Source organism: Erpetoichthys calabaricus, chromosome 2 (genome assembly GCF_900747795.2).
Source record: "Erpetoichthys calabaricus chromosome 2, fErpCal1.3, whole genome shotgun sequence".
Classification (NCBI taxonomy): domain Eukaryota; kingdom Metazoa; phylum Chordata; class Cladistia; order Polypteriformes; family Polypteridae; genus Erpetoichthys; species Erpetoichthys calabaricus.
The window spans coordinates 193,946,847-194,018,935 of NC_041395.2; positions in this window are offsets into that span (position 1 = coordinate 193,946,847).

Genomic DNA, 72,089 nt, shown 5'->3' on the forward strand with positions numbered 1-72,089 from the left:
TTGTTTTTCAGTCAAAAATCAATACGTGCCCTTCGAGCTTTTAAGTATGCGAAGCACCGTGCAGCATGCACAAAAGATAGCAACGTGAAGATAATCTTTCAGCATTTTAGACGAGTGTCCATATCGTCTAGGTGTGCGAACAGCCCCCCTGCTCAATCCCCATATGTCAGGATCACAGATAGTCAGCGCAAGACAGAGAGAAAAGTAAGCAATCTAGCTTCTCAGCCATCTGCCAATAGCGTCCCTTGTATGAAATCAACTGGGCAAACCAAGTGAGGAAGCATGTACCAGAAATTAAAAGACCCATTGTCCGCAGAAATCCACGAACCAGCAAAAAATCCGCGATATATATTTAAATATGCTTACATATAAAATCCGCAATGGAGTGAAACCGCGAAAGGCGAAGCGCGATATAGCGAGGGATCACTGTATATGTTTACATAACCTCTTTAACACACTACTTCTCCGCTGCGAAGCGCGGGTATTTTGCTAGTATATATGTCTAAAAGGCAAAGCCCTCACTGACTCATCACTAATTCTCCCACTTTCCATATAGGTGAGAAGCTGAAATTTTGCATGCTCATTCCTTGCAGTGTACTTACAAAAGTTAGGTATGTTTCATGTCCTATTGCAACACCCAAGGGGGGGAAACAGGTGTACCCCGTAAACTGTATAAATAGATAGTGGAACCCGTCCTCACTATTACTGCAACTTCCAATATACATAGGAAGCCCAAATTTCCCATGCTCATCCTTTACACTATACTTACAAACATTAAGTATGATTCATTTTGCGCCGTGCCCCGTTGCGAACTTTCGAAATTAATTTCTTCATTTTGGTGGTTCTCGTCAATATGCCGTAAGGAACTTTCAGAACTGACCTCTCTTTTTGGCGGTTTCATTCCTTATTTCCGTTAACAGACGATTTATTTAATGGTAGAGACGCACAAGAGCTACCCCCAGTCCCTCTTCCTTTTTCCGCACATGCACCTACCACGTGGTTGGCTCCCTGCCTATATACAGTACATTAATGACATCACACACTCATTTGCCTCCTCACTCGCTTCCTTACTTTCCTCAGCTGTTCATCGTGCTCACTGCTCCCTTCTTCTTTACTGCACCACTTCAAACCTGTTATTGTTCGCCTTGCTTCAAGTCTTCCTGCTGGTGACACCTGCCGTTTTGTTTACTCTACTGCTTCAAGGCTGACATTGTTGGGTTTCCTTACTTCCTCACGTCTCCTTCCTCGTGACTGTTGCTATTTCTTTTACTCCACCGCTTCAAGGCTGTCATTGTTGGGCTTCCTTACTTGCTCACATACGTCTTCCTGGTGCTGACTTCTGCTTTTCATTCCCTGCTCCACCACTTCTTGCCTTCCTTCGAACTTCTTTCTCAATGGGTGCAAGTTTATCCCGAATAACGTGTCTATTCCAGTGATCACCGTCGATCAACATTTCACTGACCCGTACTCAGTGGTTTCCATGCCCGAGATTGCGCCTGCCTCTTACTGCAAACGTCATTTACAAAGAGATCCTTACATCCTAAAAATGTGCATTTCTCATACACAACATTTACAATCATAAATTAAACTCTTTACAATTATCAAATTCACTCTCAATACTAAAATAAGCCTACGACAATTACATTGACAACCATGTTCCGTTATTTTTAAAATGTTTCCTTTTCTTTTTCATAACTTCTTTAACACACTACTTCTCTGTTGCGAAGCATGGGTATTTTGCTAGTTCCTTTCATAAAATTAAAAACTTCAATGTTATCTCTTATTAATGTCCCTTTGCTTAAACTGAAATTTTTTAATTTCTTCAATCTTTTTTCAAAGCTCACATGCTGCAGATCTAGAATCAGAGTAGTAACTCTTTACTGGGCTCTTCCCAGGTCTGATATGTGTTTTGTGTAATATAGAGATCAAAACTCCATATACTCCTGATGAGGCTTCACTTAGTGTGTTACTAGCTTGCGCTCCTGTTATCTTTCTTAATGGCTCCTGTGCATTGTCTGGATGTAGATAATGACAAATACTACAACAACTCCTAGGTGCTTCTTCTAAATTGAACTGCCATGGTTCAATCTTGCTATTGTATATTAAAATCTGAGATTTTTACTTCCTATGTGTAGGGTGGACTTGTGCCTTCCCGTGTGTTAGGGTAGAATGGTGGTTCTGAGGCTAGGGATTTGTGCTGGCAATCGGAAGGTTGATGGTTTGAATTCCATAAATGCCAGAAGTGACTCTACTCCATTGGACCCTTGAGCAAGGCCCTTAACCTGAAAATGCTTCACATCCTTGGTATAATGTTAAACTGCATCGAACCTTGCAAGCAGCTCCTCCAACTTGCAGGGAAATCTTGGGGGATGGTGGCAAGACTGGCATTCTACCCACCTTAAAAAAAACCTCACACTGTTCCAGTGTGGTGCTGAGATGTCACCTGTTGCATGGCTGCACTTAGGTCCCATACCAGGTAGTTTGTCATGTGGTGGGTGCAGCAATGCCCTGTATCAGTACATGCTCCAAACCTCTGATGTGTAATGCTTTATATTTACTTAAATTAAACTTCATCTATCACAACTCTGCCCATGCTGATATTCTGTTCTGTTCCTTCTTTAATGATTCGTCTGATTCCAGAATATTTGACATCACATGTAGTTTGCTATCATCTGCAAACTTAATCATCTTGTTTTTTTACATTTTTTTCAGATAATGTATATGTAATAAAAACAGCAATGACCCCAACACTGATGCCATGAGGGTCACTAAGTCCTCTCACCATAACCCTTCGTTCCCAGTGATTAAACAAATTTTACTCCCAACTAGACACTGCACCTTGAAATTCCTGTTCTTTTAGTTTAATGACTCAACTCTCATGTTGTACCTTACCAAAAGCTTTCCAAAAGGTCATATACAGGTAAATAAAATATTATACATCTCTCTGGATACGAGGGTTGTCTGGGTTTCGCGCGGAATCACTCGAAATAAGTAGCCAAGGATTTTTTTTTCTATTTTTCTCATGTACTTCGATCCTTTTTAAACTTTTTCCAAGTATTCACCGCCAACATCAATGTACTTTTGGGCTCTTCTGACCCACGCCGCAAAACACTCGTGAAAGGCTGTCTTTGGGAGGTTGTCCAGCTGTTCTTTGACAGCTGCAATCAGTTCCTCTCGAGTTTCGAAGTTGTGGCCTCGCAGGGGTTCTTTCACCTTCGGGAAGAGCCAAAAGTCACATGGTGCAAGATCAATTGGCCATTGTTGAACTTGTCAAGGAAAAACTTGCACCATTCCACGCGAGCTTGCTTTTGTTCCACAGTCAGCAGCCTTGGAACCCATCGGGCACATTTCTTTGTAAAGCCAAGATCTCATCGAATGATGGTGTCGACAGCATACCGGGTCATCCCAAGTTCCAGGGCAATTTTCCTGATGGTCACACGGCCATCTTCTTCCAGGAACTCCTTCACACAATCAGCATTTCTGCCATCAGTCGAACTTCACGGTTTCGGTTCACGTTCTTCATCTTCAAAGTTGAAGTGGCCTGCGCTGAAGCGCTGGAACCACTTAAAAACATCGTCTTCTTTGGAGCATTCTTCTTGAAGATGCGAGAAAGTTTTTGGCAGCACTCTTTAGCTGTTAAACCATCAGAAAAGTCGTAAAAAATCATCACTCGAAAGTCATGCACGCACGGAGTCGGGAGCTTCACCGCTAGCGCCGGCTGCACACTCTCAGTTCGTTTGCTTCTCCTGTTCATTCTGAAGGAAGAGAGGGAGCAAAACATCTGAACAAAAACATGCAACCACTTGAATAATCCCTCTACACAGCAGAACAGGTTTCGACAGGCTGACACTCAGCAAACGATAAAATTCCGCGCGGAACCCAGACAACCTTCGTATATACTTTAGTTACTTCTCTATAGAATTCTAGCATATTAGTGAAACATGATCTCATGACCTGTCTGAATGCATGCTAACTATATACACCTGCTTTTGGTGTGTAATGCTTAATGTTTTTCTTAATAACTGTTTCCTCCAATTTACTTGTGACACATGTTAAGATTAACGACCTATAACTACTTAGATCAGCCTGGTCATCTTTTCATATAATATTTTAAAGTTTCTGAATGAATTGAATTACAATCATGCCCTGCTTTTAAAAATATACTCTATTTTTTCCATATACTGGAATATAGTGAAACAGGTGTAAGAGTTTTCAAAGGGTTATAGTTTTAATATCACTAATTCTCCTAGCGAATGTGTGAGGGAAGCATGATCAGTGAGTAACATATTGTGTATTGCATCAGGTTGTTAAAGTTATACTATATTAAAATATTAAGATGGTTTTGTAATTATAATTTGGAAGCATGCACACTTACAGGTAGACAGGTAAAGAAAAAAATCGAATTTAGGTTGGCAGCCAAGGCTATAAAAATAATTAATAAGGTTTTGTTGAAAGTAATCTTGAACCCAGAAATTTTGTAAGACTCCTCCAATACATTTAGTAAATATGGAAGTGATGAGCACGGATTAGGATGGCACAGTGGTAGCTTTTCCATGTTGCATTGTCACGGGAAGAACATTTAGTTTATGACGTGACTTGCTGTGTGGCATATAGAGAACTAAGTTTCTGAATGTTCAATTTTACCGCTATTTGGTAAGGCAAGGTGGGATTAGGTGGCTGGAGATGGGAGGAGATATTCCCAAAATCTTTCTTTTCCACATACAGTACTTTGAAATATCACAGGTTGCAGATGTGGCCTGCACATGGCATTGTTGCCGCCCACACCCGACACAGACAGACTTAAGACACAAGTTCAGCACACACGTTTTTTGATTTTTTTTCTGTGGGAAGTGCCTTCCCATATTTCCCACCTGCAAAGCACAGTTCTCTTCTTTCCTTTTCTTTCTCTTACTCTCTCCCTCTGTTTCTTCCTCCACTCCTCCTCGAGCAAGCTTTGTCCACCTCTTCCTGACTCTAGCTCTGGAGTAGTGGCAGCTGGGTCCTTTTATAGAGCACCCAGTAGTACTCCAGGTGTTCCATGACCTTCTAGGTGTGGTGGAAGTACTGAACCAAGGGCTCAGCAGTACCTGCAGCACCCACAGAACCCAACAGGGCTGCTCCCAACTCCAACTCCCATGGAGCACTGTGGGAGTCTGAGGCACTGCTGCAACCCAGGGGGCTCCCTTTTAGTGCTCCAGGGGTAATGCCCTGCATATGCTCTCTCCCACGGTCCTTCCACTATGTAGGCATCCTGGCCGGACAAGAGCTCCGACAGTCCTCCACATGGGTTATATTTTTGTTAAATGTATGTTAAACTTTTTATCTGTCAAATAGCAGAAGAAAACTTATTAAAACTAAATCACTGGTAATTCTAGCCAACATTTAATTTGTGCCATCACTATTAAAAAAAGGTGTGCATTAAACCCTACTTTGGATCACTCAATTTTAACTACAACTACACAATTGAGAACTGCATTGTGTATTTTACACTTGAGGATAATAAACTATTTGACCATAGGTGGTTTTTCAACCAATATTTGTGACAAAAATTCTTTTCTTCTGTGACATTTTGCAATTATGATACAATTTTCCTTTAGTGTCCATAGTGTCTAGTCTGCAGTAGTCCAAAGCCGGTATTTAAAGGCCCTATTTTGTCCTTTAAAGAATGGCTTTCTTACTGCCACTTCCTTGTCAAATTTGCAGCACAAAGTCTCCTCTTCACAGTAGAAACTGAGACTTGCTTTTTTCGACCACTGTTAAGCTGTACTTGAAGCTGTTGTGCTGTATGGCACCTATCACGCAAGCTGGTAACTCTCAGAAACTTGTCTTTTGATTATGTTGTGACTTTGGGTCTACTAAGTCTCTTCCTATCAGATTTTCTTCCAGTTTCCCATTGCTTTTCCATTGTGTAGGACACCATACTTACTGAAACTTTCTTTTTCTTTTTTTGCAATTTCTCTTAGTTTAAGGCCTACACTTCTAAGAGAAATTATGCTCTGTTTCATTTCATTGTTATTTGCAGTTTTTTTGCCATTATTACTGGACTGTTGTCCAAGTAGTACTTTAGAGGATGTACTAACACAGTCTGTTCCAACTCTGCTTTAAGATAGACAGAGGGTTTTAAAGTAATCAATTGATTTTGGCATGCCTGTGCAAATTATTTGCTTCAACTTGTGTGGTAATTCATTTATCCTGTTATGATATTTTTAATAGTTTTGAAGTTTAGATTTTATATCTTAGAGTCATTAAGCACATTTAGTGCATTTACTATGTGATTTACTGTGGTGGGCTGGCACCCTGCCCGGGGTTTGTTTCTGCCTTGCACCCTGTGCTGGCTGGGATTGGCTCCAGCAGACCCCCATGACCCTGTGTTAGGATATAGCAGGTTGGACAATGACTGACTGACTGACTGACTGACTATGTGATATAAAGGCATCCTCAAGTACCTAGGGCAGCTGAGACAGGATGCAAGCAGACTACATTAGTCTGTCAGCAGGAAACTACTGTATATGTTTTATATACTGCACGAGAAAGGAAGCTGCCTTCAGTTTCTTTGCTGATAAAGAAAGGAGCTGAAAATGGCAAATCTCACATGTGATGCTGGAAATGAATGATACGCCTATATGACAATTGTATGTGTTTTTGCTGACCATGCTTACTTATAATTTAGTATGATTCATTTTGCCCTTTGTCCAGCTAGCAACTGGAAGCAGGCAATGATGATAAAAAACTTTGTATGATGTAAGTAATCTAATTTTGTAACTTTTAACGTGTGTATAAAAAGACCTCAACTAGCAGAATAAGGTGTGCATCTTGTTACAGAATGTTGTGTGCATCTAGTTACAGCGTCCTGTAATAGGAATGCTCCTTCTTTGAAGAGAATAAATGGTTTAAGATTTAAACTTCCTCCTGCCTGTTTTCTCGTAGAGGTTTTGGGTCACCTGGGGTGACGATAATACTACCATACTTGCAAGGCTTAATTTACTTTACTTGCTGAAGTACTTCTGTAGGTTGTAACCAATTAGTTGTTCCCTGAAGATGGCTCATTTGTAATATTCTGATATTTCCTTCAAATTTAAACCCTTTTAGTTTACTGCTTACCTTTTCACCATCTTAAATCATTCATTGCATTTCAGCTGCTTCATTTTGATGAAAAACTGGGAAAACTGAGGTGTTCAAAAACCTTTGAACGGTAGTGTAGATCTATAAGCTTTGGTAAAGAGAGGGTTGAAAAAGTATACAGGAGAAGATCCAAACTGCGAGTACTGTGGTGGAGTGTAACATGAGTAATATCTAGTATATACTGTAAGTTGATAAATATTTTGTATGTTTTATTTGTAAATTTAGCTTTATATAATGTTTAAAGAGTCAAGAAGTTTGAGAAACCATTTTTTTCTACCCCTTTAAATGATGAGGAAAGTACCATCTGGGTCTGTTTTTATGGTTTACTTGATTCCTTTCTTTCTTGGAACTATAGAAAAACCAAGATTAGTTAATTTTGCACGAGTTGTTTAATTAGTTAACGTTACACCCCACACATTAAAGTAGTTGAATTGGGAAAAGGGTTGTGTGTGAGCTGTTTCATTGGTGAATGGCCTCAGGAATTGTCCGAGAGTATGTGTTAGGTGCTTCAGAGGGGCAATAAAGAGAGAGGTTTGCAAAGGCATGGTGTTTCTGCCATTTATCTATTTGGAAAAGAGCAGACCAGAAGATGACCTGAACAGAGTGGACCAGAAATGAGCAAACCAAAAAGAGTGTAACTGCAAGTTTTTGTACTGCCTGAAACTAGCATTATCTGGTTGTATGATTTGGTTTATACTCAACACTCATATTATATTCTACTTCCTTATAATTTGGGCTCATTATCAATGATACACAAGTAAATTTATAACTTGTGCATTTTCTTTTACTATATCTAATTGCCTGAGGTTATAGAAGTTAAAGGGGAAGGAATTGCTGAACTACAGTACCTGACTGTGTGGCAAGAGCATGGGATTTAAGACATTTTATTAAAATCTACATACTAAAGAGTATAAAAAGGAAATTAGCATCACTTAAAACCCTAGATGATTAAACTTCCAACAGGTATCCACCTTACCAAATCATACTTTCTGAGAATGCTCCACCCTAAGACCATTCTGGTTTATAATTTTTATAATATCTCAGATAGCCTTAGATCTAAATCACTTCTAACCTCATAACAGCAATTTTAGACTACGCTCAGATGTGATTACATGGTTTTTTGTTTCTTTTTACTTGAAACACAATGACTATACTGTTGTATTCTTTATGTGTGTGTAATTTGGACTGATCACAATTAATTAGAACAGTTTGTCACAAAACAGCCACCCGTATATTATGATCCTGGCTGCAAAAGGTTGAAACGATTGAGTTATTTACAAGACTGAGTCCAAAACAGAAATGAATACTTGGAGGTAAGATGTCGGTTTTAAGGGCTGGTGGAGAAAATGATGTAATCTATGCCAGAACCGAAGTGACGTCATCAGAGGCGCCGGGACCAGAAGTGATGTCATCAGAGGTGCCGGGACCTGGCGGGATTTCCCGGGAATGGTCTGCAAGGAACTGAGAGAGATAGTCGGCACACTCTGCCACCCCTGGTCTGATGTAGTATTACAATTACTCAAGCCCTTTAGCTGCCTCCTAATCGCACGGGTGTAACAAGTTATACTATAATAATAGTGTTACTTGAGTAATTCAGATGATCAGCTACACAATCATTAAAATCTTCAAAACTAATTAGCAGTATTTACTATTTTCCTTGTGTAAATCTGAAAAAATTACTTGTATAATTTCACTAGTGCTTTTGAAACATAAGAAGAGTAGTATTTTGACAGTAATACAGCCTAGTGAACATACAGTCACTGGGCAAATGGTTATGAACACCAGTACTCCTGGTTATTCATCCATCCATCCATCCATTTTCCAACCCGCTGATTCCAAACACAGGGTCACGGGGGTCTGCTGGAGCCAATCCCAGCCAACACAGGGCACATGGCAGGGAACCAATCCTGGGCAGGGTGCCAACCCACCGCAGGACACACACAAACACATCCACACACCAAGCACACACTAGGGCCAATTTAGAATCGCCAATCCCCCTAACCTGCATGTCTTTGGACTGTGGGAGGAAACCGGAGCGCCCGGAGGAAACCCACGCAGACACGGGGAGAACATGCAAACTCCACGCAGGGAGGACCCGGGAAGCGAACCCGGGTCTCCTAACTGCGAGGCAGCAGCACTACCACTGCGCCACCGTGCCGCCCTGGTTATTCATGTAATTATTAAATCAGCTAATTGTAGTTAAAGATCAATGCACACATTAGCTAAGTTTCCATCCAGTTTTTTGCGACGTTTTGTTATCGACAAACAGAATATACGTAAAAAAAATGTGCGAAATTTGCTGTCTCCATCCAACTGGCTTTTTTTCGATAAAATGGTGTGCGTGATGACGTCATCCCCCCCCCCAAAACGAACTGTCGCATAACTTTTGTTGTATCGCGAAAAAAATCTGCCCTTGAGCCGTTTCCATACATAATTTTGTGTATGTCGCAAATTATCTACCTTTTTGTTTTCCACGTTACACCCCCTCCACTAAACAAAGAAACAAAGAAATGGAGAGATTATTCAGACCAGCTTACTGTTATTTCAGTTTCACAAATAATTGGAATTGTACATAATATCCGAAGACAACAGCAGAATGAAGCAGTTGCTTGTCTGATAGCCCTAGAGCTCGAAAAAAGTACCCCAGTGCGACGAAACCCACGGGTATGGGAGAGACGACGGAATAAGACCTTCTGGGAGGAGGTGGTGGATGGAGAGACACTTAACAGAAAATCTCTGGCTGCAACATTTTATAATGACACGGCCGACGTTTGAGATGTTGTGTGGATTCATCAGTCCTGATGTTGCGCCCATCACAGGTTGCCACCGACCACCGGTTCCAACCCATAAGCGGAATTCCATCGCCCTTTACAAGCTGGCAACCTGCGCCGAGTATAGAGTAGTTGGAGAAACTTTCGGGGTTAGTAAAACTACCGTCCATCGATGTGTATATGCTGTGTGCACCGCTATTAAAGAAAAATTAATGCGGCGTTATATCAGACTTCCGACTGTAGCGGAGGCCAATGAAATTGCATACCGCAATTCCTTGGTGCATCTTGTGCCACAGATTTACGGTGCGCTGGATGGCACGCATGTGCCTATACTTCCCCCGACGGAAGGCTACCGCGATTACATTATTCGCAAAGGGTGGCCATCTATTGTTCTCCAGGCCCTTGTTGATGACAGGTGCATGATACGAGACATTTGCGTTGGCACTCCTGGAAGTGCCCATGATGCAGCTGTGTTTGCAGCATCGGATTTGTACAGGTGAGCCTACCTTTCAACATCCCTTCACAGTGCGATAACAACTGAATTAACCTGCTTCCCTTAAGGTTTTTAATTAAAACTGAAATTTGAATTAATACAAAATAACGACGTTTAATCAAAAAAAAAAACTCTCTTCATCAGACCATGCGAACCGCTCCGCCATTCTCGTTTTGATTGCACATGATGAAAATGTGACACATTTATTTGCGTTAAAGCCCTTTTTTCCGACAAAAACTGTTTCCAATGTAGTTTTTGCGACATCTGAAGTATCGATATGGAATTTATGCGCTAAAGTTAAACGGAAAAATATTATGTAGACATGTACAACATTTTATCGATAATTAGCATTTCCATCAGCTATATCGGTACAAAAAATTTGAAGCGCTAAATATTTTTTCACAAAAACTCCTTGGATGGAAACCTGGCTAATCATGCAGATACTGTTCAGAAACAAGTTAATCTTCATATCAAACATAAGAATGGTGGTTTTGACTATGGCCTCCCATGGTACCAGATGGGCTGGTTTGAGTATTTCTGTAATTACTGATCTCCTGTAACTTTCATGCACAACAGGCTTGTGACACCTCATTATACTGGGAAAGGTGGAACCAGACTACACACTGGGCATTTTGTAGTTCGGGACTGACTGGGATCAGAATTAAGGGATGTAAGACAGGGTGTGGCACAGGCACAAAAAGAAGGTATTGCAAAATTAAAGTGAATTTTTATTACAAAAGTAATCAAGTAGGCCTTTTTATATAGTCCCTCACCACAAATGACACACAAAAATCAAAGAAGCAATGTCCCAGAAACTGTACAATATTTACCATATGAATTGCAAATCCCCAAATGAAAAAGTAACAAAAAAATAAATAAATGTACTATATGTACACAAACAATCAGTAGTCTTCCTAAATAAAAAAGACAAAATATATATTTTTACGTTTATGTGCACATATGTGTGTGTATATATATATATATATATATATATATATATATATATATATATATATACTAGCAAAATACCCGCGCTTCGCAGCGGAGAAGTAGTGTGTTAAAGAGGTTATGAAAATAAAAGGAAACATTTTAAAAATAACGTAACATGATTGTCAATGTAATTGTGTTGTCATTGTTATAACTGTTGCTGTCTTTTATATATATATATATATATATATATATAGATATATATATATATATATATATATATATATATATATATAATATACACACACACATAAACATTTATATACATATACATATATATACATATCTACATATACACATCTACATATATATACACACATACATAAACACACACATAAGACTTACTGAGTGAAACGGGCTTTCATTGACAATCATGTTACGTTATTTTTAAAATGTTTCCTTTTTTTTTCATAACCTCTTTAACACACTACTTCTCCGTTGCGAAGCGCGGGTATTTTGCTAGTATATATATATATATATATATATATATATATATATATATATATATATATACATATACACACATACATGCAGTTTTAATAACACAGAAATCACGCTTCGCAGCGGAGAAGTAGTGTGTTAAAGAGGTTATGAAAAAAAAAGGAAACATTTTAAAAATAACAGAACATGATTGTCAATGTAATTGTGTTGTCATTGTTATAACTGTTGCTGTTTTTCATATATATATATATATATATATATTATATATATAATATACACACACACATAAACATTTATATACATATACATATATATACATATCTACATATACACATCTACATATATATACACACATACATAAACACACACATAAGACTTACTGAGTGAAACGGGCTTTCATTGACAATCATGTTACGTTATTTTTAAAATGTTTCCTTTTTTTTTCATAACCTCTTTAACACACTACTTCTCCGCTGCGAAGCACGGGTATTTTGCTAGTATATATATATATATATATATATATACATATACACACATACATGCAGTTTTAATAACACAGAAATCAATATAAACATTAACATCATTATCATATGAGAATATGAAGTAATATATAAGAAGCACATTTCATATAAATATAAATTATTAAACAGTAAAATCTTCTTCTGTAATTTGCTACCGTGGCAATTTGTGTGTCTGTCCAGGATTTAAAATGACCTGTAGCTCGCAAACCGTTTCACCTATACACTCGAAATGTGGTACACATATAGTACGTCACGTCTACTATCCGCTTTATGGGTGATGATTGTTTTAGTCTTTTTATCTTTATTTTATTTTATTGTAGAATCAACTCCTATCTGCGCACAGCAGGGCAGCCGTGGGCGGATGCGTATGGTGTATTCACTCCATGTTATCGTGCATTGCGCTGTCAGTGGTATTTTGATAAAAGAATTTGAACAACATATAAGAAGCGTATAAATTATTAAACAGTAAAACATTAACATTTAAGAAGTAAAGTTACATGAAGTACTACTGCAGTGCCTTCGGGTATACCTCATTTTTTCTTTGCTCATTACATGCTTAAATGTATACATTTTTTGGTGTACCTACCCGAGAACACGCGACATATAACCGACCGTGGGAGAAGCATGGATTTTAAACACGCGTTGAGTTCATCTGCTGGTCTCCCTCGTGGAATAACTGGTAATGTTTGACTAAAATCTACAGCGAGTAAAACGACATTACCTCCTATTTTTTTTTTTACGATCTCTGAGATGTTGCTTTTTTCGGTTCAAGGCTTCATAAGCTCTTTTATGTTGTATGGTGTACTTATCCCAAACCATCATCTTTGAATGTTGCAAGACTGTCGCCTTGTATGTAGATCGGGGTAATTAAATTCATTGCATTCCTAGTCTGAATCACAATGTGATTGTATGGGTGGTTACCTGGCACTGTAGGGTTGCCACCCGTCCTTTAAAATACGGAATCGTGCCGCGTTTGAGAATGAAATTGCGCGTCCCGTTTTGAATCAATACTGGACGGGATTTATCCCGTATTTTTTGTATCATTTTTTTTTTAAAGCAGCGTCTCATGCAAATCATCCCACACGCATTTTATGAAGATGCCTCCTTTCCTACTTTTGATTGGGTAATACTTGATGTCATCGTTAGTTTGATTGGTGTTTTTAACTGTCCAGTGAGGAGGGCGTGTCTTTTAAGTACAGTCTGCAAAGTGTTGGCACTGAGATGTGGCGTCAGCGCCATACTTGAAGCCCCCTAACGTTGCGGTCAGCAAGTCGGCTAACATCCGCCATGTGCCGTCTTTCAGTTGCGAGAAGCAGATCATAGAATGGTTGAAACTGTTGCCCCTAACGTTGCGCCACGGCGTGTGGTTCGTTTATACCTTGTGTCTTCTCATTAAACTTTTATCTCGCGAATATGTTATTGCAATCCGTAGCAGGAGCGTTTCTATAAACTTAATTTAAACTTACGTTTTACACCGTGCTTTCTTTCCCTTATGAACATGCTTGTATGCTTAACTCGCTCTGTTCTCAATTGTTTAATTAATTTTTTGCTCTTAGCTGTTCGCGGCTCTTCCTCCATTTCCCCCTACTTCGTTCTTTTATCTCGCGAATATGTTATTGCAATCCTTAACGGGAGCGTTTCAATAAACTGATTGAAAATAGTTTTGCATTTACCTTTTTAGTAAAAGGCGAGCTTTTAAGCCTGAGAAATCAGCCCGTAAATGCACACGTTTAATTGCACGTGTTAATATGTATGCTTACACAGTATTAAAAGACAGTCAAAAATTAACGTCATTTACCTTCGTTCCCGCGTGTGACTCGTGCTGTAAATATCTTCCTTGTTTTTAGTTCACGTGATTACGTAGGAGGCGTGATGACGCGATACGTGACTCCGCCTCCTCCATTACAGTGTATGGACAAAAAATATGTTCCAGTTATGACCATTACGCTTTGAATTTCGAAATGAAACCTGCCTAACTTTTGTAAGTAAGCTGTAAGGAATGAGCCTGCCAAATTTCAGCCTTCCACCTACACGGGAAGTTGGAGAATTAGTGATGAGTGAGTGAGTGAGTCAGTCAGTCAGTGAGGGCTTTGCCTTTTATTATTATAGATATATATATACAGTGGAACCTTGGTTCACGAACGTATCGGTACACGTACAACTCAGTTTACGACCAAAAAGTTTGCCAAACTTTTGCCTCGGTTCACGACCACACACTCGGTATACGGACAAGCCAGTTTCCCTTTCAGTTTGTGCGCGCCGATGATTTCCGCACATGTTGCATTGTTCTCGGTCAGATGTGTGTGCTTGCACGATTACTGTATTTAAGCACGTGTTCAGCCTCTCCCTGTTCATTGTTCTCAGTCAGACGTGCATACTTTACCTGTGAACTCTTTGTGCTCTACAGTATTTCGTGTGCTTTTGCAGTTAACCATGGCTTCTAAGCAAGTGAAGAGTGGTGAGAAGAAAGTTTTGCAGAAAATTGAAATCGAAGTAAAGAAAGAAATTATTGAAAAGTATGAGCGTGGCGTTCGTGTTACTGATCTTGCCGCCGAGTACAAGGAGTCAAAATCTACGATTTCGACTATTCTAAAGCAGATAGAATCTATTAAAGCTGCTAATGTTGCAAAAGGAGTTACAGCGTTAACCAGGCAGAGGCCTCAAGTGCTGGAAGATGTGGAAAAACTGTTGCTAGTGTGGCTGAATGAGAAGCAACTTGCAGGGGATAGCGTAAGCGAGGCGATGTTATGCGAGAAAGCCAGGAAGATTCATGGTGATTTGCTGCAAAACTATCCTTCTACGAGTGGCGAAAGTGAGGAATTTAAAGCCAGTAGAGGATGGTTTGAAAAGGTTCGCAAGAGAAATGGCATTCATAGTGTGGTAAGGCATGGAGAGGCTGCTAGTTCCGATGCTGAAGCTGCGAAAGAATTCGTGAAAAATTTCACAAAATTAGTGGAGGACGAAGGCTACATCCCGCAACAAATCTTCAACTGCAACGAGACCAGATTGTTCTGGAAGAGGATGCCGAAGAGGACCTACATTACCCAGGAAGAGAAGGCTATGCCTGGCCATAAACCAATGAAGGACACAGGTTAACCGTTTTGCTGTGTGCTAACGCTAGTGGCGACATAAAAATCAAGCCGCTACTTGTTTACCAATTTGAGAACCCTCATGCTTTCAAACAGCACAATGTAAACAAAGCCAGATTGCCTGTGATGTGGAGGGCAAACACGAAGGGGTGGGTCACAAGGACTTTGTTTTTGAAATGGCTGCACAAGACTTTCGCTCCCGCCGTGAAGCGATATCTTGAAGAGAATAACCTGCCTAAAAAATGCCGCCTTCTGATGGACAATGTACCGGCACACCCTCCAAATTTGGCTGACGATATGGTCGAGGAGTACAACTTTATTAAGGTCGTGTTCCTCCCCCCCAACACAACTCCTCTTCTGCAGCCCATTGACCAGCAGGTTATTTCAAATTTTAAGAAACTGTACACCAAAGGACTATTCACCGGGTGTTTCAATGTGACCGAGGAGACGTCTTTGACCCTGAAAGAGTTCTGGAAGAACCATTTTAATATCGTTCATTGCATCGGCCTCATTGATAAAGCCTGGGAAGACGTCACACACTGCACCTTGATCTCGGCCTGGAAGAAACTTTGGCCTGAATGCGTTCCTGAACAGGTTTTAGAAAGCTTTGAGCCTCCTATTGTGGATGAGATTGTGTCCATGGGCAAGAGCATGGGTCTTGAATTGGACAATGAGGACATCGAGGAGCTGGTCCTGGATCACAAGGAAGAGCTAATGATGGAGGAATTCGCTGAACTCCAGCAGGAGCAGCTTAGGTTGCTCACCGAGGAGCAGTCCTCCGGGGAAGAAGAGGAAAGGGCGGTTATAAAAAGTGATGCAATAAAAGCCATCATGGAAAAATGGAACGAGTGCCAGGATTTTTTCGAAAAGAACCACCCTGACAAAGCAGTTACGAACAGAGTGTGGTTGGTTTTTAAATAAAGTTCGGATTTGTTCAAATGTTCCTTTTTTTCTCCCCTGTGCTTAAAACTCATAAAAAAAGTGTTTATACTCACACTCTTAATAGTCGGCGACTTTAATTTTCACATAGATAATCAGTGTGACTAAAAAGTAAAAGAATTTATGAACCTCCTGGACTCTTTTGATTTGAGACAGCTCGTTAATCAGCCTACACATAAAGCAGGTCATACGTTAGACTTAGTAATTACTAAAGGACTAAAAGTTGATATAAAGCAGGTCATTGATACGGGTCTATCAGACCATTTTCTTCTACTTTTTAATATAGAAATAATGATAGAAAACACTCATGAGAAGCATATTGTTAAAAAACGCTTCTTTGACTCATCAGCAGCTTTAAAACTTACAAACATTCTAAGCAATCAGTCCGTTTATAGTGCCAACTATAATAGCGAGGATAATGTAAACAGTAAGGTGGAAAGATTTAATACTAAGGTGAGAGCTGCTGTTGACATAGTTGCACCTGAAAGGACAGTTAAAAAAATTTCTAGCATTGTTATACCATGGTAGACCCAAAGAGTGTCTGATTTAAAAAGAACATGCCATAGAGCTGAGTGTAAATGGAAGAAGACTAAACTAACTATCCACTATAAAATATTAAAAGTTAAAATAACAGAATACAATAACACAGTCCGTCTTGAGAGGCGCTGCTATTTCTCTAAGATTATAAATAACAATGCTAGTAATCCCAGAGTCTTATTCTCGATGATTGATCGTCTGCTAAACCCAGGTAACTCAAAGGAATGCCTCATAAGTACTTCCAGTAAAACCTGTGAGGATATTGTTGTATTTTTCAATCAAAAAATTAATGATAATAGAAATAACATAGTATATCTCCCCAACACTAAGGATCCTCCTAAACCCCAGTATTCCGTAATAAACAAACTAAACTGTTTCACTAGGATAGATTTACCTGATTTACATAAAATAATTTCTCAAATGAAACCCTCCACCTGTGCTCTTGACCCAATACCAACAAATTTTTTCAAAGAAGTATCGGGCGTCCTAATTGATAATGTTCTTGACATAGTAAATTTGTCATTAGATACGGGGGTCTTCCCAGACTGTGTTAAGACTGCTGTAGTTAAACCCCTACTTTAGAAAAATAATCTCGACCCCTCTGCTCTTGAAAATTATAGACTCATCTCTAACCTGCCTTTCTTAAGTAAAATTCTAGAGAAGGCAGTCATTATGCAGTTAAATGAGCACCTCAATAAACATGCATTTTCTTGATAAATTTCACTCAGGTTTTAGAACAAATCACAGCACAAAAACTGCACTCGTTAACACTAGAATTACCAGAGTCTACGAAAAAACTTGTAGATCCGGCCCACCTTAAATCGCTTCTTAAATCCGTTCACACCTCTCCGCCAGCGTCTTTTGTCCTCTAAATGTGCTGATAAAAGACAAGCTGCCAGCAGCCGGCTATTCCATCCCCCCTCTGACTTAGAATGTGAACGCACTTTTCCCAGCTCATGCCTTGATTGATTGTCTGGGAGTGAACTGGAGTTTTAGACTTGAAATAATACATCGTTATTTGGAACACACGCATTCCATGTGTGTACCGTTTCTACAGTAATCTGTGTAAACACATTGTTAAAACAGAAACTTTTTCATATTTTAGTAATAAATGTTACAAAATGTAGGCATAAACTATAGAATGTGTAAAGCCCGAGTTCCTAAGATCAAATAAACACTTCCACAAAAGCTTCACACGCCATACAACAGCTTCCGTGGCGTAGCGCGTTAAGATTTGCCTCTCAGAGCGAGTAGCTTTTCTCTGCCTCACAAACATGAGTTCAATTCCCCGCTGGAGATAAAGTGTTACTTCTTTTTTTTCTTTTTAACCTCAAACGGACATAAAATTTGTAAATTGGTATGCACTGTCAGTTAATGAGATCGTTATATTTTCATGTGGGATGCTCCTTTTAAAATATTTTTTAACAATTGAGACTGCAATTAACATGAACAACTGTCCTTATAACTTATTTTTTCAAGATCCATAACACACAGACAGACAGAGCACTGCGTAATACAGAGACAGACAGGCAGAGATATACAAATAAACAGGGAAGGCACATGTACTGAAAGAAAAAAAAAATCAACATGTGCGTTGTTCCTGCAGCACTGAATAAGCTCACCCGCTCTAACGTCACCCCTTCCCCGATCTGACTCTCTAAGTAACAGCGCAAGTACAGACACAAATCACGTGCATGTGTGTACTGTATAATATTAACAAAAAGAGCAGCTTACTACTGAAAATGGCAAATATATGAGTGGGTGGGGATCGAACCAGGACTCTTGATTACACTTGGTTTGCGTATTTATCAGCTGTATTTATCAATTGCACCTGATGACCCCGAATCTCTTGATTCACTAACACATTGTCTAACTTGTATCTCAGAATGGATGAATAGTAACTTTCTCAAATTAAATAAAGAGAAAACTGAAATCTTCATGATTGGCAATAATGGATACAATGCGGCTATTAGAAATAAACTGAATGCTTTAGGATTAAAAGTCAAAACGGAGGTAAAAAGCTTAGGGGTAACTGTTGACTGTAATCTAAATTTTAAATCGCATATTAATCAGATCACTAGGACAGCATTTTTTCACTTAAGAAACATAGCAAAAGTTAGACCTCTTATATCATTGAAAGATGCAGAGAAATTAGTTCACACGTTTTTTTCAGTCGACTAGATTACTGTAACGCAGTCCTCTCAGGATTACCCAAAAAAGACATAAATCGTTTGCAACTAGTGCAGAATGCAGCTGCTAGAATCCTTACCAGGAAAAGAAAAATCTGAGCACATCTCTCCAGTTTTGATGTCACTACACTGGTTACCTGTGTCATTCAGGATTGACTTTAAAATTCTGCTTATGGTTTATAAAGCCTTAAATAATCTCGCCCCATCTTATATATTGGAATGTCTGACACCTTATATTCCAAATCGCAACCTCAGATCCTCAACTGAGTGTCTCCTTAGAATTCCAAGAGCAAAACTTAAAAGAAGTGGTGAGGCGGCCTTCTGCTGTTATGCACCTAAAATCTGGAATAGCCTGCCAGTAGGAATTCGCCAGGCTAATACAGTGGAGCACTTTAAAAAACTGCTTAAAACACATTACTTTAACATGGCCTTCTCATAACTTCACTGTAATTTAAATCCTGATACTCTGTATATCCAAATCATTATAATAACTATTCATGGTGGCTCTAAAATCTGTACTAACCCCTACTGTTTCCTTTTCCGGTGTCCTTTTGGTGGTGGCTTGCGCCACCGCCATCTACTCAAAAGCACCATGATGTTCCAACAATGATGGATGGATTAAAAGCCAGAAGTCTGTATGACCATCAGCATCAAGTGACTCTGTGAGAACCCTAACTACAAAGAGGACTATTTCATTTATGTTAGGTAGAATGCCCAGAGGGGACTGGGCGGTCTCGTGGCCTGGAACCCCTACAGATTTTATTTTTTTCTCCAGCTTTCTGGAGTTTTTTTTTGTTTTTTCTGTCCACCCTGGCCATTGGACCTTACTCCTTTTCTATGATAACTAATGTTGAATTATTTTAATTTCTTATTTTGTCTTTTATTTTTCTTTTCTTCATTATGTAAAGCACTTTGAGCTACTTTTTTGTATGAAAATGTGCTATATAAATAAATGTCGTTGTTGTTGTTGTTGTTATACAGTGATCGGGTTGGAAGGCTATAGCGTAAACTGCTGCAATGTTACAGAGAGAGGGAGAGAGCAGGCTCGCGTGCTGATGAGAGAGAGAGAGAGAGAGAGAGCGTGCAGCTGAGAGCGAGCCTGCCACGTGCAGCTGAGCAGGGAGCCTGGGTGTTTGTGTCAGTGTTATTCAATGTTTTTACATTAGTTTACTATTACACTATGCATTCTATGGTGTAATTAACTATATTTGTGCTTAAAAATATTTTTAAAAATATATTTACATACAGTTCGTACGGTCTGGAACGGATTAAATGAATTTACATACAATCCTATGGGGGAAATTGCTTCGGTTCACGACCAAATCGGTTCACGACCAGAGGTTTGGAACGAATTATGGTCGTGAACCGAGGTTCCACTGTATATATATATATATATATATATATATATATATATATATATATATATATATATATATATATATGAATATGTGTGTATGTATCTGCATTTGTGTGTGTTTTTTTTCCCAAAGGGGACTGTTTAACATCATACCTTTGGTTTATTGAATTAGGACTTATTATTACATGTTATCTGCTTATCTGTGTGGTACTGTTTAACATCATTCCCTGGGTCTACTCTTTCAGGATTGTTTAAGATTATACAGTATTTTATGTTTATGTGTTTAGACTGTATTGTCAATAGATATCTCTGTTTTAATTCTTATACACCGCTGCTGGTGAGCTTGTTTCATTTTGGATGTGCTCTGTCTCTAGGTATGTTAGAGGACTGGGACTTTGGGGGGGCTGGGGAGGTTAGAGAAAGAGAGCAAGCTTTATCTAATTTATCCATTTAATCCTTACAATTCTAAGATAGTATTTTTACAGGAGACTCAGCAAGGATCAGTTTCGGTTGGAAAGAGACTGGCCTGGCCAAATATTCCACTCCACCTATAGAAAGAAAACTAGAGGCATGGGAATCTTAATTCTTAATTCACAGAACAATTTCATTTGCAGTATCAAATGTAGTATATGATCCTGATGGCGATATGTGATGGTGATGGGTAATTTATTTAAGCATAAAGTGATTTTGATAAATATCTACACACCCAATGTGGATGATAGAGTCTTTATCCAAAATGTATTTGCATTACTTCCTAACTTGAACACTGACAAAATTATAATAGCCAGAGACTTTGTATTTTAAATCCAGACCTGTATAGGTCTTCAGCTACAGGGGTGACAATACCTAACACTGCAAAAATAAACACACCGTTTTTAACTGATCATAACTTCTAAATCCATACTTAAGAGCATATTCCTTCTTCTCATCAGTACATTACTGTTACTGAAGAACTGATTATTTCTTTATAGAGAACAATTTCTTGGCCACAATCAAATCTTGGAAATACGACGCTATTGTTATCTCCAAAAATGCCCCTCTCATCATGGAACTCACATCACTATGCCCCATATACTCATCTTGCAGCTGGCATCTTAACTGATGAGAATTGTACAGAATTTATATCCAAGCAATCTGATTTTTTTTGAGACAAATTCATCTTTCAGAGGTTTCTGCAGGAATACTCTGAGAAACTCTGAAGGCATTTTAAGAGGACAGATTATCTCATATCCCTCTCACAAAAATAAAACAGAAACCAAGTAGGCCTCAGAGTTAATCAATCGAAATTATTACAATAGATCAAGAACATGCCAGGTCTCCAAATGAGGCACTTTTTTGGAAAAGACAGGCTTTGCAAGCAGAACCCAACCTTTTGAAAACAAAAGAAACAGAACAACTAATTTTTAAATTGCGATATTATTACTATCAACATGGAGAAAAGGCTAGTAAGATTTTAGCTCAACAAATCCACAAGCAGGACGTTCACAATGCAATATCAGTAATCACCAACACAGACAGAGATCGAATCATTGGCCATAAAAATATAATGCACACATTTAGAGACAACTGTAAGCCCTTATATTCTACTCTTGAACGCTTGAAAATAAAAGCACCACAAATTCATTTGAATTTCAGCATTTTGCTTCACCACATCGAACCACTCATCAAACATCGAAGCACGCACATCGATCCTGCACAATCCGCAAAGTGGCTTTCTGTCACATGTAGATAGTAAACAGAGACTCTGACGTCATGTTCCGACTTTATAACACTGCGCCTCCCGACTTTTTGCTGGTATTGCAACTCGCGCACGTGTCACGTTAATTTCTGAGGACTTGCTCAGAGGATGCGTCAACATTTCAGAAAAGTTGTGGAAGGCAGCCACGCACAGAATGTGCAAAGCATTAAATTATTCAACTTGAAATTTTTTATCGAGGACATCTTTCTTGTTTAAAATTGTGCAAAATGTTTCCAAGGCAAAATCCAACCTGCAAATGTTGCAATCAAGCTCCAGCTTTACTAGGCCACATGTTTTGTGCGTGTACCAACTTAACATCATTCTGGACAAAAAATTGTAAATGCCTATCATACTGCTTGGTGTCACAATCACTTCTAATCCATTAAAAGCTGTGTATGGTGTACTCCCAGATGGAATTAAACTGGAGAAGGACAAACAAACTGTAATTGCCTTTACTTCACTATTATCACGTGCTCAACTGGAAGAATCCTAACTGACCTCTATTAAGTCAGTTGGGTAACTGATGTAATATACTATTTGAAATTGGAAAAAATCTAATTCTCTCTTAGCGGATCTGTTCAAAACTTCTTTTAAAACCTGGCAGGATGTAATCAGTAATCTATAATAATAAAAGGCAAAGCCCTCACTGACTGATTCACTCACTCACTGACTGACTGACTCACTCATCACTAATTCTCCAACTTCCCGTGTAGGTGGAAGGCTGAAATTTGGCAGGCTCATTCCTTACAGCTTACTTACAAAAGTTAGGCAGGTTTCATTTCGAAATTCAAAGCGTAACGGTCATAACTGGAACCTCTTTTTTCACAATATACTGTAATGGACGGCAGCTCGATGGCCGTGGAAGGAGGAATTGAGTGTCACGTCATCACGCCTCCCACGTAATCACGTGAAAAGACTGTGAACGCAGTAGGGACAAATCAAGGAGGAGCCGCAAACAGCGAAGAACAAAAAATTCATTAAACAATTGAGAAGGGAGCGAGTGAAGCATACAAGCATGTTCATAAGGGAAACAAAGCACGGTGTAAAACGAAAGTTTAAATTAAGTTTATAGAAACGCTCCCGCTGCGGATTGCAATAACATATTCGCGAGATAAAAGTTTAATGAGAAGACACGAGGTATAAACAAACCACACGCCGTAGCGCAACGTTAGGGGCAACAGTTTCAACCATTCTATGATCTGCTTCTCGCAACTGAAAGACGGCATATGGCGGATGTTAGCCCACTTGCTCACCGCAACGTTAGGGGCTTCAACTCTGGCGCTGACGATATTCGATTCTCGAGAGGGGATGCAGTGAGTGTGTATGCCTGATGAGCCCAGAATTAAGGAGAAACACGTGTTGCATAGTCTTTGCATTATTTGAAAGTAAACTATTAAAACCATTCTATGATCAGCTTCTGGGAACAGAAAGAGGGCACGTGGCGGATGTAAGGCGACTTCCTGACCAACCACAAGCGTAACCTGGCAGGTAACCATCCATACAGTCAGATTGTGATTCAGAAAACGAATGCCATGAATTTAATTACCACGATCTACATACTGTCAAATAAACGAAACACAAGCTGTAGCGGGACAGCTGTGAAAAGCGAGGTTCACAAAAAAACAGATCCTTAACAAATTGTTATTGGTATATTTTCGATCCGTTTAAAAAGGTTTTATTTTCTTCTTAAAAAATTAAAAGCAGTACTTCGCCGCAACGAAGCGCGAGAATTTGGCTATATATATCTCTTTCTCACAATTAAAAGAGGGCACGTGGCGGATTTTAGACGACTTCATGACCAAACATAAGTGTTACCTGCCAGGTAGGGTTACCACTTTTAATACAAAAAAATAAGGGACGCATACTGCAGCAGGTGCCACATCCCAGTGCCAACAGTTTGCAGACTCTACTTAAAAGACCCGCCCTCCTCACTGGACAGTTAAAAAGACCAATCAAACTAACGATGACATCAAGTATTACCCAATCAAAAGTAGGAAAGGAGGCATCTTCATAAAATGCGTGTGGGATGATTTGCATGAGACGCTGCTTTAAAAAAAATGATAAAAAAAATACGGGACAAGTCCCGTCCCGTATTGATTCAAAACGGGACGCGCAATTTCATTCTCAAATACGGGACGATTCCATATTTTAAAGGACGGGTGGCAACCCTACAGTGCCAGGTAACCACCCATACAATCAGATTGTGATTCAGACTAGGAATGCAATGAATGTAATTACCCCGATCTACATACAAGGCGAAAGTCTTGCAACATTCAAAGATGATGGGTTGGGATAAGTACACCATAGAACATAAAAGAGCTTATGAAGCCTTGAACCGAAAAAAGCAAGATCTCAGAGATCGTAAAAAAAAAAATAGGAGGTAATGTCGTTTAACTCGCTGTAGATTTTAGTCAAACATTACCAGTTATTTCACGAGGGAGACCAGCAGATGAACTCAACGCGTGTTTAAAATCCATGCTTCTCCCACGCTCGGTTATATGTCGCGTGTTCTCGGGTAGGTGCACCAAAAAATGTATACATTTAAGCATGTAATGGGCAAACAAAATGAGGTATACCCGAAGGCACTGCAGTAGTACTTAATGTAACTTTACTTCTTAAATCTTAATGTTTTACTGTTTAATAATTTATACGCTTCTTATATGTTGTTCAAATTCTTTTATCAAAATACCAGTGACAGCGCAATGCACAATAACGTGGAGTGAATACACCATACACATCCGCCCACGGCCGCCCTGGTGTGCGCAGATAGGAGTTGATTCTACAATAAAATAAAATAAAGATAAAAACCCAGGATTGTTTCCTGCCTTGTGCCCTGTGTTGGCTGGGATTGGCTCCAGCAGACCCCCATGACCCTGTGTTCGGATTCAGCGGGTTGGAAAATGGATGGATGGATGGATAAAAAGAGTAATACAATCATCACCCATAAAGCGGATAGTAGACGTGACGTTCCATATGTGTACCAGATTTCAAGTCAATAGGTGAAACGGTTTGCGAGCTACAGGTGATTTAAAATCCTGGACAGACAAACAAATAGCCACGGTAGCAAATTACAGAAGAAGATTTTACTGTTTAATAATTTATATTTATATGAAATGTGCTTCTTATATATTACTTCATATTCTCATATGATAATGATGTTAATGTTGTTTATATTGATTTCTATGTTATTGAAACTGCATGTATGTATATATATGTACTTCCGCTGTTACTTAGAGAGTCAGATCGGGGGAGGGGTGATGTTAGCGCGCGTGAGCTTATTCAGTGCTGCAGGAACAACGCACATGTTGATTTTTTTTTTTCTTTCAGTACATGTGCCTTCCCTGTTTATTTGTATATCTCTGCCTGTCTGTCTCTGTATTACGCAGTGCTCTGTCTGTCTGTGTGTTATGGATCTTGAAAAAAATAAGTTATAAGGACAGTTGTTCATGTTAATTGCAGTCTCAATTGTTAAAAAAATATTTGAAAAGGAGCATCCCACATGAAAATATAACGATCTCATTAACTGACAGTGCATACCAATTTACAAATTTTATGTCTGTTTGAGGTTAAAAAGAAAAAAAGAAGTAACACTTTATCCCCAGCGGGGAATTGAACTCATGTTTGTGAGGCAGAGAAAAGCTACTCGTTCTGAGAGGCAACTCTTAACACGCTACGCCACAGAAACTGTTGTATTGTTTTTTGAAGCTTTTGTGAAAGTGTTTATTTGATCTTTGGAACTTAGGCTTTACACAATCTATAGTTTATGCCTACATTTTGTAACATTTATTTCTAAAATATGAAAAAGTTTCTGTTTTAACAATGTGTTTACACAGATTACTGTAGAAACGGTACACACATGGAATGCGTGTGTTCCAAATAACGATCTATTATTTCAACTCTAAAACTCCAGTTCACTCCCAGACAATCAATCAAGGCATGAGCTGGGAAAAGTGCGTTCACGTTCTAAGTCGGAGGGGGGATGGAATAGCCAGCTGCTGGCAGCTTGTCTTTTATCAGCACATTTAGAGGACAAAAGACGCTGGCGGAGAGGTGTGAATGGATTTAAGAAGCGATTTAAGGTGGGCCGGATCTACGAGTTTTTTCGTAGACTCTGGTAATTCTAGTGTTAAGGTAATTTAATATCTCTCTTCTAATCCACAATTAAAACCTCTGGGATACCTTTTCCTTTCTGCAGTAAACAATATGCTTCGCACTGCTTTTCATTTACATACGCAGTGGGTGGCCACAAACTGCTGCCAAATAACTAGGCTGCACATGGAGCCATGTAGGCCTCTGCATGTCTCTGTAGCCAAACGGAGCAACATGTAGCATTGCTCTGCTGAAGCAACAATGAAATACTAGTGAAAGCATCATCTTATCTTATTTTCTGCTATACATGAGTAAATGTTGTTCTGTTTTCTGTTCTCCTCCCCTTTCAATAAGCAGATGCTTGTACATTTTTCTCACTTTCTGTAATGCCTGGGCAGGCAGATAACCACAGGTTTACTCACACATTCAGTGAGTGACATTTCTGCAGACAGAAATGCCTTGTTGATGAGAGACGTCAGAGGAGAATGGCCAAACTGTTTCAAGGTGACAGAAAGGTTACTGTAACTCAGATAACCGCTGTATGCAACTGTAGTGCGCAGAAAAGCATCTCAGAACGCATAACATGTCAGAACTCAAGATGGATGGGCTACAACAGAGAAAACCACATTGGGTTCCACTCCTGTTAGCCAAGAACATATAGCTGAGGCTGCTGTGGACGGAGGCTCATTAAAACTGGACAGTTGAATAGTGGAAAAACATTGCCTGGCCTGATGAATATCGATTTCTGCTGAGGCTCACTAATGATAGGGTTAGAAACTGCTGCCAACAGCATGAATCCATGCACTCATCACGCCATGTGAACAGTCCATGCTTGTGGCAGTGGTGTAACATTTCTGGGCTAACTAAAATCTACATTTAATGAGCAAAACCAAGTTAGAATAATAGCAAGTATGCCAACAATATTCTGATTCAGCAAGCAATGTCAGTACACACACGACACATTAAGGTAGCCTTTATTTCTGATTCAGTTCAATAACATAAGATTTCACCAATGCTTATGTGGGCCCCATGCCAATCTTCTCAAATATGATTCCTACCAATCTTTTCACATATCCGCCTTTGTCTCCTAGAAATTGTATCACCATGGATTACAAAGTAAAACATGAATAATAACTTTTACCAAATAAATGAATTAATAAAGTCAATAAATCACAAAATATACTGGGAGGAGCATCTGGTGCCTCAATGGGCTAGACTAAACAAGGTTTGGCTTTTGATTTGGCAAGCTGCTGCTTTTCAACTTAGAACTTAGAACTGGCCCATATTATACTCTTGCTAGCGAACTTTCACTCTAAATGAGGGAGCGGCTTAGTTTTGCTGACATCCAGATTGTGTACAAATTTCTGACATCATCCTCATGTGGTAATTATACTGAGAGTTCAGCGCTGTGTTTAGCTTCTGGGTGAGACTTGTGTAATACACAGCATATGCTCCTAAAATTAATTTCTGGTTGCCACAAACAGTGTTGGCAGCACATTTTCAGTTTTTTTTTTAATGTTTTTCAGATTCTAAAGAGAAAAGCATGTTGTGAATGAAAGGTGTGTGTGTGAGTGTTTATACATGTGCGTGGCTTATGTCACACACATGCACTTGGGGGACAGTTTACAGGTTCAAAAATTGATATTTTTCAGCCAGACTGGGGGTTGGCGCTCTTACTTAATCCTCTCTCCTCTTGTTCCTCTGCAGTTCACCCAAAGACCCGGCCTCTTGATGACATTATCACCAGTCAGCTCACTGCTGATGTCACTTCCGGCCAACACTGATGATGTAATTTCCCATACCCAGAATCCATCATACCGCCTGTTTATAGTTCCTCTTCCAGCCATCCTGACTCCACCTCTTCCTTTTCTCCACCATATTTAAGCTCAGTTGTTAATCTGTTAGCCAGTTCCATTTTGAACTCCGCCAGTAAAGATCTGTTTTTTTTATTTTTGCATACTTTGCAGTATACAGGGTGGCGATCCTCAAACCTTTTTCGATCTGTTGTCTGATTTTTACCACACTTAGCAGCACATGCAACTGAAGCGGAAATAGTATGGCAAAGTAGAAGCAATCGGACAGTAAGCAAAATTAATAGTAAGTAAGTTACAGAACTTTCCTTGAAAAGAAGGACATTTAAAAATGGTGGGGGTTTAAATGGGTATTTTATTAATAGATGTGTTTGAAGGATGTGTATTGATAAACATATTTGGTTAAAAAGAAAGAACAAAAGAATGTACAGAAGAAACAGTTTTTTTAGGAAAACTGACAGGACTAAGGGAAAGCCTTACACTGATTAAAATACTTTTAGCAGGCCATTTAAAATGCATGGGTAGCTGCAGAAAGAAGGCATGTAGTAGGTAGTAGTATTAGTAATAGTAACTTTAACAATAAATACAGGCCCTTGAACAGGTCCACTATTTATTAAACAGTTACTGTAGTTCATTTAATGCCATATTTAATATATAACTGTATAAGTATTTATCAAGAAACAGTCACCCAAACTAGTTTTAAACACGAAGCCAGTACAACCCATGTCCAGTACGATGTTGAACTTTTTGGAACCCTTCATTAAAGAGGCCTACATCAGTGTTAAATGCCGGCTAATCCAAGACCTTGAGGTCAGGGTCAGTCAGCTACCTCCATCATTGTTGATCTTGCCAATTTCCCCTTTAGAGAGGAGGCTCAACTAGAGAGGTAAAAGGAAGTGGGCCACAGTCAGATATAAGTGGAAGGCAAGCAGCGCAAACTGTCCAGAGGCATCAACCCAGATTTGGTGGTGTCCAACTGTTTTCAGGTCTTTTCCCCCATCTTCCTTCCAGCTCTTTTACGTCATTTTTCAATTAGTGTCCCAGAACTCTCAGCAATGGGTCATTTGGTTATATAGCATATTAGAGAAGGGCATTCTCTGATGAAACTTTTGCTGGGCCAGCTGACCAGTTATGACTGTTACTTTATCCTTCTCTCTTCCTAAATTGTATACTAACCAGGCTTGATTTACCTCTTAGGTTTTACTTAGGCAATTCTCTTTTTTTGTTTGGGTTACTTTTTATCATTATCTCTCATTAATTTTTGTTCAATTTAAGGGGAACCCTGCTGTTTTTGCTTATTGCTGCTATTGAACCTCCAATAATCACTTGGCCACAAAAAACAAAATGGCAGAATCTCAAAAGCAGAGCATCTATAGTGTTCCTCTGTGTTCAAATTCTAAGGAAAAAAATACTGCAGTTTACGTGGATTCCCCACTGATGAAATAGAAAGTAGAACATGGATTCACAAGCTGTATAAGCATTAATGTTTAAAACTGGAATTTGAAATCTCATTACCACCTTATGATTAATGCTGTTCTAGATCCTTTTAGGTGGAACAACTTTGGTGTCCTGCTGACATCACATTTAGAAGGGCTTTGAAGTTACTCTGCAGGAAGATAGCACACTAGGTCCCTTCTTGATGGAATACAACTATGCAATGGTACCTGCTCCTGGTTAATATACACATCTTAAAATAACTGCAGTCTAAATTTTGTTTGAATCTATTTAGAGAGTAACCTGAAGTGTAAAGTATGTGGCTCTTTGTTTGTCCTCATGAATCTGTAAACTCTAGCTCTCATGATCACCTGGGGCCTCATGTATAAATGGTGTGTACACATAAAAATGTTGCGTAAGCCCGTCTCCATGCTCACATCGCGATGTATAAAACCTAAACTTGGCGTAAAGCCATGCACATTTTCACGCCAGCTAAATGCTTGGCGTACGCAAGTTCTCCGCTCAGTTTTACAAACTGGCGGCACTCAGCGTCAAAACAGTGCTTTTGTTCCAGTGTGTTTTCCCTTTCTTTTTTAGATCCACATCAATGACACGACTTTATCATATACACTGAAATTAACCGCATATTGTTTATTAGTTTAAGGCATCTGAGTGTAATTAACCCGTAACAATATAATGGTCAACAGAATGGCCAAACTATTCCAAATACCATAGATGCTTTAGCGTTGTTTCTGTCAATGCACCACTCAAGAGTATTTATCCCACTGTATCTGAGTGTGGAAAAACAGCTCTAAAGCAGCTGATCGGAAAGAGAATTATTGGTATACAACATCAAGCACACGCTGCCTCATCCATGCGCACAGTCAAATGGCAAATGCTTCAGAGCCTTTCCTGTACGGACCTCACGGTTCAGAAACAGTTTCATCCCAAGAACTCTAAACGCACTCAATCAGTCAATCAAGTGCTTCGTGTAGAACTGTTTGTACTTATTAGTACAATCACCTCACTGTAAACTTGCAATAGTTATAATATTGCACAACCTGAGCCACTTTATAAAGAGAGTATTTACATATGATGACGATATCATTTTTAAGATGAAATGCAGCAAAATATGTTTATTACATTATACAGATAAAATGTTAACATCATTTAAATAACTTATATTGTTAATAATTAAATATGTGAGGACACGGTGGCGAAGCTCTAGCAACGATCTGGTGCCCCATTCAGAGATTGTTCCTGCCTCACGCTGTATGCTTGCTGGGGCTGACATGATCCTGGATGGATAGATGGATGGAATAATTAAACATGTACTACGAAGATATTTCAATGATCCTTAAAAGTTTTGAAGAATCAGCGTTATAACCTTACAGATGGTTTAACATCTATTACAGAGCTGATTGTGTCGCGATTGGTTACTTAGAGAAAGAAAAGGAAGGACAGGAATTGGGGGTTTGTACGTTTGAAAGAGACAGTACTGCTGCAATAAATCATTTCATTGAAGGGTCACGCATGGCGCAGCAAGCATCTTGTGTGAGGCAGGGACAATCTCTGGATGGGGTGCCAGCTTGTCACTATCACTGCGCCACCGTGTTCCCATGTTTAATAACATGCTTTAACTCCTATCATCATGAAAATGACATCAAGTATACATCTCAGTATTTTAATTATTCAAAGAGCTGTAATATCACAAATGTAATGGATTCTGTGTCCTGTCGGAGGAAGAGAAAGCCCGTTTAAGAAGCACGTAGTGATTCACACACATAGAGCACATAGAAGAACGTATACAAAACAAAGCATTTAACATGCTACTTTAGTTACGATGGTATTTGAGAAACTAGTAAACTAAAAAATTTAAAGATGAAGTTTATGATGTTCTACTTTAACACTAGAATTACCAGAGCCTATGAAAAAGTGTTTATTTGAACTTTGGACTTTATGCCTACATTTTGTCATTTATTACTAAAATATGAAAAACTTTTCTGTTTTAACAATGTGTTTACACAGATTATTGTAGAAACGGAACACACATGAAATGCATGTGTTCCAAATAACGATCTATTATTTCCACTCTAAAACTCCAGCACTTCACTCCCAGATAATCAAGGCATGAGCTGGGAGAACTTTGTGCACGTTCTGCGACAGTGGAGGGATGGAATAGTAGGCTGCTTGCTGCTTGTCTTTATCGGCACATTTACAGGACAAAAGACGCTGACGGAGAGGTGCGATGGGATTTAAGGTGGGCCAGATTTACAAGTTTTTTTCGTATGCTCTGGTAATTCTAGTGTTAATGACAAAATAAACTATGTGATTAAAGTGGAAATTTCGAGATTAAATTTGACATTTCAAGCTTTTTTCCCACTGTGTGTGTATTTTTTTCTTTTCACTGTACCCTAATAAGCTTTCATATGAGCTTTCAAGTTTCCTGACACTCTATGTCACTCGATCAACTTCCTTTTGTTGTTTATACCACTGTTAAAACCAACAAATAGTACATTTCTCCTTGCCTCCACTTGGTATTCGCTGAAATTCTTTTATTTTCCCCCGTGCTTTTGCCATTGCCTTTTCACAGAATGCTGAGCTTAAGGGCTATTTATATTAATTTGCATATTCAAAGAGGCATAATTCTGGGAGGAGTTTGGGAGTGGCGGCAGATGAGTGCACGTGCGTTACTTTTCATGCTGACTGGGATTTATGGAGCGGAAGAACATGGAAGTTTGTGAATGCACAGATTTATGCATCTGGATTTTTTTGTGCATACGCACATTTCCACTTTTGTCTGTACTCCATGTTTTAATGTGAATTCTACACACGGCGTTATGCATGAGGCCCCAGATCATTGACTACATTTGACACTGACTTATATACTGTATACAATAAAAATGAAAAATATTTATCTTGTTTATTCTATATTATAACATTCTGACATCTGTCAAAATCAAGTGAGCTTACATTAAATATAAAAAATTATTAGCTAAAGACTGTTAGATTTGTTATTTTATCATGCAATATATTTTGGTAATTATGAAGAAATTCCTCCATTGAAGATTTATAACTGTTGCCAAATTTAAGCAAAAGAAGATTAAGAGGTGACATTATTGAAGTGTTTAAAATTATAAAGGGAATTAGTACAGTGGATTGAGACTGTTATTTTAAAATGAGTTCATCAAGAACACTGGAACACAGTGTACAGGAGAGTATGCAGAGGAAGAGGATGGCGAAGAAGAAGTGGGATAGTCAGAGAGATGCGTAAAGTAGACAAGAATACAAGGAGATAAGGCACAAGGTGAAGGGAGAGGTGGCGAAGGCCAAAGAAAAGACATATGATGAGTTATATGAGAGGTTGGACACTAAGGAGGGAGAAAAGGACCTGTACCAATTGGCTAGACAGAGGGACCAAGCTGGGAAAGATGTGCAGCAGGTTAGGGTGATAAAGGATAAAGATGGAAACATACTCACAAGCGAGGAGAGTGTGTTGAGCAGATAGAAAGAGTACTTTGAGAGGTTAATGAATGAAGAGAACGAGAGAGAGAGAAGGTTGGATGATGTGGAGATAGTGAATCGGGAAGTGCAACGAATTAGCAAGGAGGAAGTTAGGACAGCTATGAAGAGGATGAAAAATGGAAAGGCCGTTGGTCCAGATGATATACCTGTGGAAGCATGGAGGTGTTTAAGAGAGATGGCAGTGGAGTTTTTAACCAGATTGTTTAATGGAATCATGAAAAGTGAGAGGATGCCTGAAAAGTGGAGAAGAAGTGTACTGGTGCCGATATGTGAGATAAGGGGGATATGAAGGACTGTAGTAAACTACAAGGGGATAAAATTGATGAGCTACAGCATGAAGTTATGGGAAAGAGTAGTGGAAGCTAGGTTAAGAAGTGAGGTGATGATTAGTGAGCAGCAATATGGTTTCTTACCAAGAAAGAGCACCACAGATGCGATGTTTGCTCTGAGGATGTTGATGAAGAAGTATAGAGAAGGCCAGAAGGAGTTGTATTACGTCTTTGTGGACCTGGAGAAAGCATATGACAGGGTATTGTGGTATTGTATGAGGAAGTCAGGAGTGGCAGAGAAGTATGTAAGAGTTGTACAGGATATGTACGAGGGGAGTGTGACAGTGGTGAAGTCTGCGGTAGGAGTGATGGATGCAATCAAGGTGGAGGTGGGATTACATCAGGGATTGGCTCTGAGCCCTTTCTTATTTGCAATGGTGATGGACAGGTTGACAGACAAGATTAGACAGGATTCCCTGTGGACTATGATGTTTGCTCATGACATTGTGATCTGTAGTGATAGTAGGGAGCAGGTTGAGGAGACCCTGGAGAGGTGTAGATACAGTATGCTTTGTAGAGGAGAGGAATGAAGGTCAGTATGAACAAGACAGAATACATGTGTGTAAATGAGAGGGGGGTCAGTGGAATGGTGAGGATGCAGGGAGTAGAGTTGGTGAAGGTGGATGAGTTTAAATACTTGGGATCAACAGTACAGAGTAACGGGGAGTGTGGAAGAGAGGTGAAAAAGAGAGTGCAGGCAGGGTGGAATGGATGGAGAAGAGTGTCAGGAGTAACTTGTGACAGACGGGTATCAGCAAGTGTAAGGGAAGATCTACAGGACAGTAGTGAGACCAGCTATGTTATATGGGTTGGAGACGGTGGCACCGACCAAAAAGCAGGAGACAGAGCTGGAGGTAGCAGAGTTAAAGAGGCTAAGATTTGCACTGGGTGTGACAAGGATGAATAGGATTAGAAATGAGTACATTAGAGGGTCAGCTCAAGTTGGACGGTTAGGAGACAAAGTCAGAGAGGCCAGATTGCGTTGGTTTGGTAATGTGCAGAGAAGAGATGCTGAGTATATTTGGAAAAGGATGTTAAGGATAGAGCTGCCAGGTAAGAGGAAAAGGGGAAGGCCTAAGAGGAGGATAATGGATGTGGTGAGGGAGGACATGCAGGTGATGGGTTTAACAGAACAAGAGAGGACAGAAAGATATGGAAGAAGATGATCTGCTGTGGCAACTCCTAACGGGAGCAGCCAAAACAAGAAGAAGATTAAAAGAAAACCTTAGGAATGTATGTACCTGTAGTATAATTAAAACAGAGTGTTCAGATGAGTAATGTTTGCTATTATGATCGATAGGTATGAGTTATATTTGATTTCTTTTTAGTAGACAGCAATGACAGTTGTTGCTCTGCATCCATCATGGCTTCTCCTTCACCTTCACTTTCATCTTCATCTTCAAGTTCTGCTTCTCCACATCAACTGTATACTGCGACAATCCCATACTGGACTGATAGTTTTCAGATAACATACTTGAAAATACATTTGTGTTCATCTTTCTCTTTCATGAAGCTTTTAATTTCCAAATGTTAAAACCTTTTCTTCACCATTTTGCATATTCAAATGTTTCTAAAGTATATTTTGAAGCTGGGTAATAATTAGACTCTGTCATTGTAATAGTTTGGATTATTCTCTTTTCTCTGACAGATATCTACCTGTAGTTATCTTTCCTTTAATTTGTCTTGTCTTTAACTTCTACTTATTAATCTGTCATCAGTCTTGTGTTATTTCTTCCTCTAGTTTCTTCAGGCATTTCCATTATCAAGAGACACTTTTATACATTATCAGCAGCTTTTTAGCAATGTCTCATTTACTTTGGCTAAGATATACAGTAGATATGAAAAAAATCATTGGTGGTGTAAGAATCTGCTGCAAATGTAAATTTTTTTTGCTAAAATATGGAACACTGTTTAATGTGTAAAAATGTGATGTTCACAGTAGATTTTGTAACATTTCTTTTGTTCTTCCTTCCTTCCTCTGTTTAATATTTCATTCACAGCAGTGGGATATCCACAGGAAAGCAGCTGTAAAAATCCACCTTTCTTCATAAAAAATAGAGGTACCCTTGTCATCTTAAGTCTGCTGATCTATTGTTGAATAGAGGGTACGGGAGGTTCACTGGAGAAGAAGGAACTATAACTGTTATTTTAAACATTGTATCTACTTATTGTCAAAGTCACTAGTTTTATGGATCTATTTACTGAAAGATATTCATTGGAAATGAGCTTTGTTTTTTTTTTTTCTTTTTTGTAGTTAACATACAAATTTGCAGTTCTTTGAAAAAAAAAATTTGAAGGGGTTCCAGGCCAAAAGACCTCCAAACCCCCAATTGGCAAACTACCTGACATAATGGTGCCAAAGTCAGTCATATTATTTTTTAATCTTCATTTTAGACAATTTGATGCAGTGAGTCGTGTCAACAGTGTGGCGGACGGCCAGAGCCCTTGCCCGGCCGGAATGCTGCTTCTATATATGGTTTGGGGGAACACGTATAGACTGAACAGTACATCCCCCGGGACGCTAGATGGCAACCCCTCTGGGTGGCAGTGATGCCTCAGATTCCCGCAGGGCTCCATGGGAGATGGAGTTCTCTACAACCCTGTTGGGATCCGGAAGTGCCTCCAGGGGGCACTGCAGTTGTTCCTGAGCCCATGTGGGTGGCTCTTCAGCCACACCTGGAAATGCAGCCAGAAATAGGTCGTCAAACACCTGGAGCACTTCCGGGTGGGCTATAAAAGGAACCAGCAGCCACCACTCCGGGAGCCAGAGATGGGTGGTAGTGGATGAAGCTTGCCGGAAAGGAGTGGTGGAGAAAAGAGAAAGACAAGAAGTATTGTGGGGATTGTGCTTATTGGGGATTGTGCTTGTGCTTATTGGAGCTGTGTTGTGCCTGAGGGAACGGGGAAGGTGTTGCCCAGAGGCAAAGAAAAGAAAAATAAAACATTTATTTATTTTATCAGTGTGCCTCCTGCGTCTGTCTGTGTTGGGTTGAGCGCTGGTATAGCGCCTTTTGTCACAACAGTTAAAGTATCTACAGTACTTTTATTCCATCATCACAAGCAGCTACATAGTACTTTGATCAGATGGTGGTAGCATAAAATGCCACCATAGAGAAACAAAAAAGAAATTTAGGGATTAATAATAATATCACATCCATAAAGTATATGATATTTCAATGCATATATAATCTATTAGAAGTGGAACAAAATGCAATTAAGAAAAGGACAAAATGAAAAATTTAAGGTAGCATATCTCTATTAGTAAAGTATTCCAAATTTTTGGTGCATAACAGCAAAAGGCCGCCTCACCACTTCTTTTATGCTTAGCTCTTGGTATTATAAGCAAACCAGTGTTAGACGATCTTAGCTTATGACTGGGAATGTAAAGTTTATTCAGAGCTTTACATTCGATTAGCAGTATTTTAAAATCTATTCTAAAGGACACAGGTAACCAATACAATGATGCAAAAAACAGTGAGATGTGCTCAGATTTTCATTTCTTTTGTTGGTAAAGATACTAGTTGCTGCATTTTCAATTAACACTAGAATCCATAAAGTCTATGAAAAAACTCATAATCTGGGGCCACCTTAAATTTCTTCGCACCTCTCTTCATCAGTGTCTTTTGTTTTCTAAATGTGTCAATCAGCAGAAGCAGCAAGCAGCCTGCTATCCCATCACTGCCCCCTTGACGGAGCTCAACTCGGACAAAAAGTTCTCCCAGCTCAAGGCTCCTTATCTGCATGTGAGGTGCCTGGAGTTGTATAGGGTAAATAATACAGTATATCATTATTTGGAACACATGCATTTCATGTGTGTTTCTGTGTCTACAAAGATCTGGGTAACAATCACCATCCATCCATCCATCCATTCTCTTCCGCTTATCCAAGGTCGGGTCACGGGGGCAGCAGCTTGAGCAGAGATACCCAGACTTCCCTCTCCCCGGCCACTTCTTCTAGATCTTCCGGGGGAATCCTAAGGAGTTCCCAGGCCAGCCGAGAGACATAGTCCCTTCAGCGTGTCCTGGGTCTTCCCCTGGGCCTCCTCCCGGTTAGACGTGCCTGAAACACCTCACCAGGGAAGCGTTCATCATGATCAGATGTCTGAGCCACCTCATCTGACTCCTTTCGATGCGGAGGAGCAGTGGCTCTACTCTGAGCCCCACCCGGATGACTGAGCTTCTCACCCTATCTTTAAGGGAAAGCCCAGACACCCTACGGAGGACACTCATTTCAGCCACTTGTATTCGCGATCTCGTTCTTTTGGTCACTACCCATAGCTCATGACCATAGGTGAGGGTAGGAACATAGATCGACTGGTAAATTGAGAGCCACAACATTGCCGCACCGATCCACCTGTTGATCTCACGCCCCATTCTTCCCTCACTCATGAACAAAATCCCGAGATACTTGAACTCCTCCACTTGGGGCAGGATCTCGCTACCAACCCTGAGAGGGCACTCCATCCTTTTCCGGCTGAGGACCATGGTCTCGGATTTGGAGGTGCTGATTCCCATCCCAGCACCTTCACACTTGGATGCGAACCAATCCAGAGAGAGCTGAAGATCATGGCCTGATGAAGCAAACAGGACAACATCATCTGCAAAAAGCAGTGACCCAATCCTGAGTCCACCAAACTGGACCCGCTCAATGCCCTGGCTGCGCCTAGAAATTCTGTCCATAAAACTTATGAACAGAATTGGTGACAAAGGGCAGCCCTGGCAGAGTCCAACTCTCACTGGAAACGGGTTCGACTTACTGCCTGCAATGCGGACCAAGCTCTGGCACCGATCATACAGGGACCGAACAGCCCTTATCAGGGGGTCACAGGATTCCCCGAGGGACACGGTCGAATGCCTTTTCCAAGTCCAAAAAACACATGTAGACTGATTGGGCAAACTTCCATGCACCCTCCAGGACTCTGCTAAGGGTGTAGAGCTGGTCCACTGTTCCGCGACCAGGATGAAAACCACACTGTTCCTCCTGAATCCGAGGCTCGACTATCCGACGGACCCTCCTCTCCAGGACCCCCGAATAGACTTTTCCAGGGAGGCTGAGGAGTGTGATCCCTGTGTAGTTGGAACACAACCTCCGGTCCCCTTTCTTAAAGAGGGGGACCACCACCCCAGTCTGCCAATCCAGAGGCACTGTCCCTGATGTCCATGCGATGTTGCAGAGACGTGTCACCCAAGACAGCCCTACAACATCCAGAGCCTTGAGGAACTTCGGGCATATGTCATTCACCCCCGGGGCCCTGCCACCAGTTTTTTGACCACCTCGGTGACCTCAGTCTCAGAGATGAGGGAGCCCACCTCCGAGTCGCCAGGCTCTGCTTCCTCATTGGAAAGCATGTTAGTGGAATTGAGGAGGTCTTCGAAGTACTCCCCCCACTGACCCACAACATCCCGAGTCGAGGTCAGCAGCGCACCATCCCCACCATATACAGTGTTGACACTGCACTGCTTCCCCCTCCTGAGATGCCGGATGGTGGACCAGAATCTCCTCGAAGCCGTCCGAAAGTCATTCTCCATGGCCTCCCCAAACTCCTCCCATGCCCGAGTTTTTGCCTCAGCAACCACCAAAGCCACATTCCGCTTGACCTGCTGGTACCTATCAGCTGCCTCCAGAGTCCCACAGGACAAAAGGGTCCTGTAGGACTCCTTCTTCAGCTTGATGGCATCCCTCACCGCCGGTGTCCACCAACGGGTTCGGGGATTGCCGCCACAACAGGCACCGACCACCTTACGGCCACAACTCCGGTCAGCCACCTCAACAATAGTGGAACGGAACATGGCCCATTCGGACTCAATGTCCCCCCACCTCCCTCGGGATGTGGTCGAAGTTCTGCCGGAGGTGGGAGTTGAAGCTACTTCTGACAGGGGGCTCTGCCAGACGTTCCCAGCAGACCCTCACAACACGTTTGGGCCTACCAGGCCTGACCGGCATCCTCCCCCACCATCGAAGCCAACTCACCACCAGATGGTGATCAGTTGACAGCTCCGCCCCTCTCTTCACCCGAGTGTTCAAGACATGTGGCCGCAAGTCCAACGACAAGACCACAAAGTCGATCATCGAACTGAGGCCTAGGGTGTCCTGGTGCCAAGTGCACATATGAACATCCCTATGTTTGAACATGGTGTTCGTTATGGATAATCCGTTCAGATCGGGGGGGCCATTCCTCCCAATCACGCCCTTCCAGGTCTCACTGTCATTGCCCACGTGAGCATTGAAGTCTCCCAGCAGAATGAGGGAGTCCCCAGAAGGTATGCCCTCTAGCAACCCCTCCAGGGACTCCAAAAAGGGTGGGTATTCCAAACTGCTGTTTGGCGCCTACGCGCAAACATCAGTTAGGACCCATTCCCCTACCTGAAAGCGGAGGGAGTCTACCCTCTCGTCCACCGGGGTAAACCCCAATGAACAGGCTGCAAGTCGGGGGGCAATAAGTATACCCACACCCGCTCGGCGCTTCTCACCGGGGGCAACTCCAGAGTGGTAGAGAGTCCAGCCCCTCTCAAGGAGATTGGTTCCAGAGTCCAAGCTGTGCGTCGAGGTGAGTCTGACTATATCTAGCCGGAACCTCTCGACCTCGCGCACTAGCTCAGGCTCCTTCCCCTTCAGAGAGGTGACATTCCACATCCCAAGAGCCAGCTTCTGTAGCCGAGGATTGGACCGCCAAGGTCTCCACCTTCGGCCACCACCCAACTCACACTGCACCCGACCTCCTTGGCCCCATGCCCCATGGGTACAGGCCTGGCCACCAGGCGCTCGCCATCGAGCCCCACCTCCAGGCCTGGCTCCAGAGGGGGGCCCCGGTGATCCGCATCCGGGCAAGGGAAAACGCCGTCCAAAGTTTTCATTCATCATAGAAGGTTTGTTTAACCGCTCTTTGTCTCTTCTCTCACATAGGACCAGTTTGCCTTGGGTGGCCCTACCAGGGGCATAAAGCCCCGGACAACAGAGCTCCTAGGATCATTGGGACACGCAAACCCCTCCACCACGATAATGTGGCAGTTAAAGGACAATCACCATAACTTTCAAAAAATGTCCTGTGAAATAAGACTGAAGACTGAAATAAATTTAGGACACTACCAGAGACACCCAACAATTGGCAAAGATGGTTAATAAGAATTCTTTGGTCTATGGTGCCAAATACTTCCTTCAAGTCTAATAGAATGATAATAGATAGATTTATTGCCTGTGTCTGCATTAACCCACAGGTTATTGACTATTTTAACCAATGCAGTTTCTGTATTGTGATTTGCTCTAAAACTTGAGTGAAACTTATCATAAATGGCATGTTTATGTAACTGGTTAAAAATTGCTTTATCTAGAATGTTACTTAAAAATGGCAGGTTAGAAATAGGTTCAAAGTTGTAAAAGACAGAGGCATCAAGATTATTTTTCTCAAGCAGATGTTTAACTACTGCTGTCTTTAGAGAATCTGGTAAGAATCTGGTTATCTAATGAGGAGTTAACTCTATTAAGTACACTATCAATGAGCACATCGGAAACTTCCTTAAAAAACTGTGTTGGGACCTGGTCAAGGATACAAGTGGAAGGTTTTAATTGAGTAATTATTCTACTAAGTTTAGGTAAAGCTATTTTAGTGAAGGAAATTAGTTCAATATAGTGAGCTCAATAGAAGTCAACAGTATTGGCCTTTCAGGGATATATTATATTATCTGTAATAGCATTTATTTTGTTAAGGAATGCAGCAAAAGCTTTGCATGTTTTGCTTAAGGTTTTCAGGAAGCAATCTGCTGATTCAGTTGGGTTCAGAAGATGATCGATAGTAGAAAATAAAACTCTGCTCCTTTATAATTTTAGAAAAATAGGACTGCTTCTCTAGTTGGAAGGCTTTGTTGTATTCAGTAATATGATCCCTCAATATTTCATAGTGAACTGTGTGAGAGATGGCCGGCAGTTTATCCCGGCCAACACCCCCAGGCTGCTAGGTAAAGTCCTCCCTGCAACATGGAGGTGCCCCGAATTCCCGCAGGGCATCATGGACAATGGAGTTCGGCTTCACAGTCCTGCTGGATATCGTGGGGGCCGCCAGGGGATGCTGCAGGGATGCACAGGGATTTATATTTTCCTTATAGCCCGGAAGTACTCCCTAGTCACGGGGATGGAAGAAATGAAGTACTTCCAGGCTGAAGAAAAAGAAGAGTTTTCATCTGACCCGGAAGTGCTATGGAATCACATGGACTGAAGGACAGAAGCACTTCCGGGTCGAGCACTATAAAAAGCACTGTGGGAAACCCAGCAGACTGAGCCGGAGTTGGGAGGAAGTGCGACAGAGCTGCTGGGTGGAGTGGAGTGGAGGATTTGATTATTGTATTGATTTATTGATTATTATTGTGTATTGTGGGAGTGGAGGTGCTTTGTACACATTATTGTAATTATTAAAAATATTACTGGTACTTTAACCTGGTGTTTGGACGTGTTGTCTGCTGGTTTGGAGGTGCGACAGCACCCCCTACTGTCACAACTGTTAATTTAGTTTTCCTCTATTTACAGTCTGCCTTGCAGGATATCCTCTTAAGTTTAGACAGTGCATGAGTCTTCAAAGGTATTCTGATGCTGATGGATTATTTAGCAATTTTTTTCTGGGACTACACTGTAACGGTCGACCAGAATATGTGTATGTACCTGTAAATTTGTACCTTTTCCCATACCTGTTTTAGTGGTATGCCTTTATGTTTAGGGCCGGCCCTTTATACAGAGGCTTGGAGGGCCAACAAACTGTACGGGGAGGAGCTATCCGTATGTAAATAGGTGGCGGGAAAAAAGAAAGGAAGAACTAGGAGAGAGGAGGAGGCCATAACAGGAAAAGGCACGAGGGAAAGGATTAACACCTCTTGGATATCGTCAGGTGAACCCGGGTTCATTGCCAGTCAAATTATTTTTACTTTCGGGAGGAAGGCATACGGGAGAGGACTTGACGGGCCAGCACAAGGAACAGTTAATCAGAACATTTCCCAGAATAAGAGATATGGTCGGCGCCTCATTCCCCATTACAGACTGAGTTCAACACTACCGTACAGTTAAGACTTAAAAAACTATAAATCCATTGTTTTTTTTTTTTTTGTGTTTCCATTTGCTCAAATGTTTATTAGTAATGCATGTTTTCAAGAGTTTGTGTCGTGATTTGTGTGGGGTGGGGAAGCGCTGCAGCGCGATATTATGTATATAAGGTTTTTTTGTTGTTGTCACGGTGATAATGTGCATTGTTTTTCAATAATCATTTGACTTGAAACTGCTTTCACTGGTGTGTCTCCATAATTGTAGTGGTGTAGTAGAAAAGTAGTGTTGGTCACTCGCGCACCGGATTATTTATTTTCTTTTTTCTTTTTGCTGCCTCTCAAGGAGGGCAGCGCGTATTATAATCGTGCTGGATCTTAGAGCGGTATAACACTATCAAATACAACTCTTTCCTTCGCATTACAGTTGTCCACCTTACTGGTTATGTTTCTGGCTGTATTATGACAAACAATACTCACAGATTGGTCATACATAATATTAGCAAACCTAGAGGCTGCTGTGGCATCAAAATAATATTTTCTAACAATATGTTGCTTTTCAGTTCTAGCTCCAATATGTCTACATCAAATAAATTGCAGAAATGGTCAGATATAAAGATGTCTATAACCTGCCTCACGTTATTATCTAAATTCAGTATGTATCCTCCCTTATGGGTTGCCTGACTGACAAGCTGGCTAAGGTCAAAGGAATGTAGTAAATGAATAAATTCTCTTGTTTTGGGGCCAAACTGATTATCAGATTGAAAGTTCTATTCTTCTATTAAGAACCAACCCTAATTTGTTATTATTAGAGATACTAAATCTGAAAATACATTGAAAAAAAACATAGTATATTTAGGAAGATGATACATGTTCAATACTAGAGTTTGCAATACTATTTGAATAGCTACACCAAGATAATCGAAAGACACAAAAGTACCAAAACTGGCATCTTTACAGCTTAAATGGCTCAAGAAAACACTTGCTATACTGCTGCCTCTTTTACCTTGGCGAACAAAGTGAACAAAATTATAATTTGGAGGTGCTGCTTCAATTAACACTACAGCTCTGTCACAACTAAGTCACGTTGCACTCAGTGTTGGAAAGTGTATACTGTATTCCTGTAACTAATAAGGTCATTAATATAAAATGTTTTGTTGGTTAATGCTCTCACATTTAGCAATGCCATACTGAGGGTCTCAGAAGAGCAGAGTTGCAATGAAGTTGTGGGACAGCTTGAGACAGCAATTACGTTATCCATGTTTATACCGGTTTGTCAATTGTAGGCTTAGTCGACTTTCTAGCCAAGGGCAAAGGAGCTGAAATGATGATACTCACAGCTGTTGTCCTCTCCTTCGTGGCTTGAATTAGGGATGCAAAGTCCGTCTTCAGAACCTCTGTCTGCCGACATTGAATGTCAATAACATAGGAATGCAGTACGATTGTCCCAGCAGCCATGTCCTTGTACTTCTCAATGACTGATGGTACTCTTTTAGTAATATCTTGTACGCATGTACTGGGAAAACTAGATGGTGTATAATCGAGTCCCCAATAACAAATACATCACCACAGTCTGCCAGCACAGTGAAGGAGTAGACACGGTCAAAGCAGTATGGCAGACGACCAGGGATCTTGCCCCACCGGGACTCCTGGAAGAAGGTCAGACCACAAGAGGGGCACTGTTTTTCCCTAGGCATAAGAGGGCAGCCCCCCTGGATTCCATCAGGGCCACGGAGAAGGAGCTGGGGAGCTCAACCCTGTCGGGACCCATGGCCACCACCAGGGGGCGCCTGGACGGTCCTGAAGCCCTGGAGGACAGCACTTCCGCCACACCAGCAAGTACTGCCAAACCAGGAAGCAGGTACACCCGGAGTGCTTCTGGGTGCACATGCAGCACTTCCGTAACACCAGGAAGTGCTGCAGGGAGATCATCGGGAGCACCTGGAGCACATCCGGGTGCGTTATAAAAGGGGCTCCTCACTCCATTCGCGGAGCCGGTGTCGGGTGGAAGAGGACAGAGCTTGTGAGAGAGGGGTGGAGGCGGCCGAAGGAAAGGACTGAGTACCGTGTGTAAGTTAGCGGAACTGGATTGTGCACTGTAAATATTGTAAATAAACAATGTGTGTTGTGGACATTTGGTGTCATGTCTGTCTGTAGCCGGGCTATCTTTTACAGCGGTTATGTGTGGCGATACTTGCCTGAAATAACAGAAGTGATCTATTCTTGGATCCCTGTTTGTGTTGCTGAAACGGCCAGATTCGATCATCTTCATTTCGAGTAGTAGTGACGGTTAAACTCACTTGGCCCAGTGTACGAGTAGCACAGCATGGGGTTAAAGTTGCTGAGTTGAATCGTATTGATCTTAGATGCTGAAGAGATCTCTTATATCAAGCAAGCTTTCTGTTCCCTGAGTTGCATCTGTCTTTCAAGGAGCTGCTGAATCTTCAATTTCGTTGTTCCTTTGTAAAAGTGACAATGACAATAAAGATCTATCTATCTATCTATCTATCTATCTATCTATCTATCTATCTATCTATCTATCTATCTATCTATCTATCTATCTATCTATCTATCTATCTATCTATCTATCTAATCTGTCTCTCAAGGGCCTGGAGTTCATTGTGAACGTAAGCTCACAGTTGGCAATCTTCCACTTCCAATTCTTTCAGTCAATCTGCAAGAAAGAAACTGATAGGAAAATTATATGTCTGAATAAAGAGCTGTTTTGAACTTTGCAAACTGAAAAAGGCCTGGACAGTTTGGACTGGGTTTAAAGTTATAACAATAACTTTTTGCTGTATTTTACTGCTGTATTTTATTATTCTTGAAATCAGTCTTTATAAAATCAACTGAATGCATTTATTTTAAATAACTGTACACAGACAAGTTATTTGGAGATTATTTGGTAATGTTGTAGATGGGGAATGGTTGGCTCACTAAGTGGAACAACTACCAGCATCAAGGGGGCTGAGACTATTTCTATTAGTAATAATGGTAGTAGTCATATTGTCATGTGGACGGAGTAGAGTGAAATACTTATTTGCATGTCAATCATCAGCTTTAATCTGGCCACATATGAGTGTGTATAGTGGCTATTCAATCTAAATGTAAACAGGTTACCTTAAATTGTCCGTTATATTGTTGCTAAGGAGATATGTCTATTGGTTAAAACATAATTTGTTTTAAGACCCTGCAGCTAATGCAAAATGCAATGAATCATCAATAATTTTTCTGTTCTGTAGTGGTCTTTTGCACACAAATACACACTGATTACATCTCTTTATCTATACATATTAATAAAAGGCAAAGCCCTCACTGACTCACTGACTGACTGACTGACTGACTCATCACTAATTCTCGAACTTCCCGTGTAGGTGGAAGGCTGAAATTTGGCAGGCTCATTCCTTACAGCTTACTTACAAAAGTTAGGCAGGTTTCATTTCGAAATTCTACGCGTAATGGTCATAACTGGAACATGTTTTTTGTCCATATACTCTAATGGAGGAGGCGGAGTCACGTATCGCGTCATCACGCCTCCTACGTAATCACGTGAACTAAAAACAAGGAAGAGATTTACAGCACGAGTCAAACGCGGGAACGAAGGTAAATGACGTTAATTTTTGAGTGTCTTTTAATACTGTGTAAGCATACATATTAACACATGTGCAATTAAACGTGTGCATTTACGGGGTGATTTCTCAGGCTTAAAAGCTCGCCTTTTATCAAACGCGGGAACAAAGGTAAATGATGTTGTTCACTGTCTTTTAATACTGTGTAAGCATACATATTAACACATGTGCAATTAAACATGTGCATTTACGGGGTGATTTCTCAGGCTTAAAAGCTCGCCTTTTACTAAAAAGCTAAATGCAAACTGTTTTCATTCTGAAGGGCACAAACAAACAGATCCTTAACAAACTGTTATTAGTATATTTTCCCTCAATTTAAAAAGGTTTTCTTTGCTTCTTAATAAAAATTTAAAAGCGGTACTTCGCCGGTGCGAAGCGCGTGGATTTGACCGACTGACACATACAGACATATTCATGAGTGCAGGTACTTCGGAAAGAAAGCACCGTGTAAACCTAAAGTTTAAATTAAGTTCATAGACCTACAAAAGGTTGCCATTCATTTGAGGCAAGATTGCTTTTCTTCTGTACAACTATACGTTGCATTCTCAAGAGTGTGCTTGCACGGCTTCGGATATAGATATATATATATATATATATGTATGTATGTCTATATATAAATATGTAAGCTTATAAGTACTGCCTTACTTCTCTTTAAGAAAGGAAGATGTAATGATACTTGATTTAAACGATTCCATGTCTTCCTGGGTTTGCTCAGCTTATTGTCAATATCTTTACACCTTTTTTTAAGACTTATTGACTGAAACGGGCTTTCACGAAAAAAGTTAGGGCTGTGCTACAGGATACACTGTCCACAAGTTAAGCAAGTAAAAATAAAATATATATTTCTGTTTTATTTAAACCTTTTAAGTTCGTATGCATAGCCCCATTTGGCTGTTTAATTTTTTTTTCTTTCTTCAGTAATATTTAATCTCCTTAAAGAAAAAGAACATATCCATTTTACTTTTTTTGTATCTCTTTAGTAATATTTTAGTGTAAAAGGATAACCAGTATTTAAACCTTTTATGTTACTTTATAAATTTATTTTACACAATGTTGAAAAATTAATAAGAAAGCTACATATTTTGCCAGCTGCTGCTTTAATTTTCAATGAAATGAAAAAACCTCTCCAAGAGAAAACGTCAATGAAGAAGAAACAGTTTGCACTATCTAAAAATGAGAAACCCTCATTTATAAAAGTTTGCTGCAGATGACTTAACTGAAAATAAATGAATAGTTCCTATGTGTATAATACATATTTATCTATTTTACTTATGCCTTTATTCCAGCAACTTGCAACATGTGAGATACAATTTGTTACATTACTTTTGTTTTTTGCAGCACAGGCAGGTGAAGTGACTTCCTCAGGGTCACACAGTGGTGTCAGTACCAGCATTTGAACTGACAAGCTCCGGGTTTACTGAAATATTACTGAAGAAAGAAAAAAAACGAAAACGGGAAAATAGGGCTATGCATACAAATGTCCATCCATCCATTATCCAACCCGCTATATCCTAAATACAGGAGCCAATAAATAGATATGTATATATACAGTATATATATATATATATATATATATATATATATATATATATATACAGTGGTGTGAAAAACTATTTGCCCCCTTCCTGATTTCTTATTCTTTTGCATGTTTGTCACACAAAATGTTTCTGATCATCAAACACATTTAACCATTAGTCAAATATAACACAAGTAAACAGAAAATGCAGTTTTTAAATGATGGTTTTTATTATTTAGGGAGAAAAAAAAATCCAAACCTACATGGCCCTGTGTGAAAAAGTAATTGCCCCCTTGTTAAAAAATAACCTAACTGTGGTGTATCACACCTGAGTTCAATTTCCGTAGCCACCCCCAGGCCTGATTACTGCCACACCTGTTTCAATCAAGAAATCACTTAAATAGCAGCTGCCTGACACAGAGAAGTAGACCAAAAGCACCTCAAAAGCTAGACATCATGCCAAGATCCAAAGAAATTCAGGAACAAATGAGAACAGAAGTAATTGAGATCTATCAGTCTGGTAAAGGTTATAAAGCCATTTCTAAAGCTTTGGGACTCCAGCGAACCACAGTGAGAGCCATTATCCACAAATGGCAAAAACATGGAACAGTGGTGAACCTTCCCAGGAGTGGCCGGCCGACCAAAATTACCCCAAGAGCGCAGAGACGACTCATCCGAGAAGTCACAAAAGACCCCAGGACAACGTCTAAAGAACTGCAGGCCTCACTTGCCTCAATTAAGGTCAGTGTTCACGACTCCACCATAAGAAAGAGACTGGGCAAAAACGGCCTGCATGGCAGATTTCCAAGACGCAAACCACTGTTAAGCAAAAAGAACATTAGGGCTCGTCTCAATTTTGCTAAGAAACATCTCAATGATTGCCAAGACTTTTGGGAAAATACCTTGTGGACTGATGAGACAAAAGTTGAACTTTTTGGAAGGCAAATGTCCCGCTACATCTGGCGTAAAAGGAACACAGCATTTCAGAAAAAGAACATCATACCAACAGTAAAATATGGTGATGGTAGTGTGATGGTCTGGGGTTGTTTTGCTGCTTCAGGACCTGGAAGGCTTGCTGTGATAGATGGAACCATGAATTCTACTGTCTACCAAAAAATCCTGAAGGAGAATGTCTGGCCATCTGTTCGTCAACTCAAGCTGAAGCGATCTTGGGTGCTGCAACAGGACAATGACCCAAAACACACCAGCAAATCCACCTCTGAATGGCTGAAGAAAAACAAAATGAAGACTTTGGAGTGGCCTAGTCAAAGTCCTGACCTGAATCCAATTGAGATGCTATGGCATGACCTTAAAAAGGCGGTTCATGCTAGAAAACCCTCAAATAAAGCTGAATTACAACAATTTTGCAAAGATGAGTGGGCCAAAATTCCTCCAGAGAGCTGTAAAAGACTCATTGCAAGTTATCGCAAACGCTTGATTGCAGTTATTGCTGCTAAGGGTAGCCCAACCAGTTATTAGGTTCAGGGGGCAATTACTTTTTCACACAGGGCCATGTAGGTTTGGATTTTTTTTCTCCCTAAATAATAAAAACCACCATTTACAAACTGCATTTTGTGTTTACTTGTGTTATATTTGACTAATGGTTAAATGTGTTTGATGATCAGAAACATTTTGTGTGACAAACATGCAAAAGAATAAGAAATCAGGAAGGGGGCAAATAGTTTTTCACACCACTGTATATATATATATATATATATATATATATATATATATATATATATATATATATATATATGTGAATGTATGTATGTATATATGTATGCCTATATTTATATCTATATATATATACAGTATATATATATGTAGATATGTAAATTTGTATATGTGTATATATATATATGTATATGTGGATGTGTATATGTATATATATGTATATGTAGATATGTGTATATGTAGATATGTATATATATGTATATATGTTTATGTATATATATAGTTACATAACCTCTTTAACACACTACTTCTCCGCTGCGAAGTGCGGGTATTTTGCTATATGTAGATATCTGTATATGTAGATATGTATATATATGTATATATGTATATGTATATATATATGTTTACATAACCTCTTTAACACACTACTTCTCCGCTGCGAAGCGCGGGTATTTTGCTATATATATATATATATATATATATATATATATATATATATATATATATATGACAGCAACACTCATAACAATGACAACACAATTACATATATATACTGTATATATGTAGATATGTATATATATATGTGTCAATCTATCTATGTATGTATGTCTAGATATATATATATATATATATATATATATGTAGATATGTATATATATGTGTATATATACAGTATGTAGATGTGTATATATGTAGATATGTAAATATTTATGTATATACAGTGGTGTGAAAAACTATTTGCCCCCTTCCTGATTTCTTATTCTTTTGCATGTGTGTCACACAAAATGTTTCTGATCATCAAACACATTTAACCATTAGTCAAATATAACACAAGTAAACACAAAATGCAGTTTGTAAATGGTGGTTTTTATTATTTAGGGAGAAAAAAAATCCAAACCTACATGGCCCTGTGTGAAAAAGTAATTGCCCCCTTGTTAAAAAATAACCTAACTGTGGTGTATCACACCTGAGTTCAATTTCCGTAGCCACCCCCAGGCCTGATTACTGCCACACCTGTTTCAATCAAGAAATCACTTAAATAGGAGCTGCCTGACACAGAGAAGTAGACCAAAAGCACCTCAAAAGCTAGACATCATGCCAAGATCCAAAGAAATTCAGGAACAAATGAGAACAGAAGTAAGTGAGATCTATCAGTCTGGTAAAGGTTATAAAGCCATTTCTAAAGCTTTGGGACTCCAGCGAACCACAGTGAGAGCCATTATCCACAAATGGCAAAAACATGGAACAGTGGTGAACCTTCCCAGGAGTGGCCGGCCGACCAAAATTACCCCAAGAGCGCAGAGACAACTCATCCGAGAGGTCACAAAAGACCCCAGGACAACGTCTAAAGAACTGCAGGCCTCACTTGCCTCAATTAAGGTCAGTGTTCACGACTCCACCATAAGAAAGAGACTGGGCAAAAACGGCCTGCATGGCAGATTTCCAAGACGCAAACCACTGTTAAGCAAAAAGAACATTAGGGCTCGTCTCAATTTTGCTAAGAAACATCTCAATGATTGCCAAGACTTTTGGGAAAATACCTTGTGGACTGATGAGTCAAAAGTTGAACTTTTTGGAAGGCAAATGTCCCGTTACATCTGGCGTAAAAGGAACACAGCATTTCAGAAAAAGAACATCATACCAACAGTAAAATATGGTGGTGGTAGTGTGATGGTCTGGGGTTGTTTTGCTGCTTCAGGACCTGGAAGGCTTGCTGTGATAGATGGAACCATGAATTCTACTGTCTACCAAAAAATCCTGAAGGAGAATGTCCGGCCATCTGTTTGTCAACTCAAGCTGAAGCGATCTTGGGTGCTGCAACAGGACATTGACCCAAAACACATCAGCAAATCCACCTCTGAATGGCTGAAGAAAAACAAAATGAAGACTTTGGAGTGGCCTAGTCAAAGTCCTGACCTGAATCCAATTGAGATGCTATGGCATGACCTTAAAAAGGCGGTTCATGCTAGAAAACCCTCAAATAAAGCTGAATTACAACAATTTTGCAAAGATGAGTGGGCCAAAATTCCTCCAGAGCGCTGTAAAAGACTCATTGCAAGTTATCGCAAACGCTTGATTGCAGTTATTGCTGCTAAGGGTGGCCCAACCAGTTATTAGGTTCAGGGGGCAATTACTTTTTCACACAGGGCCATGTAGGTTTGGATTTTTTTTTCTCCCTAAATAATAAAAACCACCATTTACAAACTGCATTTTGTGTTTACTTGTGTTATATTTGACTAATGGTTAAATGTGTTTGATGATCAGAAACATTTTGTGTGACAAACATGCAAAAGAATAAGAAATCAGGAAGGGGGCAAATAGTTTTTCACACCACTGTATATGTGTCTGTGTGTGTATATATATATAAATATATGTAGATATGTAAATATTTATGTATATATATGTGTCTGTGTGTGTATATATATATATGTATATATATATATATATATGTATATATATATATATATGTATATATATATATATATATATATATGTATATATATATATATATATATATATATATATATATATATATGTGTGTGTGTGTATGTATATGTGTGTGTTTTTACGTATGTGTGTATATATATGTTGATATGTGTATATACATATATGTATATATATGTGGATGTGTATATGTATATATATATATATGTAGATATGTGTATATGTAGATATGTATATAAATGTATATGTATATATATGTTTATGTGTGTGTGTATATTATATATATAAAAGACAGCAACACTCATAACAATGACAACACAATTACATTGACAATCATGTTACGTTATTTTTAAAATATTTCCTTTTTTTTTTCATAACCTCTTTAACACACTACTTCTCCGCTGCGAAGCACGGGTATTTTGCTAGTTCTTTTTCTTTAAGGAGATTAAATATTACTGAAGAAAGAAAAAAAAATTAAACAGCCAAATGGGGCTATGCATACGAACTTAAAAGGTTTAAATAAAACAGAAATATATATTTTATTTTTACTTGCTTAACTTGTGGACAGTGTATCCTGTAGCAAAGCCCTAACTTTTTTCGTGAAAGCCCGTTTCAGTCAATAAGTCTTAAAAAAAGGTGTAAAGATATTGACAATAAGCTGAGAAAACCCAGGAAGACATGGAATCGTTTAAATCAAGTATCATTACATCTTCCTTTCTTAAAGAGAAGTAAGGCAGTACTTATAAGCTTACATATTTATATATAGACATACATACATATATATATATATATATATCTATATCCGAAGCCGTGCAAGCACACTCTTGAGAATGCAACGTATAGTTGTACAGAAGAAAAGCAATCTTGCCTCAAATGAATGGCAACCTTTTGTAGGTCTATGAACTTAATTTAAACTTTAGGTTTACACGGTGCTTTCTTTCCGAAGTACCTGCACTCATGAATATGTCTGTATGTGTCGGTCGGTCAAATCCACGTGTTTCGCACCGGCGAAGTACCGCTTTTAAATTTTTATTAAGAAGCAAAGAAAACCTTTTTAAATTGAGGGAAAATATACTAATAACAGTTTGTTAAGGATCTGTTTTTTTGTGAAGCTGCCTTCACTCGAGTGATCACTTCGACCTGACTTGGTGGCCAACTATAAGCGTTACCTGGTAGGTAACCACCCATACAATCAGATTGTGAATCAGACTACGAATGCCGTGAATGTAATTACCCCGATCTACATGTTGTCAAATAAACGAACCACACGCCGTGGCGCGGAATGTAATTACCCCGATCTACATGTTGTCAAATAAACGAACCACACGCCGTGGCGCAATTTTAGGGGCTTTGCCTGAAGCGCTAACGTCCGAGGTTCGATTCCCGTAAGGGAGTGAAGTGAGTGGCTGGTTACCTACCAGGTAACGCTTATGGTTGGCTAGCAAGTGACGTAACATCAGCCACGGTGCCTTCAGTTGTGAGAAGCAGATCATAGAATGATTGAAAATAGTTTACTGTCAAATAATGCAAAGAGTACGCGACACGTCTTTCCCCCTTATTCTTGGCTCATCAGGCATACACACTCACTGCAGTCGCTTATGGTAATCGAACCTCGGACGTCAGTGCTAGAGGGGCTTCGCAGTGGTGAAGTATTGCTTTTAAATTTTAATTAAGAAAAGAAAACCTTTTTAAATTAAGTCTTAAAAAGAGATGTAAAGATATTGACAATAAGCTACGCAAACCCACCAAGAAATGCAATCGTTTAAATCAAGGCGCAAGTCGAAAAACACCATCACATAATATTAGTTAACGATTAACACATTTCTATATGTATTGTAAGCATACAATACAACTGATAATACAGTATGTTGCGCTTATTTATCTGGTGTACCGACATTTTGAAATCTAACGTGGTTTGTGCCCTTCAGAATGAAAACAGTTTGCATTTAACTTTTTAGTAAAAGGCGAGCTTTTAAGCCTGAGAAATCACCCCGTAAATGCACACGTTTAATTGCACATGTGTTAATATGTATGCTTACACAGTATTAAAAGACAGTGAACAATGTCATTTACCTTTGTTCCCGCGTTTGATAAAAGGCGAGCTTTTAAGCCTGAGAAATCACCCCGTAAATGCACACGTTTAATTGCACGTGTTAATATGTATGCTTACACAGTATTAAAAGACACTCAAAAATTAACGTCATTTACCTTCGTTCCCGCGTTTGACTCGTGCTGTAAATCTCTTCCTTGTTTTTAGTTCACGTGATTACGTAGGAGGCGTGATGACGCGATACGTGACTCCGCCTCCTCCATTAGAGTATATGGACAAAAAACATGCTCCAGTTATGACCATTACCCGTAATATTTCGAAATGAAACCTGCCTAACTTTTGTAAGTAAGCTGTAAGGGATGAGCCTGCCAAATTTCAGCCTTCCACCTACACGGGAAGTTCAAGAATTAGTGATGAGTCAGTCAGTCAGTCAGTGAGTCAGTGAGGGCTTTGCCTTTTATTAATATGTATAGATAAAAGCACACTTGTTTCTATATACCTTTGTGAAAGTGTTTATTTTATATTTCAGCAAGTATTATTTGAAAATGCTATGTCATCTGAACATTGTTTTGTTTCCATCTAGCCCAATCTCCGCCTTATGGTGCATGGTAATGGGAATGCAGACAGACTTCTTTTTTGGCAGAGTTGTGTTGCAGTGTAGCAGTTTATTAGCCAGTGAAGGAGACGTGAAGAAGTTGTCTGTTGTTACAGTCCTGACTTTGTCCAGAAACAGCTTTATGACAACAGTCTCGGAAAGTCTTTCTCTCGTGGGATGACTGGGGTCTTTTCCTAAATAAGGAGTAGCATTGCACATGCATATGCAAATCTGTCATTTTCCACACATTCTGCATGGTTGTCTTTGTTGTCAAAGCGCAAATGCCGCAATGATAAGTCTGATAGCGGTCACCGTATGTTTGACTGCAGGTATAACATATAGTTCTGAGTAGGCATCAACCACAGCACCAACTGTGGTCATCACTGTTCTTGTGAAAACAATGGAGACAAACGTCATCAACTCAGAGAGGGAGAGGCAAGTTCATTGTACCACATGAACGTGACTGAGAGAATAAAACTGAATAAAAAAACACTAACTTTTTCAAGTAGCAAATATTTACAGACTCAAATTAAATATATGTTTTTATGTTATAATAGTAATAATAGCAGCTCACTACTCAAAATGAAAAAGGATTTGATATTTACAGTCAGGAACTCTTGCATATACTTTGTCTTTTTAATTTTCAGTTTATTTTTAGTGACCTCAGACTTTTTAAAACAACTATTCTTTTGTGCATTCCTCTTAATTCCTTAATTTCCTAGGGCCTCATGTATAAACGGTGCATACGCACAAAAATGTTGTGTATGCCCATTTCCACGCTAACATCACAATGTATAAAAACTAAACTTGGTTTAAAGCCATGCACATTTTCACACCAGCTAAATCCTTGACGTACGCAAGTTCTCTGCTCAGTTTTGCAAACTGGCAGCACCCAGCATTAAAGCAGTGCTACTGTTCCTGGGTGGTTTCCCTTTCTTTTTAAGATCCACATCCCTGATGCGGCTTTATCATATACACTGAAATGAACCACATATTGTTTATTAGTTTAAGGCATCTGATTGTAATTAACCTGTAACAATATAATGGTTCACGGAATGGCCAAACTGTTCAAAATACCATAGCTGCTTTAGCGTTGTTACTCTCACTGCACCTTCTTCTTCTTTCAGCTGCTCCCATTAGGGGTTACCACAGCAAATCATCTTTTTCCATTTTAATCTCACTGCACCACTTGGAGTATTTATATCACTGTATCTGAGTCTGGAATCACAACTCTACAGCAGCTGATCGGAAAGAAAATTATCGGTATACAGCATCTAGCACACGCTGCCTCAGCCATGCTGTCTGTTTGAACTACTCCCATACGGAAAACGCTTCAGAGCCTTTCCTGTACGGACCTCATGGTTCAGAAACAGTTTCATCCCAAGAACTATAAACGCACTCAATCAATCCATCAAGTGCTACTTGTAGAAATGTTTGTACTTATAAGTACAATTACCTCACTGTAAATTTGCGATACATTTAATAATATTGCACAACCTGAGCCACTTTATGAAGCGCGTATTTACATATCATGATGATATCATTTTTAAGATGAAATGCAGCAAAATATGTTTATGACATTATACAGATAACATGTTAACATTATTTAAATAATCTATGTTGTTAATAATTAAACATGTGAGGACACGGTGTAGCAAGGAGTTGGCGCCCCATTCAGGGATTGTTCCTGCCTCGTGCTGTATTCTTGCTGCGGCTGACGTGACACTGGAAGGATAGATGGATAGAATAATTAAACATGTACTACGAAGTTATTTCAGTGTTCCTTAAAAGTTTTGAAAAATTGGCGTTCTAACTTTACAGATGGCTTAACATCTATTACAGATCTGATTGTGTGGTGATTGGTTACTTGGATAAAGAAAAGGAAGGATAGGTATTGGTGGCTAATACGTTTGAAAGAGACAGTACTACTGCATTAAATTATTTCATCGAAGGTTGTGCACAGTGCAGCAAGCATCTTGGGGGAGGCAGGAACAATCTCTGGATGGGGCGCCAGTTCGCCACTATCACTGTGCATGTTTAATAACATGCTTTAACTCCTATCATCATGAAAATGATATCAAGTAGACATTACAGTATTTTAATTATTCAGAGAGCTGTAATATCACAAATGTAAAGGATTCTGTGTCCTGTCAGAGGAACAGAAAGCCCGTTTAAGAAGCACATAGTGATTCACACACATAGAGCACATAGAAGAACACATACAAAACAAAGCATTTAATGTGCTACTTTAGTTACGAGGGTATTTGAGAAACTAGTAAATTAAACAATTTTAAGATAATAATAATAATAAATAATAATACATTTTATTTATATAGCGCCTTTCCCATGCTGAAGGCACTTACAGAATATAATAAAGAACGGCAGCGTATACAGTATATAGCATTGTACAAACCAAATAAATAAATAAAGAAGATTAAGACAGTGAATTCTGAAAAAAAAAAGAAACAGACAACATAATTGATGGTCTAGCACACACACACAGGTTACATTAGCATCTTGACAGAGAAGTAAACTGAGAGAAGGGTAATAAAGTCAAATAGAGCTAAAAGCCTTCCTGAACAGATGAGTTTTGAGTTGTTTTTTAAAAGAATTCATGGAGTCAGCTGACCTGATTAATTTTGGTAGGTCATTCCAGAGTCTGGGCGCTATACAGCTGAAGGCCCTGTCACCCATGGAGTGTAGATTAGTGAGGGGCACAACACGGAGGTGAAAGTAAGAAAGTTTCTTAATGTGATTTATGTGGGCGGAATAAGAGAGGGAGGAATCAAAAATGACACCAAGATTTTTTACAGTAGAGGCAGGTCTGATGAGATCACTGCCAAGATAGACTGGGAAGGAGCTCATTTTATTAAGTTGCATTTTAGTCCCAATTTGCAGGAGTTCAGTTTTATTGCAATTTAATTTTAAAGAGTTCTGCTCCATCCAGGTTTTAATTTCACTAAGGCAGGTTGTGAGCTGAGAAAGCTCTGATGAAGTTCCACTTTTAACATTGAAATAGAGTTGAGCATCATCTGCATAAAAATGATAACCCAGTCCATAGCTACGAATAATATGGCCAAGGGGAAGCATGTAAATACAGAAAAGCAGAGGACTGAGGACAGAGCCTTGAGGGACTCCTTGTGTGACTGGCACTGAGCTGGATCTAACAAACTCTTGCCTATCAGTTAGATAGGACTTGAACCACTGGAGGGCAGTGCCAGAGATACCCAGCATGTTCTCCATTCTGGACAGTAGGATGTCATGTCTGACAGTGTCAAATGCTGCACTGAGGTCTAACAGAATTAACATGCTGGTTTGGCCAGAGTCTGCTGCCATAAGTAAATCATTGGTTACCTGTAGCAGAGCAGTTTCACAGCTGTGCCGCGCCCTGAAACCAGACTGAAAGGGTTCCATCAAATTATTAGAGGTTAGGTAATTGGTGAGTTGGGAAGCTACAACACGCTCAAGAACTTTTGACAGGAAAGGTAAGTGGGAAATAGGCCGGAAATTGTTAAGATTGTCAGCATCAAGACCAGACTTTTTTAACATTGGGGTTACAGAAGCAATTTTAAAAGTGAGCAGCACAGAGCCAGTGTCAAGGGATGAGTTTATTATTGTTGTAACAGTCGGGATTATGGCATGAAGGCAGGATTTAAGTAGTGTGGTGGGGATGGGGTCCAGTACACAAGTAGTCGGCCTCATCTTACAAAGCAGGTTATTAACAGACGCAGATGTGACTGGTGAGAACTTAGAGAAGGAGCTGGATGGAGTGGGAAAACAGGGAGAGATATAAACAGATGATGCATTTATGTTAGTTGAATTATTTAGATCATTAATTTTGAATGATGAAGTTTATGATGTTTTACTTTAATGACAAAATAAACTACGTGATTAAAGTGGAAATTTCAAGATTAAAGTTGACATTTCAAGCTTTTTTCCCACTGTGTGCATATTTTTTTTTCTTTTCTCTGTACCCTAATAAGCTTTCATATGACACTCAGGCGGTGGGCTACGACTTGCCTTTTCATGGCGACTTTGATATCTGACAACTTCTTTTTTATTTCAGGCACTGTGCGACTTTGTGAACTTGAGCTTTCAAGTTTCTCCGACACTCTATGTCACTCGATCAACTTCCTTTTGTTGTTTATACCACTGTTTAAACCAACAAATAGTAAGTTTTTCCTTGTCTCCACTTGGTATTCGCTGAAATTCTTCTATTTTTCCCAGTGTTTTTGCCATTGCCTTTTCACAGAACGCTGAGCTTAAGGGCTATTTATATTGATTTGCATATTCAAAGAGGTGTAATTCTGGGAGGAGTTGGGGAGTGGCAACAGGCGCATGCACGTGCGTTACTTTTCATGCTTACCGAGATTTATGTAGCGGAAGAACGTGGAAGTTGGCCCCCACCCCCAACTGAATGTTTTGTGTAGATGTGTGAGATGCTGCTTTAAACTTACTTACTGGATTTAGGAAGATACTTATAACAGCTAGAACTTATCCTTTATAAATTATTACTATTCAGTTACGATGACACCAATACCATAATATGTTACAATTAATATTCCTCAGAATCCAAGAAAGTGTACTTATGGCCTGGAGTAAGTGATATTTTGTTGTTATCTTTGTCGGCTTTCTCCAGAACAGAGAAGGATCTTTAGCATACTTTTCCTTTTTTTCATCACCTTGGTCATGCCTTCTAGTTTTGGTACTTTCGGTACTACTTTGAGGTTTTTACACTCAGCTGGTTATCAGTCAGGTCCTGTCATTAGTAAGGCAAAAACTTGGTTTTTATCTAAGATCTGTTTGTTCTTGTGCACCTGCTGTTCTTCAGCAAGGTTTGGACTAATGGCACACTCATCCAACACCAATACAGGCCAGTCTTCCACCCTTCCAGTTCCAGCATAATTGCCCTATGGAGTAAAAAGGATTTCTCTGACATCTGTTACAGCCACACCCTATAGGCTATGGGGTCCAGCTTTGGACAGGCAAACTTACGACCAGGTTTCTAGCAGTGAGCTTGATGACAAGAGAAGATTTGGGGTGTCCAAGTGTTTATAAAGGAAGCAATGGAGTCTTGCTATTAGTTTCTTGGATGCACATAAGCCAATCCTTTTAGGCTAAATGTTGACAATTGGAGTAAAGTTCTGTTCACCAAAGTTAACAATCATTGACTTACGGTTCTTTGCCAGATTTGGGTATTTAGATTGTGCCTCACAGATCCAACTCTGGGATGTCACTAGGTGATTGATCATTTTATCAGAAAAGGCACAGACGCTGCATTCTGAAGAAGCCCTGTAGGGTGGGAACTGAGGCTATTTAGCTGACATTAATAGGGTCTGGCAGCAGCTCTTTAAGCCTAGATTTATGTTTCAGGCATAGCAAAATGGATAATGTCACTCTGTCCTATAAATGTTACATAGTGGTGGCATTTTTTTTTATCTATAATAACATTTATGTGACATAAAAGCAGTGCAATCCTCTAAAAGTTATTTTTGTTTTTCTGTTCAGTACAATATTTTTGTAGCGCATGTTAGGATTAACGCTTTTCTGGTTCTGAATGAGTTGCTGTTTCGAATATAACTTAGAAGTTTTTTTAAAGATTAAAATAGAAGAGTGACTGATGAATTAATAGATCTGATATTAGACTACAGAACTACTATCAGTTACATGGAGGATGAGGAAAACAAACATACGTACCCTCAAAACGAACAGGAAGAAGTCCTAACAGAGTCCCTTTAATTCTGAAGGTTACAAACAAGTCAAACAGAATAAAACTACCCTCCATGAGATGGGATGCCACAAACGTGGTAGAAAGACAAAGCCAAAGAAGGATGAGGAGGGGTAATAATGATTCTAACTCAAAAGGGTGGAAACATTAAAAATTTAATTAAAGAAATAAGACTTTATTTTTATGACCAGCCACAAAAATTAAATTTTTTCTCTAATGGTTGAATAAAGGTTTGTGTAATGTTTTCCTTCTGCTGCATTTTAGTGCTGCCTTTAACACAACTGAAAAATTATAATATACAGCTTAGTACAAGGACTAAATGGTCTGTCTTTTATTATTGTACATTTTAAAATTTACCATTCCGTACCAAATTTATCCTGGACAAGTTTGCAGGAGCTAAACTCTATCAAAACCTCAAGAGAAGCTACCAGGAATAGGAATGAAATAGGAGGTCAACATTACTATATCACACCAACCTAATCATGTTAAAAATATTAGTTATAATAATAAAGATTGTGATGTAAATGTATTATATCTCCACATACAATATATTAAAATGCACATTAAAGCTATTGTGTTATCCATGTTTTTCATGTTGAATGCTGCCCAGCATTTTGTTGTTTTTTTTTCATTTTTCTGCTCCTTTTTAGACAGCTGTTTATGTCTTATCAGTATTAAATCAGGAAGCTCTCTGCCTTTGCTTACCTCATTTTGTGAGGCCATCTGCTTCTATACGTGGTCTGCAATTTTCCACAATATGATTGTAGTGAAAAAGTGAAGCAAATTATGTGTGACATTTTTTCTGTTATATATTTTATCCTATAATAAATTGAACAACAGATTACTAATGTGTTTTGCAGCTGCATTGAAAATTGAATTTCTACATGGAAATTTATGGCAAACAGCATCTGTGTTCACTGAAACTACTATAACATATATTTTAGAATGGTAAGACTATATTTATATTTTAATGATGTGTGTTGGTCCGTAATTTACAGTTGACAAATAAATAGTTTTAACTCATAAAATTAAAGTATTTGCCAGCAAGTTGGTATAGTAGATAGAAGTTCTACAAGTATCTCACAATTTTCAGTCCTGTTATTTTTTCAACATTTGCATGTCTTACTCATCCTTGTATGAGTTTCCTTCCCTGGCCCAAAAACATGTTGTTAGGTTTCATCTATACAGTGATGAAGTGCCCTTTCTGAGGCAGAGAACGCTGTGTATAGTCACACATGCCTTGTTAGCCACTTACTTTTAAACTGATTTTGGCATATCTTATCTGTAGCATTGTACACATGCACCATTTTTGCTGCTTTAGCTAGCAAAATAATAAAACTTACATGTACTGTAAATGTTTCAAAATTTTCGGATTGGTTCATCAAAAATGAAGTCGTCTACAGATATTGGCAGTCAGATAAGCAGTTATTCATCTATGTTAAGTATAGCATATTACAGGGCCTTTGATACAATTGGTAACATTACTTGTAAATATGAAGGATTCTTGGGTATTATAATGAAGTATGCAATATCAAGAGAGAGGTGTCTTACTGAAGCTACCTCTGACCATTACAAAGTGAAGTTATTTTAGTAGACCATATTGCAGATGACCCCTGGAATGTGCAATTTATTGTGTTATGTGTCATACTCAGTGCTTGAATCTCAGTGGCTATGTTGTTTGAAATATCAAAGTAATGTTGCTACAGGTACCTTCTCCGGGTCTGTTTCCTGGCTTGTGCTCAGTGCTACCATGATAGGCTGTAGCACTATAACTCTGAATTGGATTAAGAGATTCTGCAAAATGTTATATAATTTTATGTTTTTACTCTATAATTCATTCATAATGAATATAGTAAGAAGACTACATGTTTATACTTTGATGGTCACAAACGTATAGTTTGTTTTAAGGGAAACGTTTTTAAGGAAACACCAGGGTAAGGATTTCGGAGTGGCACACTGACATCGCAATCTTCCATTTTGCTCTTAGCCAGAAAGACCAGACCACAGAAGAAGATCAGTACTCCCACATCCATTCCCTAACTTTCTGAGCCTGTACAGCACAAAATTAGACAGCAACCAGAAAATGCCATCATTTGCATAACCACTGAATGAGAAAAAAGAACTGATATGACTAGACATCTGTTTTGTTTGATTAAAGTCTTGTTTTCAACTGACATCTTCTATTCGGCTACCAAATAAACAGAGTTATCTCTGGTACAGTAAACCTTCATTATTTTCTCATGTCTTTATTGTTTTACAGTGGGCATTTAAATTATGTTATTGTTTTTATTATTAATTGTTCTAATTATAAATAAATACAATAATGTCAATTTCTCATTTCATTTTCTACTTCATACTCTGTGGTTTAAATTGTGTATGAAAACCCACTTTTTATCTATTGTGTTTCATTTTAGCTATACCCATTTGTATTAATTCCTCTCCCTAAATTTCATTTAATTTCAAAGATGATGCTAAATTCACTGGACATAAGCTCTTAATGTTGATCTCTTGTGTACTTTTAGTTTTCTATATTTTAAACTTTTCTAAACTCTTACCACCATGTATCTTATTTTAATTAATTGCACATATAAATTATTTTATGTTGCCCTTTATTATCATGTTGCTTTTAGTGCTATCCTTGTGCCTTGTAAAGTGCTCTGTAATGGTATACTCATTTAGAGAAGCATATAAAATAAAGACTGATTGATTGTACCAGGTTTTGTACTGGTAAAGTGCCTCACTTTTCCAGAGTCCTAGTGTGTTGAATATGTGAAATTTGTGTTTCACTATTTGTTTCTCCATGTTTTTCAGTTTTCTTCTGTCACCAGTAGGTATGCAGGTTAGATAGACCAGTAAGTATGTTTGTTCGTGCTTGTGAGAAAGATAGACTATGCCCTGAATTACATTTGTGCCTAATCCTGCTGGCATAGACTCTGGTCCTCAAGTACACTATACTTGAATAAGCAATTTAAGAAAATGAATAAATGAATGATTAAGTGTTGGCTCCCATTAGCCTTGGCACATGTTTATAAAATCCTGTTTATTTATACGACATAGACCTTAGGCTCACACTACTGAAATATTTCAGGTCTGAATTTGTGTTTGGCAGAAATTAATTGTCCATCACCTACAGAATAATGAAGTGCAATGGAATGTGTCAGACTGCAGGGTGAGAATAAAGCAAACACATAATAAGACTGCAAGCTAAAAAAGACATAACAGAAGGACCAAACATATCTTAAAAGAAGTATTTCATAGTACATATTTTGATGGATTTATATATATGTGTGTTTTGAATTGCAAATTAACAGATTTTGCAGCATCAACAGCATTTAGGTGCACAGGCAATGTTCAGGTACCACTAAACCTCTAAACATACTGTAATTCAATAATTGTCAATTCACCAAAAAATATCTCTGAATCTGTTAATTAACACTGGTATTGTAGCTCCATGTAACAGCTTTATTAACACTAGAATCCCTGGCTTATGAAAAAACTTGTAATCCTGGGCCATCTTAAATTCTTTCACACCTCTCCATCAGTGTCTTTTTGTTTTGTAAATGTATTTATCAGCACAACCAGCAAGCAGCCTGCTATCCCATCCCCCTCCAGCGCCACAGTCAACTCAGGGAAAAAGTTCTCCCAGCTCAGGGCTTTTCATCTGGGTGTGAGGTGCCTGGAATTGTATAGTGTAAACAATATATTGTTATTTGGAACACATGCATTTTGTGTGTGTTCCATGTCTACAACGTTCTATGTAAATGTAAGATGACAGGAAATGTGAGAAATCAAGAAATGTTGAACACATACCTAAAACAGAAATTGTTTTTATGCTATAGTACTAATGACAAAAATTTTGACATGAAGTGTCAAAATGAAGTGTCATGAAGTTTAACCCTCATCCTCATCTGAGTTCACCTCTATTATAGCATGTCTTTATTTGAAAAGAGCTGTGTCAGATCAGGGGAGCATGAATGTGACTGAGAGAATAAAACTGAAAAAAAAAACCAAAAAAACAATGCTAACCTTTGCAAGTACCATGAATTTACACCGGCTGTTACAGACTCAAATCAAATTAATGTTTTTATTGTATAATAGTAACAATAAGAGCAACTCATTACTCAAAATGGTAATTCTGGAAAGCTGACAGAATCAAACCCATGACATCTTGATTATGAGTCAGCCGCTCTTATTGCTGCACCACCCAATAGGTCATATCAGCATCGTACCCTAATGTGATTTATTTTTCTTCGGTTATATTCAAGAATAAAAGAGCACTTGTTTTGTTATACATGTACCTTTTGTGAAAGTGTTTATTTGATATTTGGACTTCAGTCTCCACACACTACACACTTCATGCCAAAATTTTGTCATTAGTACTATAACATGAAAAAAGTTTATGTTTTAGGTATGTGTTTAACATTTCCTGCATTTCCTGTCATCCTACATTTACATAGATCGTTGTAGACACAGAACATACATGAATTTCATGTGTTCCAAATAACGATCTATTATTTACCCTATACAACTTCAGCACCTCACACCCAGATAAACAAGACTTGAGCTGGAAGAACTTTTTGCCTGAATTGAGCTGCAACAATGGGGGTATGGAATAGCAGGCTACTTGCTGCTTGTGCTGATTGACACAGTTACAAAACAAAAGATGCTAATGGAGAGGTGTGAAGGAATTTAAGGTGGCTTGGGATTGCAAGTTTTTTTATAGGCTTCAGAGATTCTAGTGTTAAGTTTCTCAACATCTATCCAAAAATACTGGTATTCTAATTCATTATGGAGAAAATTAAGGATGCACCTTTTAACTAGCTTATTGGTTATGTGAGAATCTTGTAAAGAGTAGCATGTTACATAGACTGCACTGTTTAGATAAGCTATCCTTAATTTTGCATGACTGTATACAGACTATATGATGAGACAGGAATTAAATTCATTTGTTGTCACTGTCTGTGCTGAGTTGGCCTGTTTTCATACTGTATGTCTGCATGTTATTTTGGGGTTCATCTCTTTTTCTCACACCTCCATCCAAAGTCATGCAGGTCAGGTTAATTGCCAGCCTTGAATTGCTCCCTTGTGAGTGTGGGTGAGTGAAGTAGACCTTGTTATGCACTGACAGCTCCTTCATGAATGATTCCTACCTTTTGTACAGTGCTGTTGCTATTGTCAGTTGTGATCCTGAAATTGAATTATTCAGATTATGGTTGTCATATTGTGATTTTATGTTTAATCCCACTTGGAAAATGCTCTCTGACAAATACTGAAAATATCCATTAAAGAAGCAATAATTTAATAGAGAAATTTGTTGTTCAAGTAACATTAGTTCTTCAGAATTGTAATAATAAAACAACAAAGATACACATGTTGCCCTTTTCTCACTTCATATTGACCATAGATTATCCTGCTCCACTCTAATCTACAAAGGGTTAGGGGCTGACCTCTTTCCGCATACTAATTCATATTACTGCACCATGGAAAACTGAATGACATCTGAAAAGGTGGAACTCTGTTTAGTATACTCTCAAGTTGATCTAGATTTTCTGATTATGCTTCCTGTGTACATTGCTTTGTTAATCTCACACTCCTCTCCTGTAATTTTAACAGTCGGGTGAAATGCTGCTCTCAGGTAGGTACAAAAGAAAGATAAATTCAAAAACAATCAATTAAGTCCAGGGTGCTTAGTTTTTAAGTTAGTCTTACATTTAGGCACTAAATATTTGTGAGAGCGCTAATCAATATCAGTATTCACATCAGGCTTAAGGAATGAGTACTTTAATGTGGCATATGCTTCTGAGAGCTGTGGTTGAACCTGTTCATACTGATTTTTAATAAAGTTAGAAATCATTTTGATTAGCTGTCACATAGTTGTGTTTTTTATCCTCTTTCCTTCCTAGTTTCCTATGGTGGCAACTTGATTAAGTTGCTCTTCATGATCTCAGAGCTGAACTTTGGAATGGAAGTGTCATCACCAATGTTGGACCCTTTGGCAGACCTTTATTCTGTTTTGATAGAATCATTGAAGTTATTTGTGTCATTCTAGTTATTTGTGTCATTCTGCATTGTGGAGTGTATATGGAGAGGCTGAATGGTTCAGCTCTGGAAATAGCATTTTGTTTTAAGAACTTTACTAATATTTAAAAAGAAACAGACTATTGTAAATATTTGTGTCCGTTAATACGAGTGTATATGAATCTGTGTATTGTGACGACTGACACATCTGAAGCTGTAAGCAATTTAATTTGTTCAAGACAGGAGTCTGGCCATAGCTACTTGCCAGTGGAATTGGGCTGTTACTACCAAGGAACATTCTGCTCCATAATTATGTAATTTAACACAGGGATTACCATGTGCTTCCTGAAATTTCTAGAGGACAGTTGACCTGATAATTTAACAGGGATGACTGACTCTATCAGTAGACAGTATGCCACAGAGAGGGTAGTCAAAATCTGAGGAGTCAACAGTTTCAGGGAAGGCAAAGGGAAGGAATGCCCTACACACAGTCACATTGAACAGGTGTTCTACCAATCTGTTAGGCAGCAACAGGGTACCCTTGTATGGTATACATTGTCTCCTGCCTCTTATTGAAATAGGCGGAAAACCAGCAGTTTGTCTAGTCCTTTGTCGGAACATCGTGGCTCACTGTCACAAGAACACCTTTAGCTGCTAATAGGAATTCTAGAAGAATAACCCCAGGACTTCCCTTTGGGACCCTGGAAATTATCTCCAAGACATACTTAAGCTTAACATTAAGGTTTAGCCTAGTGTAAGCATAAAAGCTGAGCCTGGAGTTGGGAGGTTTGTTGGTATCACAAGTGTAACTGTAGAGAGGGGCTCAGACCTTTGGTGTTGCTAAAAGGTAAGGAGAGAGAAAAGGAATGGATAGTGTACTATTTTAATGTGAAATTGCACTGGGTACCTTCCTAATTAGACTGGAATACAAATGCTGTATAGATTAGTCCAGAAGGACAGAAGGTTTGCATTTTACATTGTTTTTGTTCACTTATAGTATTGATTGTTGTTTTTTTATCACCCCCATGTGTGCTTTTATTTTGTAATAAAATTCGCCTTTTTATATTTCATAATCATCATTATTTGGGATTAGGGATAACTTAGTAGCTGTCCCTTTCTGTTAACATATTGTGGCACCCGGCTGGGGTTCCTACCCGGACGGGATGCCCAGGAGGACCGGAGGAGGGCTCATGCCTCCTCCAGAACATGAGGGGCGTCTGCCCTGGTTGCTTTGGGGGCCACGGGTACAGATCATGGAAGCTCAACCCTGTAGGGGCCCGTGGTCACCGCCAGGGGGCGCCCCCGATGCCTTGGGAGCCCTGGACCTCAGTACTTCCGCCACACCCGGAAGTACTGGGGGGAAGAGGATTGCGGACACCCGGAGGACTTCCGATGTACTGTCAGAGCTTCCGCCACACAGGGGGTGTGGCTACGGAGCCCCTCAGGATGCACCTGGAGTCCTTCCGGGATTAATAAAAGGGGCCACCTCTCTCCAGTCAGGGGCAAGAGTCGGGTGGAAGAGGAAGAAGCTTGGTGGAGAGGAGTGGAGGCGGACCAGAGACTGTGAAAGGCATTGTGTTGTGGCCAGGACTTAAAGGGATGATTGGTGCTTCGGCACTGGGATGTGTGCACTATTGTGTTGTACATATTGTAAATAAACGTGTGTTGGGTGAAACTATGATGTCTACCTGTCTGTGTCCGGGCTGTTCCCCACAATATATATCATATAAATCTTTTGTGTTCAATACAGTATTTTTTTTGTTTTTGTTGTGTGTGACTGTATGTTTTATTTTAATTCTTCTCTGTTTGCTTATATTGTCTAGAACACTGGGGTAATAAGTGATGTTGCTTTATGATAATAATTTTGCATATTTTGGGTCCTTGATGTTGTTAATTTCTGTTATGTCTAGCTCTTAATAACTGAAATGCACTGTATGTGTTGCTCAGTAGTCCCTGGGCTAGTGGGTATGATCATCTAGTTATGCTTATGATTGTGGAGAAAGTGTGCTTTTGTGTGCTTTAATCTAAAAAGGAACCACTTCATAGATCCTTTTTTCTTGTCATCAAATAAAGAGTTTGGTGCAGACATGAAGAAGAAAACAGAGCGTATCATTAAATACAAATGAGAAAGACAGCTGTTGTCCCAACCAACCTGCGACTGCAGGTGTGCTGGTTGTAGTCACGACTGACTGTGACTGTAGTTGAAAAAGAAAAACAATTCAGAGATGTCAAGATGTTAAAATCAAAGAAGGTACAGTTTATTACATCCAGTCCTCTTTTGTCGCTCTTAGGGTGCAAACATATATACAATGAAGAAAAAAAATCAAAAAAAAAAAAAAAACACGAACACAGGTGCAAAGCTACCCTTCAATGAAAACAAAGAAGGGCTTAGTATCCATCCATCCATCCATTATCCAACCCGCTGAATCCGAACACAGGGTCACGGGGGGTCTGCTGGAGCCAATTCCAGCCAACACAGGGCACAAGGCAGGAGCCAATCCTGGGCAGGGTGCCAACCCACCACAGGACACACACAAACACACCCACACACCAAGCACACACTAGGGCCAATTTAGAATCACCAATCCACTAACCTGCATGTCTTTGGACTGTGGAGGAAACCGGAGCGCCCGAAGGAAACCTTAGTATCCTTAACTACTATTTACATGGAAACAAACTGAAAAAAAAACTTTAAGGCTCTGCAAGAGCCTTCCCTCTAAGCAAAACAAATGAGACTGCCTCAAAAAAAAACAAAAAAAAACAGTCCAACACTGGCTTATTATTTTTTTTTTAACATACACCCAGAATACGCCAGCCACTGACCCACACAATCTCTCTCACCACTGTGCTCTCAGTTTTTTTCAGCACTCTCACCTCTAACTACTCTGGAGTGTGGTCCATTCATCTACCCTCTTGTCTACTCGGGGCTTAAATAACAAAAAGCTATCCTATCTAGAGGTTCACTTCAATAGGGCATCACCATTCTTATCCTTGGCAGGGATGTAACAACATTATCTAAATCACGACAATGACAAAAATGAAACCAACAGTGACGTTAACATACTTAATGGTTACTTTTATTATACCACCAACCCTCAAGCTGCAAGACACCAACAATAAACCCAACCTTTGCCATCAAAAATAAACCTGACACCAACTGCGCCCCCTATAATACTCGTTCTTCCTCATACTCACATGAAGTCGCATTCATATGGGCAGCAAACCACATTTAAAACTGACGAAGACTCCTCGCACACACTCCCGTACAAAACAACCTGCAAGTGAGCAGATTGAAAAGGATAAAATGACCATGGTGATCACGAAGCCCTCAGTGACGGTTTAATTTTTTTTTTATTTTTATTTATGACCGTCACCTTCGAATAACTGCTATATGTAAAGTGAAACAGGCAAATACGTGTCCCACAAAGCTTACACTGGCTTCTCCTACAACCTCGCGCACGGCACTGGGAGACTCGTTATCCATATCTCCATGAGGCTGATGGTCTCACAGCTGTGTCTTTGGATTCCCGAGAGTTGTTCCCCAGCATCACTATCTGGATTAAACAAGATTCACTCCAAACACTCAGTAATTGCTACTGCTTCCAATAGTGTGATGGAATACGCTACACCAGATCTGAATTTGTGTAACTCTTTCCATGAATTGTCCCAGTGGGAGTGTGTACTTGGTTCTGCTTTTTTAACTACCGGACTTAGAAAGTGGTGTGCAAGTTTTCCTGAATCTTTGTAAATCACTGCACTGAGACGGCAGAGATGACCAGCAAATTTTGAAATCCCTGGTCAGATAAGCACTAAGCTACATGTACAGTATATGTGTCAAGTGTAAGTCCTTAAATGGCTCATGCACCTTACCTGACAAAAACATTCAAGTCAGTACTGAAAAAGGGTTGAATTCATTGCTGTATTTAGTGAATTATGTTGTACTGCTGTTGAGAAATGTATATTGGAGAAACTGTTATATATATTATACTGAGGACAAACACAATTTGGAATTCTAATCACCTTATTAATTATGGCAAATAAAGCAACAAACAAACTAAGAATAATTTGAATGAATTGAATATGCTTCCTCTTTTTCCATTTCATCTACTGGGCTGCCCAAGCAATTGGATGTAGGAAAAGATTTCATTGTGTCTAATAAGCTACAGTAGCTGATAAAAGAACACACCACATGTAGCATTGTTAAGCAACCAGTGAATGGCTTCAGATAGAGCACAGTTAGCTAGCATTAAATTTCACCCCCTTGTCATGATGGAAAAGCTCAAAGCCAGATTACTATGATTGTGAAATGACATTAAATGCTTTGGGTATAATCGTAGTAAAAAAAAACACATACAATTTCAATATTTTATGTTAACTGCTACCAGGAGTTTTAATGGATTAGCTGTATGTAAACACATTCCTGATGGGCTTGCTGTATGTAAAAGCAACCATGCTGGGTTTATATGATGTCCTGTGATATCACACTTGTTCCAGCTTTGAAGAATCTATGTAAAAGAAAAGTGTGTTGTTTTGACCTATCTTGGTCATGGCACTTCATTTTGAATTCCTTAAAAAAACTGGAAATTGTTATAAAAATGCTCCTGATTGTGATGCTGTCCTGCCAGGTTCTAACATTTTAGAAAAATTATACACTCACTGGCCATTTTATTAGGTACGCCTTGCTAGTACCGGTTTGGACCCCGTTTGTCTTCTGAGCTGCCATAATTCTTCATGGCATATATTCAACAACATTCTGGAAACATTCCTTAGGGATTTTGGTCCATATCAACATGACGGCATCACACAGTTACTGCAGATTTGTTAGCTGCACATCCATGATACAAATCTACTGTTTCGCCACATCCCAAAGTTGCTTTATTGGATTGAGATCTGGTGACTGTGGAGGCCATTTGAGTACAGTGAACTAATTATCATGTTCAGTACACTGGTTTGAGATGATTTGAACTTTGTTACATGACACATTATTATGCTGGAAGTAGCCATGGATACACTGCAGTCATAAAGGGATGGACATGGTCGGTAACAATACTCAGGTAGGCTGTGGTATTTAAACGATGCTCAAGAGGTATTAAGGGGCCCAAAACATGACAAGAAAATATCCAACACACCATTACACCACCACCACCAGCCTGAACCGTTGATACATGGCTGGATGGATCCATGCTTTCATGTTGTTGATGCCAAATTATGACCCTACTATCCGAATGTGGCAGCAGAAATTCAAAGTCATCAGAGAAGGCAAAGTTTTTCCATTCTTCAATTGTCCAATTTTGATGATTAAGAGTTAATTGTAGCCTCAGTTGCCGGTTCTTAAGTGATAGAAGTGGCACTTGTGGTCTCCTGCTGCTGTAGCGCATCTGCTTTGAGGTTCGATATGTTGTGCATTCAGAGATGCTCGTCTCAGTTGTAATGAGTGGTTATTTGAGTTACTATTGCCTTTCTATCAGCTCAAACCAGTCTGGCCATTCTCATCTGACCTCTGGCATCAACAAGACATTTTCAGCCAGAGAACTGCCACTCACAGGAAATGTTCCCTATTTAAGACCATTCTCTGTAAATCCTAGAGATGGTTGTGTATGAAAATTCCAGTAGATAAGCAGTTTCTGAGATACTCAGACCAGCCTGTCCTGCACCACCCAACCATGCCATGTTCAAAGACACTTAAATAACCCGTTCTCCCCATTCTGATGTTCGGTTTGAACTTCAGCAGGTCAACTTAAATAAGTTACATTAAGTTTGCTTTTGTTTTTATTTATCACAATTTTTTTATTCATACCGTAATTCCTTCATGTCAATTCCTTCACTTCATTGATACTTTACTAATTTTTATATTAATCATAAGTAATGTGTTATTTTGTGTTACTTTAAAAGATTTGTGCTTTGTGTTAGGGCTCACAGTGAAAGGCATAATATAAAATAAGCCATTTATTTGTACAATGCAGTTTCAGGCATTAGAGAGGAACCAGTCTTGGGTAGGACATTAGTCGGTCACAAGGCACACACCTGTACTCATTAACAGCA